This window comes from Lithobates pipiens, unplaced genomic scaffold (genome assembly GCF_037356315.1).
Source record: "Lithobates pipiens isolate NorthernLeopardFrog02 unplaced genomic scaffold, aLitPip1_a1.2 Scaffold_3, whole genome shotgun sequence".
Classification (NCBI taxonomy): domain Eukaryota; kingdom Metazoa; phylum Chordata; class Amphibia; order Anura; family Ranidae; genus Lithobates; species Lithobates pipiens.
The window spans coordinates 102,487,607-102,559,695 of NW_027507790.1; the positions used below are offsets into that span (position 1 = coordinate 102,487,607).

At 42.9% G+C, this 72,089-nt stretch overlaps 1 long non-coding RNA gene across 1 annotated transcript; it reads right to left on the reverse strand.

The window, feature by feature from the left end:
* Positions 1–15,601: 15,601 nt before the first annotated feature.
* Positions 15,602–52,986, reverse strand: LOC143939986 (uncharacterized). The gene is made up of 2 exons (XR_013263780.1): positions 52,924–52,986; positions 15,602–15,882 (listed from the first exon to the last, which is right to left on the reverse strand). It is a non-coding gene; the product is annotated as an uncharacterized LOC143939986 (long non-coding RNA).
* Positions 52,987–72,089: the final 19,103 nt, after the last annotated feature.

Consider the following 72,089-nt stretch of genomic DNA (forward strand, 5'->3'; position numbering starts at 1 on the left):
TGAGCGGACTTACATTCTCCCGCCCTGCCGGACCTCTCGGCGCTGTTGACCTTCCGCCCGGACACTAGAGGGGTGGCCCTGTTAAACGGGCTTTCCGCAGAGGCAGCGCTCAGGCGAGCTCCTGGCTTCGACCTGGCCGCGGCCATCTTGGAACACCCGTCCTCGGAACCAGCACTGGGCCCTGCGCGGACCGGAGTCCCTGTCTCCTGCCTGGACACCCTGCATTACTGGCCATCCACCCACAGAGTGAAGGGGCGACCCTGTGGACCTGATTCTGCTCTCGGGCAGGGCCACGGCCTGTACACAGTGACCCGCCGCCATCTTGGTGCACCTGACCCTCAGGTAGGCTCTGGGTTCTGTCTCTGCTGCCCTCTGTCCATTCTCCCTGGCCTGTCTTGACGTGCCCACACCATCACCGAACCTGAAATCATGTCCCCCCCGAAGAGCCTAAAATCATCCGCAGCAAAGCTTGCGCAGTACCGCCGGACCGAAGGAGAGGTGCCGGAGGAGGATGGCGGTGCTGGGCGGACGGGAGGGGGGCGAGAGCAGGGAGACACGGATAAACTTCTGGAAGCGATCACACTCTGCAGGACGCCCCTCACCGCCCAGATTGAGGGAGTTAAGATGGACGTGTCCTTGATTAGACAAGATTTTCAGAAAATCCGCGAACAGGTTACAGAGGCGGAAACCCGCAACAGCACAGTTGAAGATGCCCTCCCACCACTGCAGGCCGGATCTGAACACATGCAAAGACAGATTAACCAGTTGCTCGCCAAACAAGACGACATGGAAAATCGCCTGAGGAGGTGTAATCTCCGCTTCATCGGTCTCCCGGAGGGAGCGGAGGGCAAAGACCCAACATTGTTCCTGGAACAGCTGCTGGTAACCACCTACGGTCGGGAGGCCTTCTCCCCTGTGCTGGTGGTGGAGAGGGCGCATAGAATGCCCGCTAAACCCCCTCCTCAGGGGGCTCCCCCCCGCACACTTATTGCAAAGCTTTTAAACTACAAGGATCGAGATGCCGCGTTGAGACTTGCGAGAGAGAGGGGTAATATCCCAGTGGGAAACGTGAACGTGGCAATATTTCCTGACTTCTCAGCCGAAATACAGAAGCGACGTCAGAGCTTCATGGAAGCCAAGCGTAGGCTACGCGACCGTCACCTGAAGTATTCCATGATCTTCCCAGCACGCCTGAGAGTGGAACATGATGGCCGAGTGTCGTTCTTTGAGGACCCTCGTGAAGTCATCTCGTGGCTGGAACGTGGGCCTGCGCACGACGGGAGAGACCGACGTCACATTCAGTGAATGGAATGGTGAGATCACCTTGTTTTATGTTTCCGCCGGCACTTGGCCCTCCTAATTACCCTGGCCACATTCCCAAATTGTTTCCCTTTTTTCTTTTGGATGGTTAGAGTGGACTTGCTGAATTTCATTGCTCCCCTCATGGGAGTCTTTTTTTTTTTTTTTCTATACCCCTGATCGTATCCGCCGCACGGAGCTTCGGAGATGTGTTGGTCTTACAATCCGCATGCATAGTGCAGCGAATTTATGCCCCACTAGCCACTGGGAACTATGATTTAGTGGATGAACGTTGGATCTGGGCTTTGCTGCCTGTTTTTTATACCAACCTGCGGGGGCACGCAACTTGGCCCCATTTTCATCCTCCTTTACGGTGGTGGGCCCGGGACCACTGTTTGATCCAGCAACTAAACCTGTTCCTCATCTTCGTTCTAGATGTGCAGTTACTATTTTTCCCAGCTGACAGTTTGGAGTTGTTAAGGGATAATGCCTACACAAGTTGGGGTGGGTGTAAGGCGGGGAGGGGGGTGAGGGATGTTCAACAGTTGATTTTACAATGTTTGAATGTACATATGGTGCCTCAGGAAATCCTTATGGGAAAATGTTCAGGGGCTGTGGGGGTGCTAGTTGTGGTGAAGCATGTGCTTCGGCCCTCCTTTATAATATATTTCCCATTAGCCCATAAGATGCAGCGAGGTTCAGCCTCACTGAACCCTGGAGTTCACCACCACCGAAGTTCTGGAAGGACAGTTAGTTTACAACTGTCGGGGGATGAGGCCCGCACATGTGGGGGTAGGTGTAGGGTGGGGAGGGGGGAGGGGAACGTTATATTGTTATATTCTCAATGTCTCAGTGCACAGGTATTATCACAGAAGGGGACCACGACAATAGGTATGTCTCCTCAATGGTTATCACATGTATGGTACGATCTATGCCACTGTCTGATGTTACTCAAGTTCTGGATACTCCATGCTGCTTTACTAGATGATCCGTGGTGTTATTTTTCACAAGACACGCTATGACAACTATAAAATTCCTGACATGGAATGTGAGGGGCCTGCGTGAGAAGATTAAATGCTCGGCAGCCCTCTCATTCCTAAAGCAGCAGAGGGCAGATGTGGTGGCATTGGTGGAGACCCATATAGAAGGGAGGCTGCAGATGGCCCTCCGACGCCCGTGGGTGGGGTGGGCATACCATTCCACGCACACTACCCACGCCAGAGGTGTCTCAATATTAATTGCTAAATCTGTGCACTTTGAGCTATGTGAAGTAATTACTGACCCTCAGGGCCGATATGTATTTCTTCATGCTAAATTATATGGCGAGCAATTTCTCCTCATGGCCTTTTACATACCTCCACCATTCAGTATGACTGTGATTATCGAGGGACTCGCCCTTATGACCCGACATCCCACAATACCAGTGATCTGGATGGGAGACTTCAATACCACTCTGCGGCCGGCATTAGATAGACTCCAGACTACACAGGGGATGGACGCAGCTAACAGGGAGACAAAATTTTCAAAACTGATCTCCACTGTCCACTTAATAGACACTTGGCGCTACAAATTTCCCCTCACAAAAGCCTATTCCTGCTTCTCACCTTCCCACAACTCCATGTCCCGCATTGACTTTATTCTTGTATCGAGCACCCTAACGCCACGACTATTAGAAACAGCCTTTTGCCCAAGACTACTATCTGACCACAGCCCTTACTGGACCTCGCTGAGCATCCCCGTGGGTAAACCCCATAAGCCCTGGCGCCTAAACCCATTTTGGTTGTCCCTGTTACCGGATGATGACGAGCTCCCGAACCTATGGCAACAATACTTTGCGGACAATGACCAAACTGCCTCTATTGCGGCGATTTGGGACTCATTCAAACTATACGCGCGCGGGACCCTTGCCTCCCACATAAATGTAATTAAGACAAAATCCGCAGATGTCTTTGACAGGGCGCTAGCAGAATTAAGTTCCACGGAACAGGAGTATGCCATTAATCCTACCCCAGAGATAGCTGCTCGACTCAAGCTGCAATCCAGAGTGGCAACTCAACTCCAGTTTACAAAGGCCAGACAAAAACTGTTTTTCACGAAGCAGAAATTCTTTGAGCATGGAGAAAAGGCAGGCAAGCTGCTGGCTTACCTGGTACATAGTGAGGATAGACCCCCAGTGGTCATCACGCTACATGGGCCGGAGGGCCATCAGATAACAGATCCCCAAAGAGTAACTGCTAGATTTAGAGACTTCTTTGCAGATTTATACAAGACAATGACTACAGACCCAACGGACCAGAGAACGGCCTTCTTACGTAGCATTACCCTCCCTCAACTGACAACAGACCAGCTTGACCTTCTTGAGGCGCCCCTCACTACAGACGAAATAGCCACGGCCATAGCCAGCTTTGCCAGATCCAAATCCCCTGGTTCAGACGGTCTCCCAATCGAGTTCTATTCTCAGTACAGTGAACTACTTACCCCGAAACTGCTCACGCTATACAACCACCTGTTTGAAACCTTTTCCTTACCACCATCCATGAGAGAGGCAGTAATAGTGCTCATTCCCAAACCAGGGAAAGACCCGGGATATCCGGAATCATATCGTCCAATCTCCCTACTCCAGGTAGACATAAAAGTTCTCGCCAAGGTACTATCCTTGAGATTGAACAAAGTTATCCTGTCCTTAATACATGTCGACCAGGCGGGATTCATGCCGGGTCGCAACACATCCTTTAACCTACGCAAATTGTTCATCAACCTACAGGCTACACAAATGGAGGCAGGATCTAGGGTGGTGGTGACTTTAGACACGGCGAAAGCCTTTGACTCGGTGGAATGGGAGTACTTATGGAAATGTCTGGAGGGGTATGGCTTCGGCCCTAAATTCATCAAATGGGTACAATTGATGTATCAGTCGCCCACAGCCAGGGTAATGGCGAACGGATGGCCCTCCGAGCAGTTTGACCTCACCAGGGGCACAAGGCAGGGCTGCCCTCTCTCGCCGTTGTTATACGCCCTGGCTGCTGAGCCGCTAGCCATATCCATCCGGAATAATCCAGAAATCAAGGGACTATGCTCAGGTAATCTGATTGAAAAGATTAGTATGTACGCGGATGACACTCTTTTATACCTAGCAGATCCGGGTTCCTCCTTGCGGGTGGCACTGCATACAATCGAACAATTTGGGACCTTCTCTGGTTTAAAAATTAACTGGGAGAAATCGCAAATATTACCAATAGACAGTTTCCCACCAACCGAGTCACAGGCCAGTCTGCCACTTCAGAGAGTTAGTACCATCAAATATCTTGGGATCCATGTATCCAGAATGTCGACAGACTTTGTACGTCTCAATATTGAACCCCTCACGTCCTATGTAAAAACTAAGCTGAGGACCTGGGCTCGTTTGCCACTGGGGGTATGGGGCAGAATAAACTTAATTAAAATGGTTCTACTTCCCAAAGTATTATATGTGATGTGGCACTCCCCGACATACTTACCTTTGAAATACTTCAAGACTCTAGAAGCTCTCCTCAAATCTTTCGTATGGGGTCCTAACAGACACAAACTGGCATGGCAGACGCTAAAAAACCCACCTGACCTGGGAGGTATGGCACTACCAGATTTCAACCTATACTATATTTCGTCCCAATTATCACAACTATACCACATTGACAAGACAGACAGGGAGCGGTTCCTCCAGCTGATGTGCCCCAAGTGGGCCAGATGCACTAAAGACCCTATTTATGCGATAACAATAAACACCGGAAATACTGATTTGAGGACTGGTGAACTGGCCCTGCTGCGTCAATACAGACGCATATGGGACATTGCCTCCGCTAAACTAGAGATTCCCCAATATAACGACTTCACCCCGTTATGGCACAACAAGGTCCTACCTGAATTCTTGCAAATTCCTGATGTAGATTGCTGGTCCACCTATGGAATCTTCTATCTCCATCATTTACTTACCGATGGGACTCTAAAAACCTTCCACACACTCCAAGTGGAGTACAATCTTCCCAATCATATGTTTTTTAGATATCTGCAAGTCAAACATGCAATCCGCACTCAATTCCCATTGTCCCCCCCTAAGCCCACTTCAAATGTCGCTATGGCAATCATCAAAAACACTGATCCTCAAAAACTAATTTCAGCCTTCTACAATCTGCTTTCCACCCCAGTAGCAACTAAAATAGCTTATGGACTTAAACCTCGCTGGGAAAGGGCGGTGGGACCTATCGAGGACGGGGAATGGGAGGAAGCTCTGGAATTCTGTAAGACAGTTTCCCCAAAACTGTCGGACAGGCTGACTCAAATTTACATACTCCATCAAGCGTACCTTACCCCCCTCAGGGTTGCCAGGTACAGAGGCTCCCAGTCCTCCTTGTGCCAAATGTGCGGAAGGGAGACAGGAACATTCATTCACTTACTGTGGTCATGCCCCAAAGTACAGGGACTATGGACACAGATTGTAAGATTCCTCCATGACGAAATGGGCTCTCCAGCCACGCTGGACCCAAAAATGTGCCTTTTAGGACTCTTGCCAGACTCGACCGACAGGTACATGAAGACATTTCTACACGAGACGTTATTCACAGCACGAAAGACAATAGCTCGGAAATGGATGAGGACTTGTCCCCTGAGCATTGCAGAATGGAAAGCAGAAATAAACAACACCCTCCCCTACAAAAAATGTATATACACCAATAGGGGTTGTCCTGAGAAATACTACAAAATTTGGGACAGGTGGCTGCAGGAGTCTAGCACTTGTTCATAGCCAGTCTATGCACAATACATAGTAATGTAAATGACAAGTAGATCCTCCGGCCTCTGGGTAGTGAAGTAGCCCAAACCACTGACACAAGGTACCTTTTGGCTTTAGTTATTTCATGCATACAACGTGATGTGACATTGACGATTTGAGATGGTTATACAATTGTTATCTGAGGAGCTGTACAATCTGTAGCATTTTTGTAACTGTAATCTGTAACATGTATGCACTGTGAATCGAAATAAACCTGGTTGATTTAAAAAAAAAAAGTACAGCCAATTAAACATTTGTGACAAATGCAAATTTCAATACCCTCTTATATTAAACATATTCAATCGTGGGTTGAAATTATGAATAAAATAAAAAAATGTGAGGAAAACCTGTGGAAAAAAACACATAGAACAAATATTCAAATAATTTCGTATATAACAGTCCTCAAAAAAAGTCCATCTGTGAAGAAAAGTTCAAAGATGCGATGCACCACGTGTCAATTAAAGTGTTCAAAGGAAATGGTTCTTTACTTCGTATTCCAAGTCATGAAGCGTGCCAAAAATCACCACCACCACCACAAGTCACTATGGCTCCTTACGTTATTGCCAGTTCTCAAGGCAATAACAGCATGTCACACCACCCTACGCGTTTCGTGATATTTCACGTCGTCTCGGGCACCCGAATAGAGGTGAAATATCACGAAACGCATAGGGCGGTGTGACACGCTGTTATTGCCTTGAGAACTGTCATCTGTACCATTTGGAGAAGGATAGGCATGTGGAGATGTGCGTACGGCCGGCGCTTCCCACTTGAAAAGCCATACCTTGCTGCTTGTTTGTAAGTGTGATTTTAAGAGATATATTTTTTATTAAATAAGTGATTTTACACTATTGGAGCATTTTTCCTCTTTTATGGTGGATCATTGACTATATATGAATTGGAGTCTATGATATTGAACCATGATTCGGAAGAGTTGTGGCGATTGGAGGATTGAGGAGTGTATACAGCCTTTCTTCACTTTTGATATGCGAATTAATTCATAATATCTGGTAAGGAGCCATTGTGGCTTGTGGTGGTGGTGATTTTTGGCACGCCTCACGAATTGGAATACAAAGTAAAGAACCATTTCCTTTGAACACTTTAATTGACACATGGTGCATCGCATCTTTGAACTTTTCTTCACAGATGGACTTTTTTGAGGACTGTTATATACGAATTATTTGAATATTTGTTCTATGTGTTTTTTTCCACAGGTTTTCCTCACATTTTTTATTTTATTCAGAATTTCAACTCACGATTGAATATGTTTAATATAGGAGGGTATTGAAATTTGCATTTGTCACAAATGTTTAATTGGCTGTACTTTGCACTTTTTTATATAGCTTCTTGGTTGAGACCGTAGTCTCAGAGGGAAGGTGTGTGACCATTCATTGGGTCTTTTGAGAAGAGGTTGTTTTGTTTTAATTTATCCAGTGTAAGTTCACCTTACAGATTTTCTGTAGCATTTGTAAGCATTTCCAAAATGTGTATTTTTGTTGAAAGCTGACAATAGCACACAGGTTTGCACCAAAGCTAAAAAGCTTGTTTGGACAGGTGACAATTTCAGCATACTTATTTAGCATCCATAAAAATAAACCATTAGTGCTTTTTTTTAACCCTGTTATAGGAAAAAAGCATACAGGCTTGCATCTGCTAAAAAGCTTGTTTACAAAAGCTGCACTTTTTGAACAGGTGCTTAGCATCCCTAAATAAAAAAATATTGAAGCTGTATTAAACCCAATATAAAAAATATAAGGTGGTGGCTGCATTTGTTTTAGTTTTTTTGTTTTTTAGGATTTTTTCCCTCTGCTTTTTTACCTGGTGATCTGGCCAGTAACATGCCTCCTGTATTAAAAATGCCCCCACTCTGGAAAAGGAGCACATGGGCAAAGTAAAACCAGACCAATGTAGGGCATCTAAATGATTTGAAATACAACCATTTGTTGCTAGGCAATTCTTAGTGAATATATAAAAATGTAGCTGCCCCTTTAAGTGAAAACAAATACACCTTGCAATAATAAAAAATGTGAAAGTGTGGCGTTTACATAAATAAATGATATTGCTAAATGACATAAAAATGCAAAAAAGAAAAGTCCAATGTGGTAGTAATATCAACACCAAAATTATGATAGAGTATTATTCAAAGTAACTCTATTCTATTAAAATAATTTCACATCTTCACCACTTGTATTCAAAAGTGTAGATGCACACTCACCAGTAGGGATGAGCCAGATGTTCGCCGAATTTAGAACATTATGGGGCATTTGTAGGAAATTTGAGAGCCTGTGGAACCCCCCATAATGAACAGCGAGACCATCAATACACTGCAAGATCGCAGTGCATTGACGGCTGATGATTGGCCAAAGCATGCACCAGTTTTATGAATGAGGGCAGCAAAATCACTTGTGTAAAGGAAAACATGCAATTTATCCCGGCAATAAAGATAAAAATCATTGAAAAAAACAGCCTGAAGGGCCTGGTATGAATTTGGGGGTGGGGGGCTCCACACCATTTCTTTTTAAAATTTGGCTCAGGGTTCCCCTTAATATCCCTACCAGACCCGAAGTGCCGTTTTTTTCAATGATTTTTATCTATATTGCCGGGATCTGACAATACATTACAGCTGCGAGCAGTTTTAAATTACATTTTTTCCTTTACAAATGTCATTTTGCTGTTGTACTGTTATAAACACAGGAAAGATGCGCTACTTTACAGGAAGACTAAGGACACCCCCCAGGCACGATATTTAAAGGAATATTTAATTTTTATTTTTTTACTTCAAGCATTATTAACCACTTAAGGACTGCCGATCCGGGATGAGGGGATGGCCGTTGGTTTCTGGCCATCCCCTCTCCATCGCTCCTGGCGAATGAGAAGCTTCCCCTGCCTGTGTATAGTAAACACAGGCAGGGAGGAAGTGATGTCATTCTCCTCAGTGCGGTCTTTTTGACCGGACTGCGAGGAGAAGAGAGAAAGTAAGTGTGCATCAACACTACACTGACATGTGAATTGTGTATTTAGGTTCCCTGTCAGGTTTTTATATAGCGCCAGGGACCCCCATATACTACCTAATAAAGATTTTAACCCCCTGATTGCCCCTAGTTAACCCTTTCACCAGTGATCACCGTATAAGTGTTAAGCCGCGTACACACGGGCGGACTGTCTGGCCAACTTAGTCCGCCGAAACACATTTCAGCGGACAGTCCGCTCGTGTGTGGGCTTCAGCTGACTTTTTCAGCGTGCAGTCTGGCGGACTAAGTATTTCGGAATTTCCGTAATACTGTCCGTCGGACTCGCATTTCGGCGGACAATCCACCCGTGTGTATGCCAGTCCGCCGTACTTTTGAAATGAGCGGACTTTTCCCACCCGGAGAAAAGTCCGCTCATTTCGAGCGGGTATCCAGGTAGGCGGGGCCCGCGAAGGAGACGTCGCTGGCCCCGCCGCCTGGTATGGACTTAAAGGGGAACCCCAACGCCGAAAAAAATTGGCGTGGGGGTCCCCCCAAGTCCATAACAGACCCTTGTCCGAGCACGCTACCCGGCCGGCCACTTATATAGGGACAAGGGGCGGTGTCACATGGCTTTATGTCACATGGGTTGGTCACATGGGTTGATGTCACATGGGGACTATGACATAGTAAGGGGGCGGGGTCACCATGTGACACCAACCCATGTGACATAAAGCCATGTGACACCGCCCCTTGTCCCTATATAAGTGGCCGCGCAGTGCGTCCCTGGCATTCCGGCCAGAGAGATCGTCGAGGCAACATCTCCTGGAGAAGAAGAAGAAGAAGCAGAAGAACGGAAGGCGGCGGCGGCGGTGACAGAAGACCGGGCCACCGCATGTAAAAGAGCTATAAGAAGGCGCGGTGGCCCGGCAGAAGAACCGAAGAGGGGGACAAGACCCCCAAAGTCGGGAGAGGAGGCCGGCGGCGAGGAAGAAAGCCGGACTCCTCCGCTAGCAAAAGAGCTACAAGAAGATAGCGGAGGAGTCCGGCGAGAAGACCCCCGAAGACGGAAGACCCCGGAGCTGTGCAATAAAGTATTTTATCTCGTGTGTTGTGTTTTTTTTGGTACTTTTATTTTACAGGTGAATGGGTAGGGGTACATTGTACCCCATACTCATTCACATAGGGTGGGGGGCCGGTATCCGGGGGCCCCCTTATTAAAGGGGGCTCCCGGATTCCGATAAGCCCCCCGCCCGCAGACCCCGACAACCAATGGCCAGGGTTGTCGGGAAGAGGCCCTTGTCCTCATCAACATGGGGACAAGGTGCTTTGGGGTGGGGGGGCAGCGCGGCCCCTCCTTCCCCAAGGCACCCCCCCATGTTGAGGGCACGCGGTCTGGTACGGCTCAGGAGGGGGGGCGCTCGCTCGCCCCCCTTTCCTGGCCGGCCGGTAGCGTGCTCGGACAAGGGTCTGTTGTGGACTTGGGGGGGACCCCCACGCCGATTTTTTTCGGCGTTGGGGTTCCCCTTTAAGTCCATACCAGGCGGCGGGGTCAGCGACGTCTCCTTCGCGGGCCCCCCCTACCTGGAGACGCACTCGAAATGAGCGGACTTTCCTCCGCGTGTGTTGGCGAGTCCGTTCATTTCAAAAGTAGAGCGGATAGTATGGCGGACTTAGTACGCCGTATTAGTCCGCTCAAAAAGTGGTGTGTGTGGTCAAGTCCGTTCATTCGAAAGTATGACGGACTGTCCGTCGGATTGTCTGACGGACTAAGTTGGCCAGACAGTCCGCCCGTGTGTACGCGGCTTTACGGGTGACTCTGGTTAGTTAGTTTGCTTTTTATAGCATCAGGGCACCCACAATTTATTAAAAGTGAAAAAATTTGTTGCGCTAAAAAGCAAAATCAATCTATATAAAACAAAAATAGCTGCTAACACAAATATTGCTGGAAACAATATATAAAGATATATGGACAATGATATAGCGCCGTTTTTTGGGGCCTGGTGACATCAGAAGGAGCACAGGAGTGGTCTTCATTCGTTCTTTCCATCTGTAGCCGATTGTCATTTGATGCCTGTATATCTCATCTTAAATGTGAGTTCAACTACGGTTTTAGAGAATAAAAAGTTTATTGGTTTATCAGTATACCTGCGCAATGAGGCCACTTTGTTTTATGTTTTCTATGGTTTTTGGGAGGATTGTTGGTCTGGAGATTTAAGCAGTTCCTGGGAAGTGAAGTGCCTACTAAACAGAAATAGGAATCCTCTTTTCCCATTGGACGACTCCCATTGAGATGATTGCGCTTCTGTAGACGAAGGGAAATCAGCATAGAAAACTGCCTCCCCCTTGGTGATTTACTACATGCGTTTTTATCTGTACATCTATGGTAAGAGTCAGTGTTTTTGGGTGTTGGTGACGGTTCCCCTCCTCCTCTGCGTATGAAATGGATTATGACTATTCCTTCTTCTGCCTTTGGATGTGATCACCATATCTGAGGATATCGTATTTTGAAGCCATTCACTATATTTTTGTTTATTAACTTTTTTATATATTTTGTTTGTTTTGAATAGAGCGCTATATCATTGTCCATATACCCACAATTTATTACCCAATAAAGGTTTAACCGCCTGATCACCCGGCGGGTGATATTAATTAGGTTTTAGGGTCAGGGTCTGCGTCGCCCCAGGCAGCGCTAGGTTAGTGCCAGTACCGCTAACACCCGCGCGCAAAGCATACACCTCCCGTAGTGGTATAGAATCTGAACAGATCAATATCTGATCTGATCAGATCTATACTAGCGTCCCCAGCAGTTTAGGGTTCCAAAAAAATGCATTGTTAGCGGGATCAGCCCAGATACCTGCTGGCATCTGCATTTTGCCCCTCTGCCCAGCCCACCCAAGTGCAGTATCGATCGATGACTGTCACTTACAAAACACTAAACACATAACTGCAGCGTTCGCAGAGTCAGGCCTGATCCTTGCGATCGCTAACAGTTTTTTTTGGTAGCGTTTTATATTTAAATCCGGAAGGCAGCAATTGGTTTTCGGGGTGCCGTACGCGGCTAGACTCCCAAAAAGTCCCACATATGTGGTATCCTCGTACTCGGGAGAAGCAGCAGAATATATTTTGGGGTGCAATTCCACATATAACTATGGCATGTGTGAGCAATATATCATTTAGTGACAACTTTTTGTAAACTTTTTTTTTTTTGTGTCATAATTCAATCACTTGGGACAAAAAAAAAAAATATTCAATGGGCTCAACATGCCCCTCAGCAATTTCCTTGGGGTGTCTACTTTCCAAAATGGGGTCATTTGGGGGGGGGGGGGGGGGGGTTTGTGTTATTTTGGCATTTTATGGCCTTCGAAACTGTGATAGGTAGTGAGGAGTGAAATCAAAAATTTGCACCTTTAGAAATCCTGAAGGCAGTGATTGGTTTTCGGGGTGCCGTACGCGGCTAGACTCCCAAAAAGTCCCACATATGTGGTATCCCCGTACTTAGGAGAAGCAGCAAAATATATTTTGGGGTGCAATTCCACATATAACTATGGCATGTGTGAGCAATATATCATTTAGTGACAACTTTTTGTAAACTTCTTTTTTTTTTTGTGTCATTATCCAATCACTTGGGACAACAAAAAAAAATATTCAATGGGCTCAACATGCCCCACAGCAATTTCCTTGGGGTGTCTACTTTCCAAAATGGGGTCATTTGGGGGGGGGGGGTTGTAGTGCCCTGCCATTTTAACACCTCAAGAAATGAGATAGGCAGTCATAAATTAAAAGCTGTGTAAATTCCAGAAAATGTACTCTAGTTTGTAGACACTATAACTTTTGCGTAAACCAATAAATATACGCTTATTGAATTTTTTTTTACTAAAGACATGTGGCTGAATAAATTTTGCCCTAAATGTATGGCTAAAATTGAGCTTATTCGATTTTTCTTATAACAAAAAGTAGAAAATATCTTTTTTTTCCTCAAAATTTTCGGTCATTTTCCATTTATATTGCAAAAAAGTAAAAATCGCAGAGGCAATCAAATACCATCAAAAGAAAGCTCTATTTGTGGGAAGAAAAGGATGCAAATTTCGTTTGGATACAACATTGCATGACCGCGCAATTACCAGTTAAAGCAGTGCAGTGCGAAATTGTAAAAAGACCTCTGGTCCTTAGGCTGACAAATGGTACGGGGCTGAAGTGGTTAAAATCACTGCTCCTGAAAAACTGCCATTTTTAAAACTTTTTTTTGCATTGATATGTCCCTTGGGGCAGTACTTGAATCCCCAAGCACTTTATGATAATAACATGCATATAAGGCTTTAAAATTAGCACTTTAGATTTTTCATGTTCATTTCCCATAGACTTTAATGGTGTTTGCGTGTTCGCACACATTTTTTGCATGTTCGCAAGTTCTGGTGCGAACCGAACCGGTTCAGCTAATCCCTACTCACCAGAAGTGTTTGACCCCTTTTTACAAGTAGGTCAAGCAGCACATTTTGGCCCACAAAGGCTCTTAGCACTTTGGGATGATCTCTGATGTCTTCCACCAGTTTGATGGCACTTCACTCATACAACAACCAAACAGAAGACACCATTTAAAAATATCATTGTGTAGTATATATTAGGATACACAAAGCATCTTTCCTCCAATGATCAGATTTGTCCTGACCCCCCCCCCCCCCACCCCCTGCACAGCCATTCACTGGAAAATTCAGTGTGCTGTTGCTTCTCTTCCCTGCAGCTCTTATGCAGCTGAGAACAGAGGGAATGTGATCACTTATAAAAAAGGGAAAATATTTATTTATAATGTACTTTTATATCTATATATACAAATGTTTTTCCTTTCATTTCAATTTATACTATATTGGTTGTTTTACAAATGATCCTTTACAATCACTTTAACCACTTCCAGACCGCCCACCGTTGTTATACGTCAGTACTTTGAAGAGGAATATTGTTGTTATGGCAGCAGCTAGCTGCCATAACCCAGGTATCCTCTTATTAAGCGGGCAGTCTGCTTCAGGATAAAAGTGGTCTTTTTTTTATTGCATTTTAGTGTAAATATAAGATCTGAGGTCTTTTTGACCCCAGATCTCATATGTAAGATGTCCTGACATGCTTTTTTCTATTACAAGGGATGTTTACATTCCTTCTAATAGAAATAAAAGTGACACATTTTTTTTTAAAGTACAGTGTAAAATTAAAAAAATTCAAGGTAAATACCATTTTTTTTTTTAAACGTGCCCCATCTCGACGAGCTCACGTGCAGAAGTGAACGCATACATGAGTAGCGCCCGCATATAAAAACTGTGTTCAAATTACACATGTGAGGTATCGCCGTGATCGGTAGAGTGAGAGCAATAATTCTAGCCCTAGACCTCCTCTGTAATATGCAACCTGCAGAATATTTTTGAATACGTCAACTATGGAGATTTTTGAGGGTGAAAGGTTAAATGGGAGATCCCCTCTATTACAGCACAATCTGTAGAATTTTTTAAATGTCGACTATGGAGATGTTTAAGGGTAAAGGTTTGTCACCATTCCATGAGCGGGCGCAATTTTGAAGCCTGACATGTTGGGTATCAATATGCTCGGCATAACAATATCCTTCACAATATAGAAAACAACTGGACTAACTTTACTTTAGTCTTATTTTTTAATTCAATAAAAGCGTATTTTTTCCCAAAAAAGTGCGCTTGTAAGACCACTGCGCCAATACAGAGTGACAGAATGTATTGCAACGACCACCATTTTATTATGTATATATATCTAGGGTGTTAGAAAAAAAAGGTATACTGTTTGGGGGTTATAAGTAATTTTCTAGCAAAAAAAAAATGTTTTTAACTTGTAAATAACGGATCTCAGAAAGAGGCTCAGTCCTGTGTTTGTCTTTAAACAAGTGGTTAATGTCAGGAAGAAAGTGCATACACGGGCAATCCAAATGAATCAGCATAGTTACTAGGTATTGGCATCGCTTATACAGGAATCAGACATGGGTTGCTCTCTGTCTGCCTTATTTGGGCACAGCTTTAGGAGTTCAGTTTCTTTTACAGTTGCTGTTAAGTTGTCTGCACAAATCAACAAGCGCAACATTAAGAACTACTATGTAATGCAGTGGCAATGATGAGAAGCTGTGAAAATGTCAGAACTGATAATGTTGGAATTATCTTTACTATTTTATATTAAAACAAACTATCTAGCAAACATTTTAAAACAATGTGCTTTTTTTTTAAGTGAAATGTTACCCAATGAAGGGTTATTGCTTCTCAACCTACTGTGCTGGCTGTTATAACATAAAATTAATAGAACGATTCTGTGATCACTCCTGTTTTTGTGTCTTTCGAAGCTTCTCTGGAATCTCAAGTGCTAACATAAATAACTCCTTAGAACCTAATACTTAAGTGCAAGCATAATCAGGAGCATATTTTCCTTACTGTGTTCATGTACTAATTTTACTATTTTATAGTGAAATTTTAGAAATATTTTTTTTTCACCTTTGTGTGTTAATTATGGTTAAAATATATACTGTTAATTTAGAGCAATGTGACACCGATTAGTAAACCAGCAAGTAAGCCTCTTTTTATTTCTATCTCTGTTGACATTTCATCCCAATGGATATTTGTTTCATGAAATCACATATGGGCCAAAAAAGTTCTTTATACAAACAGAAGGCAAGGCAAATTTCACTTCTCCTAGAGCCAAGGTGTCACAGTCATTAATCAGCCGTGGACACGATCACCATAGAAGGCCTCACTGTTTCGCTGTTGCTCATTTCTTGGCATCAGATCTATTTTCACACAGAGGCAGGACCCGTTCTGCATTTCCATTTTATTCCTAGGAGAAATGAAGGACTTCTTATTACTTATTAACTGAACTTAATTTGTACAGTTGCATTATGGAAGCTACTATACAATTCTCATTTGTGTAACAGTGTAACTGTATCTGATGCTGCTTTTTGTGATTCTGCACCTGAAAAAAATACATCCTAGAGAAACATAAAATAAATCTCAAAAGATGACCTTTCCAACAATAGCAAAAAGTCTCTATATTGCCAGCCAGTGAATATTTATAAACCTTTCCTTAACCACTTAAGGACCAAGCCTCTTTCTGAGATTTGTTGTTTATAAGTTAAAAACATTTTTTTTTTGCTAGAAAATTACTTAGAATCCCCAAACATTATACATTTTTTTCGAACACCCTAGAGAATAAAATGGCGGTCATTGCAATACTTTCTGTCACACCGTATTTGCGCAGTGATGAAACAAGGTTCCGATATGGATTGTTGAGAAAATGACAAAAAGAACCCCCCTACAAGTGGGACTTTAATGGCACTACCAATACACATATAAGCAAAAGAAAATATACTATATATAATTAAATTTTATTATACACAATAGAAAAATACATAGAAAGATGATTATATACAAAAACACGGATGCATCATAATACAAACAAGAGAAGTGAACCGGACAAAATACAGTTGCCTGAACCCAACGACGCTTCGGAGATACAACATATTCTCCTTCATCAGGAGTTATTTGCAGGGAAGAACTGTCTATAAGTTTCAAATGTACAGTAATTAGCCAAAAAATTCTTTATACACATATACCATTGTTTCATGATCATTTGAATGACAAACATGGCTATACTTAAATCACAGTCACTTAGCAGAATGTATCTAAGCATCCGATAAATATTAAAAACATAAAAATTTGGGATTCATGCAGCAGTATTTGCACAATGGTCTTCCAAGCGCAGTTTTTTGGGGAAAAAATACACTTTAATTGAATTAAAAAATAAGACAACAGTAAAGTTAGCCCAATTTTTTTTATATTGTGAAAGATAATGTTATGCCGAGTAAATTGATACCCAACATGTCACGCTTCAAAATTGCGCCCGCTCGTGGAATGGCGACAAACCTTTACCCTTAAACATCTCCATAGTCGACATTTAAAAAATTCTACAGATTGCGTTGTAATAGAGGGGATCTCCCATTTAACCCCTGGAGAGAGGGTAAAAGTGTTTTTAGCTAAACACGCAAGTGTGGGGCTTTTCAGCTGGTGAGTTTAATCACATAGGGGGAGTCACACACACTGAGGTGTGGTGGAGGAATAGGTCTGCAAGATTTGTGTAATTAAGAGGCACTGGTCAACACGTTTTATTTATTCTTTGTGGGTTTTTTTCTTTTTTTTCTTTTTGAACATCACATATGGACTTCATTGGAAGAGATTCACTTTGATGGACTTTGGTTGATGGTGGATGGACACTACATTATTTATTTAATTTATTTAATTAATTTGTATTACTTTTTTGTGATTATTTATGGAAGGTTGCTACTTTATATATTGGTTTTCACAATTCACTACACTGAATGTTTAACACTTTGATATAATTTAGCTATCTGTTTTCTTAATGCACTAGGTAACAGGCAATGGTTATTTATATTTTTTTTTAGTATATAATAGTGTGTGGCACGTATAGAGTTACAAATATTTTTATAGTTACTTTTACTTTATTTGTTCTACACATTTATTTCCAAAATAATAAACTTCTCACTATTTCAGTAAGAGGAAATGATGAATGGAATAAGTAATTTTACCACATAACTCCGCCCAACACTGACTTCTCAGAGGTGCAGGTTTGATTACACATTTGGTCTCTACTGCTGTCTAGGACTCTCATCAGGAGACCTACTTATATCCCAACCATGACTGTGACATGACAAAGTCTGAGTTTTTAGAGAAATTAGGGATGAGCCAAACACCCCCGGTTCGCAGCAGCACATGCAAACAGGCAAACAATTAGTGCAAACACCGTTATAGTCTATGGGACAGGAACATGAAAAATCAAAAGTGCTAATTTTAAAGGCTTACATGCAAGTTATTGCCATAAAAAGTGTATGGGAACTCGGGTACTGCCCCAGGGGACATGTATCAATGCAAAAAAAAGTTTTAAAAACAGCCATTTTTTCAGGAGCAGTGATTTTAATAATGCTTAAAGTGGAACAATAAAAATGAAATATTCCTTTAAATATCATGCCTGGGGGTCCCCTTAGTCTGCCTGTAAAGTAGCACATCTTTCCCATGTTCATAACAGTTCCGCAGCAAAATTAAATTTCTAAAGGGAAAAATGTAATTTAAAATTGCTTGCGGCTGTAATGTATTGCCGAATTCTGGCAATATACATAAAAATCATTTTAAAAAATGGCGTGGGTCCCCCTCCCCCCAATCCATTACCAGGTCCTTCGGGTCTGGTATGGATATTAAGGGGAACCCCGCACCAAAATGTAAAAATAATGGAGTCGCTGTCCCCCCAAAATCCATACCAGGCCCTTCAAGTCTGGTATGGATATTAACCACTTCCCGACCGCCGCACGACGATGTACGTCGACAGAATGGCACGGGCAGGCATATGGGCGTACCTGTACGTCCCTGCCTTCCCGCGGGTCGGGGGCCCGATCGGGCCCCTGCCCGGTGCCTGCGGCGGTCGGTATTCGTTCGCGAGCGATCCGGGATGAGGGGGCGGCCATTCATTCATGGCCACCCCCTCGCGATCGCTCCCGAATAGAAATCCTTCGTGACATCACTTCCTCTCCTGTAATGTAAACACAGGAGAGGAAGGGATGTAATCTCTCCTCCGTGTCGGTATTTTTCGTTCCGACACCGAGGAGAGAGGATCGGTGAGTTGCACCAACACGACACTTCACAGTAGAACATGCCAGGCACACTCACACCCCCCCCCCCCCCCAATTACCCCTGCCCCCCAGTCACAGTGACACCAATGTCATTTATTTATTTATTTTTTATTTATTTTTTTGCATTGGTGTCATTTGTGACTGTAATAACTGTTAGGGCAGTTAGGGGTAGCCCCTTTAGTTCTAATGTACCCCCCTAACCCCCCCAATAAAGGTTTAACCCCGTGATCACCCCCCGTCGCCAGTGTCACTAAGGCTGGGTTCACATTGCAGAGGTTTATGAGAACGAATGTGATTCGCACCGCACTGCAGTGCAAATCACATCCGATCTCTGTGCGATTTGAGTTCAGCCATACAGATAGTATGGCTGAATTCGCATCGCACCCGCCGCACCCACCGCAAATTCGCACGGGACCCTTTTTTTGGCCCGCAGCAGAATCGGATCGCATGGGTGTTCACACCATGCGATCCGAGTTTGCAGATCGCACTGCGATATGCGAACTGATCTGGGGGTGTCATTAACATTTCACTGACACTCCCAGCAGTTCGCATAGGGCAGTGTGAACTGCCGCCGGGAGGCATGCGATGCGGGAACCCGCCGCGGATTCGTGGCGTTCCCGCATCGCTCCAGTGTGAACCCAGCCTAATAAGCGATCGTTTTTCTGATCGCTGTATTAGTGTCACAGGTGACGCTAGTTAGGCAGGTAGGTATTTAGGTTCGCCGCAGCTTTTTATAGCGCCAGGGACCCCCATATACTACCGCATAAAGCCCCCTGATTGCCCCCTAGTTAACCCTTTCACCAGTGATCACCATATAACTGTTACAGGTGACGCTGGTTGGTTAGTTATTTTTTTATAGTTTCAGGGCACCCGCCATTTATTACCTAGTCTCACTAGTGTACCCCTAAATTTAGGGGTGTCTACTTTCCAAAATGGGGTCATTTGGGGGGGGTTTGTGCCTGAAGGCGGTGCTTGGTTTTCGGGGCCCCGTACGCGGCTAGGCTCCCAAAAAGTCCCACATATGTGGTATCCCCGTACTCAGGAGAAGCAGCAGAATTTATTTTGGGGTGTCATTTCACATATGCCCATAGCATGTGTGAGCAATATATCATTTAGTGACAACTTTGTGTAAAAAAAAAAAAAAAAAAAAAAAAAATTTTTGTCATTATTCAATCGCTTGAGGCAAAAAAATAAAATATTCAATGGGCTCAACATGCCACTTATCAATTTCCTTAGGGGGTCTACTTTCCAAAATGGGGTCATTTGGGGGGTTTTGTACTGCCCTGCCATTTTAGCACCTCAAGAAATGAGATAGGCAGTCGTAAACTAAAAGCTGCGTAAATTCCAGAAAACGTACCTTAGTTTGTAGATGTGACAACTTTTGCGCAAACCAATAAATATACAATTATTGACTTTTTTTTTACCAAAGACATGTGGCTGAATACATTTTGGCCTAAATGTATGACTAAAATTGAGTTTATTGGATTTTTCTAATAACAAAAATAGAAAACATCATTTTTTTTCAAAATTTGCGGTCTTTTTACGTTTATATCGCAAAAAATAAAAATCGCAGAGGCAATCAAATACCATCAAAAGAAAGCTCTATTTGTGGGAAGAAAAGGACGCAAATTTTGTTTGGGTACAACATTGCATGACCGCGCAATTACCAGTTAAAGCAGCGCAGTGCGAAATTGTAAAAAGACCTCTGGTCATTTACCAGCAAAATGGTCCGGTCTGAAAGTGGTTAAGGGGAATACCACTCCAACATTTTTTTTAAATGGTGTGGGGGTCCCCCAGGCACTATATACTCTGAACTGCAGTATTGCATTATAAATACTATATGGACTGCACTATATACTCTGCAGAAAAATTGGGCCTTAGGTGTTGGTGATGCCACCACACTGTAACTCCTCACAGTTACTCTTGTTGGACGCAGGCTCTGCTGTTAAATATTATTTAAAAAAATTGTAATTACATGCCCCTGTTAAACAGGGGCAGAAAAATTGTGCCTTGGGTGGTGGTGGTGCCACAGCACTGTACCCCCTGACAGTTACTCTTGTCGGGCACAGGAACAGGCCCTGCTGTTAAATATTATGTCAACATTTTTAATTACATGCCCCTGTTATACAGGGGCAGAAAAATTGGGCCTTTGGTTTTGGTGGTGCCAGATAGGAATGAGACAAACACCCCCGGGTTCGGTTCGCACCAGAAACTGCAAATGGACCGAAAATTCGTACGAACTTTAGAACCCCATTAAAGTCTATGGGATTCGAATGTTTGAAATCAAAAGTGCTAATTTTAAAGACTAATATGCAAGTTATTGTCCTAGAAAGGGTTTTGAAGACCTGGCTCCTGCCCCAGGGGACATGTGTATCAATGCAAAAAAAAGTTTTAAAAACTGCCATTTTTTCGGGAGCACTGATTTTAATGACGCTTAAAAGTGAAAAAAAAGCCTGTGAAGTGGCACATGTTTCCCATGTTTAGAACAGTCCCTGCACAAAATTACATTTCTAACGGAAAAAAATTCACTTAAAACTGCTTGCGGTTTTAATGTAATGTCTGGTTCCGGCAATACGGATGAAAATCATTGAGAAAAATAGCATGGGTAGCCCCCCCCCCCCCACCCATTACCAGCCCCTTTGGGTCTTGTATGGATATTAAGGGAAACCCCGTACCCAAATTAAAAAAAGGAAAGGCGTGAGGCCCCAAGCCCTATATACTCAGAACAGCAGTATACAGGCAGTGCAAACAAGACAGGGATTGTGTAGGTTTGCTGTGTTAAGTAGAATCTGTTTGTAATTTTGAACTGGTACATTTTTAAAGTGTAGCTCCAGTCAAAAAAAATCAATTTTTAAGCTTTATAGAAAACATAGGGAAGGGTTATCACCCCTGTATATTTTTTTTTTTGGCCGTCTGTCTTTTTTCATCTCACTTTCTGTTGTCTCCATCCGTTTGCAAGTAGGAGACGTTTGTAAGTTGGATGTTTGAAAGTAGGGGCCTGACCTATATGCTCTGCAGAAATTTAGGCCTAAGGTGTTGGTGTTGCCACAACACTGTAAGCCCTCAATGTGACTCTTGGTGGAATGCCCTGCTGTGAACGATTATATCAAAAATTGTAATTACATGCCATTGTTGAACAGTGGTAGAAAAATTGGGCCTTTGGTGGTTGTGGTGCTGGTGCCACAACACTATATGTCCTCACAGTTACTCTCGGTGGGTGCTGGAATGGTCCCTGCTGTGAAATATTGTATCAAGAATTGTAATTACATGCACCTGTTAAACAGGGGCTGAAAAATTGGGCCTTAGGCGCTGGTGCCACAACACTACAACCCCTCACAGATACTCTAGTTGGAGTGCAGGAATGAGCCCTGCTGCAAAGTATTGCATCAAAAATTGTAATTGCACGCCCTTGTTAAACAGGGGCTGAAAATTGGGCCTTAGCCACTGGTGGCAGTGCCCAGAACCAAAAATGTTCTTCCAAGCTATCAACAGAATCATTGAGGAGGAAGAGGATAGTCACTCAGCATCAGCAAAGGCAGTCTTGAAGGGATGTGATATTTCAAAAAAAATTATACAGTTACATCAGCTTCGGGTGCTTGGTAGCTGGTGGTGATCCAAGACTGATTCATCTTTATGAAGTCAGTCGATCAACCGAGTGGGTGGACAGGCGCACCCTGTAATCGGTTACAAAGCCTCCAGCAGCACTGAATGTGCATTCCAAACGAACGCTGGATGCAGGACAAGCCAGTAGCTTAATTGCATACTGTGCAAGCTTTGGCCAGTGATCCATGCTCAAGACCCAGTAACCCAGAGGATTTTCGGTGGGAAAGGTGTCCAAGTCTAACCTTGCCCCTAGGTATTCCTGCACCATGTAAATCAGACGCTGGCGATCGTTGCTGGAACAGATAATACCTTGGGGCTGCAGACTAAAAAATTGTCTGAACGCATTGGTCAGACGGCCACCTTCTCCACCGCTCCTTCTGTGACTGACCGAAGCCTCATCAACACGTTGTCCAGGACCAGGAATTTGTAGCCTCTCAGTCTCTGGGAACGCATTGCACAGACCTTTCTGCAAGGCCTGTCTTATCAGATGATGTCTTATCCTCTGCTCTCTCTGCGATGGCAAGATAAGGTCCATAACCTTACCCTTGTACCGTGGATCAAGGAGAGTTGCCAGCCAGTAATGATCCCTCTCCTTAATCCGCTGAATACAAGGATCCTTCCACAGGCTTTTCAGGATCAGGGAGGCCATGCAGCGTAGGTTAGCTAAGGCATTTGGTCTGGAGTCCTCTGGGTCACTAAGGACAACATGATCCGCAGCCACCTCCTCCCAGCCACGTACAAGTCCACGGGTTTCTTGGGACTGTAAATCATCATTAAAAGACTGTTGCTGATGCTGAGTGCCAGGCTCCACCTCCATGCTGACACAATGCTCCTCCTCCTCGTCCTCTTCCTGTGTGATCGGCAGGACAGCAGGAACACTGTTGGGATAAAGGGGGCCTTGAGAGGCAAGGAAGTCCTCCTCTTCCTGCCTCTGTTCTGCCTCAAGTGCCCTGTCCATTATTCTACGCAGCGTGTGCTCCAACAGGTGGACAAGAGGTACAGTGTCACTGCCACCATCCTCTTGGCCTCCTCAAATGCAGACAGGACAGTGCATGCATCCCTGATCATGGCCCACTGGCGTGGGGAAAAAAAAACAGAGCTCCCCTGACCCTGTCCTGGTGCCGTGGTCGCACAGGTACTCATTGATGGCCCTCTGCTGTGTGTGCAGCCGCTGCAGCATGGCCAACGTTGAGTTTAACCTGGTGGGCATGTCACAGATAAGGCAGTTCTTGGGCAGGTTCAATTCCTTTTGGAGCTCAGCCAGCCAAGCACTGGCATTATTTGACCGGCAGACATGCACACAGACTTTCCTGGCCTGCCTCAGGACATCCTGTAAGCCTGGGTACCTGCCCAAGAACCGCTGCACCACCAAGTTAAGCACGTGAGCCACACAGGGCACATGGGTCAGTTGTCCCTGTTGGAGGGAGGAGAGGAGGTTGGTGCCATTGTCGCAAACCACCATTCCTGGCTTAAGCTGGCATGGCATTAACCACCTCTCAGCCTGCCCCTGCAGAGCTGATAGAATATCTGCCCCAGTGTGGCTCCTGTCCCCCAAGCATACCAGTGCAAGCATGGCATGGCATCTTTTTGCTTAAGTACTTGCATAGCCCCTTGAACTTGAGCACAGGAAGAGGCCATGGAGGAAGAAGAAGAGGAGGGGGTGGAGGAGAGAGGTGTGTCACAACCAATAGTAGCATTTTGGAGGCGTGGTGGCAGAACAACCTCCAACACTACTGCACCTTGTCCTGCATCCTTCCCAGCTGCCAGAAGAGTCACCCAATGCGCTGTGAAAGATAGGCAACGTCCCTGTCCATGCCTGCTGGACCATAAGTTAGATGTAATATGCACCTTACCGCTGACCGTGCGCCCCCCCACCCCAAAGCACCTTGTCCCCATGTTGATGAGGACAAGGGCCTCTTCCCGATAACCCTGGCCGTTGGTTGTCGGGGTCTGCGGGCGGGGGCTTACCATACTATGTGAATGAGTATGGGGTACAATGTACCCCTACCCATTCACCTGTGAAAAAAATTGTAAATAAAACACAACACAAGGTTTCAAAATCATTTATTGCACAGCTCCGGGGGTCTTCTTCCATCTTGGGGGGTCTCTGGCCGTAATGACAGGGACGTGTTGCGCGGCGACTTATATAGGAACAATGGGCAGGGTTACCGGGTGATGTCCCCGCCCATTATGATGTCACAGTCTCAGCATCCTCTGGGACTGTGACATCATAATGGGCGGAGACATCACCCGGTGACCCCGCCCATTGTTCCTATATAAGTCGCCGCGCAACACGTCCCTGTCATTACAGCCAGAGACAGCGTTGAGTCAACATCTTATGGAAGAAGAAGAGAAGGCGGCGACCGCGGCAACAGAAGACCGGGCCACCTCCAGTAAAAGAGCTGGAAGAAGGAGCGGAGGCCCGGCAAGAAGAACCGAAGAGGGGGACAAGACCCCCGAAGTCGGAAGAAGAGGCGGCGACAGAAGACCAGGCCACCGCTAGTAAGAAAGCTAAAGGAAGAAAGCGGAGGCCCGGCAAGAAGAACCAAAGAGGGGGACAAGACCCCCGAAGTTGGAACAAGACCCGTGGGCGGCAATGAAGAAGAAAGCCGGGCTCCTCCGCTAATAAAAGAGCTAGCAAAAGAGCAGAAGATAGCGGAGGAGTCCGGCGAGAAGACCCCCCCAATACGGAAGAAGACCCCCGGAGCTGTACAATAAATGATTTTGAAACCTTGTTTTATTTACATTTTTTTTCACAGGTGAATGGGTAGGGGTACATTGTACCCCATACTCATTCATATAGGGTGGGGGGCTCCCGGATTCCAATAAGCCCCCTGCCCGCAGACCCCGACAACCAACGGTCAGGGTTGTCGGAAAGAGGCCACCCTTGTCCTCATCAACATGGGGACAAGGTACTTCGGGGTGGGGGGGGGGCCGCAAGGCCCCCCTTCCCCAAAGCACTCCCCCATGTTGAGGGCACATGGCCTGGTACAGCTCAGGAGGGGGGGGGGGGCGCTCGCTCGTCCCCATTCCCTTTCCTGATCGGCCAGGCTGCGTGCTCGGATAAGGGTCTTATATGGACCTTGGGGGGGACCCCCACGCCGTTTTTTCAGCGTAGGGCTTCCCCTTTAAGTTCATACCAGGTGATGGGGCCAGCGACGTGTCAATCTCACCGCCGAAAGCGGCGGCATTGACTTCCTTCGCTAGTCCCGGCTACCTGGAGCCACGTTCAAAATGAACGGACTTTCCTCCGTGTGTGGGAAAGTCCGTTCATTTTCAAAAGTACGGCAGACTCCTGCCATAGTCCGGCGGACCTAGTCCGCCAGAAAAGTCCAGTTATGTGTGGGCAGGTCTGCTCGTTCGGAAAGTCCGGCGGACCTCCGACTTAAAAGTCCGGCGGTTTGTCCGCCGGGCTAAGTCCGCCAGACAGTCTGATCGTGTGTACGCGGCATTAGAAGTTACTGGAAAGGGAGGTAGCATAGGTTTACATTTAAGCTACTTTCACAATGAGCCGCCCATCCATTCGCTCTAAATCGCCTCTCGTTTAAGTAGCACTCAGCGGCTAGAGGGGCGCTTCTTACCCAAAATAAAGGGTAACAAGTCCAGTTTTGCAGCGCTTTCAAAATTATTTTAAGGTGCTTTGAAAGCACTGTCCATTTATTCCAATGGGCAGGGCATTTTGGCAGCGCTTAATACAGCTCTCCCAGCCTACCCCAAAGATGCTGCTTGCAAGACACAAATTCCCACAAATCGAGGTTTCTTTTGGTGGTATTTGATTACCTCTGCTGTTTTTATTTTCTGCGCTATAAACAAAAAAAAGACTGACAATTTTGAATATATATATATATATATATATATATATATATATATATATATATATATATATATATATATATATATATATACACACACATACATACATAGACATTGCGATGGACATATCTGATGCTAAGAGACTTTTTTTGGGAACCAGCGACATTATTTCAGTGATCAGCGCTAAAAATATGCACTGACATTGTAATAATGAAATCTCTGTGTCCTCCCCTGTCAGAATGGAGATCTGCTTTGTTTACATAGGCAGACCCCCATTCTGTCTCTGTGGGGAACTATTGTGGGTGGCCGGTGGACATCGCTGATTGGCTCCCCTGTGGCTATTCGTTATGCGAGTATGCTTCCAGTGGCTCACGCGAGCCCACACAGGCTAGTACACAAAACGACGTGCAGGTACTTTGTTTCGTGCAGACGAGCCACCTTGCCACAGTACAACTGTAGTTGACAATGACAAGTGGTTGTAAAGGCTGAAGGTTTTTTTTACTTACATGCATTCTAGGTAAGAAACCTTCTGTGTGTTGCTCCCCCACAACCCACTGATACTCACCTGAGCTCCCGCTTGATCCAGTGATGTGCATGAGAGCCTCGGCTGTCCTGAGATTCCCTCTCCTCATTGGCTGAGACAGCAGTGGGAGCCATTGGCTGTCAATCAAAGCTAGTGAGCCAATGAGAACAGGGGTGGGGTGAGTCACAGCTCTGTGTCTCCTGGCTCCTCCCTGTTGACCAGTGCCCTATAGCAAGCGGCTTGCTATTGGCAGCACTGGTTAAGGGGGAGGAGCCAGGAGTGCTGAAATGAAGAGGCTCGGGGCTGCTCTGTGCAAAATCACTGCACAGAGCAGGTAAGTATGAAACCTTTAATGCCACTTTCTTTTTTTTTTTTACAACCTTTAATGTCACTTTCATGAACAAATCTCTATATTTATTACAATAACAAAATATGGAAATAAATCATTTATAATTTGAAAGCCACATTTCAATTACACTGCAAAATTGCCTCAAAATATTTAATCTCATCTCAAATGCTGATAAATGATGACAGTTTGGAAATGCTTGCATGTAAAACTATGAATATCACATCAAAAATAACTTTAAGGTAAATACTGGACTAATCATATAACATATTGTACGTGCTCTCTAAAAATACACTATACTTCAACTTTTAAGCATTTTACTTATCCACTTTAATTACACTTATCAAGCATGTTTAACAATATGCATCTACTTGTTTTTACAAAACAAAGTAATTTACGGTATTTTCCAATTAACAATGTTTGCAGCCCAGGGAAACAGCAGAAAAAAAACCTTTGTAACTATTTGCATGGTAATTCCATTTACTGTGAAGCCCGGGTGCACCTGCGGTATTTTTCTAATTGGTTAATTAATACAGCTGTAGAGCATAATGTGCTTGATGATGCCTAACAAATGCATTCTCCAAATAATTTACAGTATGAATAGGATATTTATGCTTTAAGTGCCACAGTACTTTTTTACTTGCAAAACGAGCATATGTTCTAACCTTAGCTGTGACCTTGCCAATCTTCAAAAAAAAAAAAAAAAAAAACACACATAACTGATCAGTCAAGCTCAACGGTAGATTGCCACAGGGATAAGCATTAACATCATATGGGACCTTGCTAAACCCACCTGCCAATATCCCAGATGTTGAAAATCTAACCCAGGCATAATTAAAAGGGCATACAGGTAGATTAGATGATCTTGGATGAACATGTAAGTGCAGCTGGGAATGTAAAAAATTAGCTTAATGGATAGCACAGGTTTTGGGTGTTTGACTTACACATCAACATAAAATGTATATTTTCTCTTATTCCTTTCAGGACTGACCTGTCATACCCCCTTCCTGTCCAGGCCATTTTTCAATTTCTAGTTCTGTGATAATTTGACTGGTAATCACTTGATCATGCAAAACTGCACTCAAATACATTTTATATAATTTCTTTAGACAGATAGCGCTTACTTTTGGTAGTATTCAGTAACCATTGGGTTTTGTATATTTTTTTAATGATTTAAAGTGGGAGTAAACTAAGGCTTACTGCGTGAGTCCTGTGCTGTAAGTAGTGGCTCCCTCGTGCATGCGTGGGAGTGATGTTATCATGGCTCCGGCCACTCACACAGCCGGAGTCCACGAAACCAGGAGGAAGACAGGATGAAGATGGAAGCCCTCTCAGCGGTGACAACGTGGTGCTGGCTTCGTTTTAAGATACGTTTCACAAAATGTGCTAGCATGCGATACTAGCACATTATGATATTGCCTTGCAGTTTGCAAAATAAGAAAAAAAAAAAAAAAAAAAAAAAAAAAAACAGAACACACACATCGATTTGCTACCGCTTTAAAGAAACAAAAGATGAAACTTATCACGTAAAAACCCCAAGACAGTATGAACCAAAATGACCCCTTTTTGTAAAGTGGCAGGCAAGGTAAACTTTTTTTTGCCACAATTTTTTTTTTTGTAAATTAAAAAACATGCCAGTAGTAACCCACTAAAGCTGAAGGAAAACAGTGAATAAGGTGATAAACAAGTGCTGCACTCTATAGCAATGGTCTCCAAACTTTGGCCTGGGGATCGGATGCGGCCCTTTGCTTGCCTATATCTGACCCTTGGGGCGTATTCCTCCTAGTGATATGAGACACTATTCTGCCAACTGATATCTAGAATGGGGCACCATTTCTCCCACTAACACCAACAATGGGACACTATTCCTGCCAATGATACCAACAACAGGGCGCTACCCCCAGATGGCAACAAATAAATTCATAAATGTAAGAGAAATGTACTATACAGCCAAAATGTTTAAAAAAAAAAAATCAGCCCAATTGCTGTCAATGAAATGTATCTATTGTGCTCCTGGCTGAGGCCTCAGTTACATAGTTACATAGTAAGTAAGGTTGAATAAAGACACCAGTCTAACCTCAGTGAGTGTCTACAATTGTCCCTATCCCTGTACATTGCACACTCACATTGGTCCCTACCCTCAAGGTGCCCACAATCCAAGGTCCCCATTCATATGCTAGGGCCAATTTTGGACAGAAGCCAATTAACCTACCAGCATTTCTTTGGAGTGTGGGAGGAAACCGGAGTACCCAGAGGAAACTCACGCAGACACAGGGAGAACATGCAAACTCCAGGCAGGTAGTGTTGTGGGATTCAAACCAGTGACCCTTTTTACTGCTAGGTGAGAGTGCTAACCACTGTGCCGCCCAGTTGAACTTTTCAGTTCTCTGATCCCCTATGCCCACAGGGGTAATCTTTCACTGCTCCTAGGGTTAATACAAACCACGGGACCTGTCCTATGCACTTATCAAGAGTGCTGTCTATGTCCACCCTTACCACCCCCCTCATCAGTTCATAGAAGCTGTACTATAGGTTTCATGAATAAACACAATCTATGAATGGAAAAGGCAGACCTTCAATTTATCCACCTGCCCTTCATTCATAGATCATGTTTCATTCATGGGAGCTATAGTACAGCTTCTGATAATGCAGTAGGTGGGAGGAAAGGGTGGGCAATTGGCACTCTTGGCGAGTCAATATAGCAGGTCCTTTGGCTCATATTAACCCCCTCGGCACAGGAAGATTACAGCTTCAGGGCTACGGGGAATCAGAGGACTGCAGATTTTAAATAAAACCCTTAGCCAGCAACACAGGGATTGTAAGACTAGACTTTACTAAGCTTTTGTTTCTATAAAGCTGGTTGCATCAATACAACATATTGACAATGACTATGCAGGAGCAATAAGCAATTGTCCAGAGAGACCCTTTTGTATGCCAGTTTGTACAGTCTCTAGGCACAGGCAATCTAATGTAAGCCAATATCAGATTAATTGTAATAAATGATTGGCACACTGACATTCTTTGAATTATGGTAATAAATAAGCTTGTGTTTTACAGAAGTGTCTTGAGTGCTTACAATTCCTCTTTGTGCTTATTAAAAGTAACACCAAATCTAATACTTTAAAACTTTATTTAATCTTGCATACAGGAGGTATTGGAAATAGGGAAAGTGCCTGGAGCTGCTCCAAACATACTCTATAGCACTAGAGTGTTGTGAACTATCTCGGTACCCAAGAATTGAAGCAATTAAAAGAAAATGTTTACAATTTATTGGAAAATAGACATTATTAAAAACAGTTGGTACAAAAGTACATAAATTGTGCACAACATACCGTGCACATGTCAGAAACCATGAACCATACCGAGACAGAGGTTTTGTGGAGGGGGGGGGGGCAGGATTATGACGTGGGGTTGTTTTTCAGGGGTTGGACTTGGCCTCTTAGTCCCAGTGAAGGGAACTCTTAAGGCGTCAGCTTACCAAGACATTTTTGGACATTTTCATGCTCCAAAATTTGTGGGAACAGTTTGGGGATGGCCCCTTTCTGTTCCAACATGACTGCACACCAGTGCACAAAGCAAGGTCCATAAAGACATAGATGAGCGAGTTTAGAGTGGAGGAACTTGACTGGCCTGTACAGAGTCCTGACCTTAACACGATAGAATACCTTTTGGCTGAATTAGAGCAGCGACTGCGAGCCAGGCCTTCTCATCCAACATCAGTGCCTGGCCTCACGAATGCACTTCTGGAAGAATGGTCAAACATTCCCATAGAAACACTAAATTGTGTGGACAGCCTCCCTAGCCTTTCCAGAAGCTGTTCTAGCTGCAAAGGGTAGGCCAAATCACTTTTTAACCCTACAGACTAAGACTGGGCTGACATTAAAGTTCAGTCTGTGTAAAGGCAGGTGTCACAATACTTTTGGCTAGATAGTGTATGGCAAGATTTAAAATGGAGGTGGAACCCTCCTACACAGTTAGACATAGTTTTAGGACCTGAGAGATGAAACAACTTCTCCACATGAAGCAGCATGTTTGGGATTTGAATCCAGAAACTCTGGGATACTAAGCAGAAGTTCCAACCTCTAAGCCACAGAGCTGCCACATGTGAAAGCCTCCTACACATAAATATACATAAATACTGCACTTCTTTGGACATACAGGTGATGGAATTACATTACTTAGATTACTAAGAGTTATTCTTGATTTATTCTGTGATATTTGTTTGTTCTTTGTGGATGAGTGTAGAATAGTGATATTACCCTCAATTTTTTGGGAATTACATTTTGATTTCTGATGTTGATACACATCACATTTTTTTGGCTCAAATTATTATTTGGGGGGAGGGGGGGGGGGGAAAGCACAATAAATTGTGACTCGTTTTAAATTTGCATGAGCAATGGTATCATTTGTGGATTGTAAAGACACCTATGTCAGTTTGGGTAAAGATTGTTGTGAGATGTAGAGTAACAAGTGAAAGAGACAGAGAAACAAATATTTTATCACAACATCAAAACATTCTACATTCTAGCATTCTTAAAAACAAAATAGATTAAGTAGAAGCAACAATGTTGCAAAGTAAAATTTATTTCAGAGAAAAATACATTTCATCTCAACATTAAAATGATTTATTTGGGGAAGTTACAATTGTACCATTAGAATCAATGGCTAAAACTTGCATTGGACCATTGCACCAATTTTCACTCCCAAGAAATGCTCTCATTTTGGTATGTACTCTAGCACCCTGTAAAAAAGACACTGGAGCTAAAATAAGAGCTATTTGCAGGTCCGAGCATGCTCAGTTATGTTGGCACCTAGTTGTACAGAGACGGGGAATTTATCTCTTCTCTTTTAAAGACATTTCAGTGTAGAAATCACTTTTTCACACAGTTTAAAAGCAGATTATCTTTAACCACTTGACCACTGGGCACTTAAACACCCTTAATAACCAGACCAATTTTCAGCTTTCGGTGCTCTCGCATTTTGAATGACAATTACTCAGTCATGCAACACTGGACCTATATGAAATTTTTGTCCTTTTTTTCACACAAATAGAGCTTTCTTTTGGTGGTATTTAATCACCGCTGGTTTTTTTTTTTTTGTGCTATAAAAGAAAAAATACCGAAAATTCTGTAAAAAAACGAATTTTTCTTTGTTTCTGTTAGAAAATTTAGCAGATTAGTAATTTTTTCTTCATAAATTTTGGCCAAAATTTATACTACTACATATCTTTGGTAAAAATAAGTACAAATTGGTGGATATTATTTGGTCTTTGTGAAAGTTATAGAGTCCACAAGCTATGGTGCCAATACTGAAAATTGATCACACCTGAAGGACTGACGGCCTATTTCAATTCTTGAGACCCTAACATGCCAGAAAAGTACAAATACCCCCCAAATGACCCCTTTTTGGAAAGAAGACATTCCAAGGTATTTAGTAAGAGGCATGATGAGTTTTTTGAAGTTGTCATTTTTTCCCACAATTCTTTGCAAAATCAAGATTCTTTTTACTTTTTTTTTTCACAAAAAATTGTCATATTATCAGGTTATTTCTCACACACAGCATATGCATACCACAAATTACACCCCAAAACACATTCTTCTATTACTCCCGAGTATGGTGATACCACGTGTGAGACTTTTACACAGCGTGGCCACATACAGAGGCCCAACATGCATGGAGCGCCATCAGGTGTTCTGGAGCACCCAGGACAATTCTGACATTTCTCTCCTACATGTAAAAATCATAATTTATTTGCTAGAAAATTACATAGAACTCCAAAACATTATATATGTTTTTTTAGCAAACACCCTGGAGAATACAATGGTGGTCTTTGCAACTTTTTATCTCGCACGTTATTTGCGCAGTAATTTTTCGAATGCTTTTTTTTGGAAAAAAAACTGTTTTGTGCTTAAAAAAAAAAAAAAAAACACAGTAAAGTTAGCCCAATTTTTGCATAATGTGAAAGATGAAGTTACGCTGAGTAAATAGATACCTAATATGTCACTCTTCAAAATTGCACACGCTCGTGGAATGGCGGCAAACGTCGCTACTTAAAAATCCCCATAGGCGACGATTTACATTTTTTTTACTGGTTATATGTTTTGAGTTACAGAGGAGGTCTAGGGCTAGAATTATTTCTCTCGCTCTAACGTTCGCAGCGATACCTCACATGTGTGGTTTGAACACCGTTTTCATATGTGGGCGGGACTTACGCATGCGTTCGCTTCTGCATGCGAGCACATGGGGACAGGGGCGCTTTAAAAAAAACATTTTTTTTTATTGTTCATTTTACTTTTTTAGTTTGACATTTTTTTCCCCAAAAATAATTTTTTTGATCACTTTTATTCCTATTACAAGGAATGTAAACATCCCTTGTAATAGGAATATGGCATGACAGGTCCTCTTTACAGTGAGATGTGGGGTCAATAAGACCCACATCTCACCTCTAAGCTGGGAAGCCTGAAAAAAAAAAAAAAGATTCTGGCTTTGATCGTATTAGCGATTCGGTAGAAGCACCGGAGGGCGGAGGGCGGCGGGAGATGTCTATGGCTGGGTATTGCAGGGTATCACCGACTATGGCTGGGTATCTCAGAGCATGGTGTTGCAGAGTACTGCGTTGCAGAGCATTGCAGGGTATCGGCGGGTGTTGCAGAGCATTGCAGAGTGTTGCAGGGTATCGGCGGGGGTTGCAGAGCATTGCAGAGTGTTGCAGGGTATCGGCGGGGGTTGCAGAGCATTGCAGAGTGTTGCAGGGTATCGGCGGGGGTTGCAGAGCATTGCAGAGTGTTGCAGGGTATCGGCGGGGGTTGCAGAGCATTGCAGAGTGTTGCAGGGTATCGGCGGGTGTTGCAGGGTATTGCAGAGCGTTGCAGGGTATTGCAGAGCGTTGCAGGGCAATGCAGAGCGTTGCAGGGCAATGCAGAGCGTTGCAGGGCAATGCAGAGTGTTGCAGGGCATTGCAGAGTGTTGCAGGGCATTGCAGAGTATTTGCAGGGAATTGCAGAGTATTTGCAGGGAATTGCAGAGTATTTGCAGGGAATTGCAGAGTAATGCAGAGTATTTGCAGGGAATTGCAGAGTAATGCAGAGTATTTGCAGGGAATTGCAGAGTAATGCAGAGTATTTGCAGGGAATTGCAGAGTAATGCAGAGTATTTGCAGGGATTTGAGGGGTTAATTTTCGGTGAGCAGCGATGTGGGCACTGCAGATGCAGCCCACATCGCTGCTGACACCGATCTCTTCCCCCTCCGCTGTACCGATCGGTACAGAGAGGGGGAGGGAGGAACCGGCGTCATAACATGACGCCGGCTTGTTTACAAGTGATCACTCCGTCATTTGACGGAGCGATCACGTGGTAAACGGCCGCGATGAGCGGCCGTTTACCGTGATTCGTGATGCGCCGGGTCCACTGGACCCAGCGGTCACGGATGCTCTCGTGTGCGCGCCCCAGGGGGCGCGCGAGAGCAGAATTCTGGGAGGCCATTAATTAACGGCCTCTTAGAGTTAAACAACCGCCCTGATGCCGTTAATCGGCAATGGGCGGTTGTTAAGTGGTTAAACAATATACCACATATTTCAGTACCATATAGGCATTTATATTGTGCTCTAAACATTATTTTCATGTGCACTACTCCAGGTTTTAGCAGAGTAAGGGTTTGGGCCCTTTTTGTTTTCAGGGAACAATAGTAAATTCGAATTTTGGGAGTATTTTTTTCACCAGTGCCCCGCAGCGCTATAGTAAATGACCCCTAATGGGTCCGTGTTAATAACTATGGACATACCAACAAATAGAGAAGGGGGGAGGGGGGAAAAAAAAGGGGGGGAAGGGGAAAGAACGAGAAGGTGAGCTGGAGCAAAATAACAAGGAACAAAAGAAGAGAAGAGAGGAATAACATACAGAGGTATTTAAAATGTATGTAAATTAATCATTTTTTTCCTCCTTACTGCTGTGCAGTTTATACACAAGTCTTCTGAGAGATGTTAATTATTATTTCCATCTGTTTTGCTGAATAAACCAAGAACTATACAAATGTGGATACAATCAGCATATGTGCTTGACTGCAAAGAATAAATACAAGGGTGATAGACTGTAGGTATTATTATTTCTAGCAGATTAAACAATAACATAAATCCACAGCTGAGAGTCCTCTTTAATTATATTGCAAATTGTTCTTTTAAAATCATTGGCTAAGCTTTAGTCTATATTTTATCTACCTGATGAAATATAATTTTGATTACTTTTCAGTTGGCTCCAAATTAGGATTCTTGTACACAAGGAACAATATAATGTATGTAACATTTTACTGAAAATGTATTAAAAATGCATACACATACTGTATGTTTCACAAAATAGTAATATACTGTCACATAGGTTGCTGTAGAGAAAGAACATATAGACGTGACAACTGTGAAAGTGGTGGAAAGGGGTGGGGCTTCACATTATTATAAGTGAAATATTGCTCAGATTTTAATTGCAAAGGGTCATTTTTTTATTTATCAGTTAACAACCTAAATAGTGCATAAGCAGAAAAAAAATCAAACATGAAATCAATGGTTGGTATGTCTGCTCTCTGCTTTTAGAATAGCATTTTCCTAGAGGTTTTTAGTTATTAGCCACCAATTATTCTTATCTGTATAAAACAATTTTTTTCTATTTTGACATATTCAGTAAGTAAATAATCTTCATACAACTCTTTCAGTGTCTTCTTGGTCAAGCAAACTAGAATCAGCTCTGCCATTGCAGGAGCCTGCCACACACTTCAAGAGCTGGCTATACACAACATAGATTTCCAGCAGCAATCATCCACAATGTGTTCCTTGGGTGGCCTGGCACTACTCAGCTCAAAGGAACACAGCATAACATTATTGGCCAAACAATGCTGCATCCAATCAAATGAAGGTGCTATCCTAGTATTCTGACAGCCGCAGTTACATAGTTACATAGTTAGTCAGGTTGAAAAAAAAGACAGAAGTACATCCAGTTCAACCTTAAAAACAAATAAATAAAAAATAATCGTACAATCCAATTACCCAATTTTATGCCCACAATTGATCCAGAGGAAGGCGAAAAAAAACCCCAGCAGAGCATGCTCCAATTTGCTACAGCAGGGGAAAAAAAATTCCTTCCTGATCCCCCAAGAGGCAATCGGATTTTCCCTGGATCAACTTTACCTATGTTAGTACCCAGTTATATTATGAACATTCAGGAAAGTATCCAGGGCAGGCCTTTCTTAAAGCAATCTACTGAGTTACAAACTGTCAGGATACAATAGCCGTGGGACTGAAAGAGAAATCCCAACATGTATGGCTAGCTTAACAGTTGAAGGTCATTAGATGTGTGATCATTCAGTTATCTAATTTTCCTAAATGAAACCTGAAAAAACAGGACACAAATACAAGCACTTCAGTTTTAAAATACCTAATTAATAGCACTCGTATCAATGGGGTTTATTTACTAAAGGTAACTCCACTTTGCACTACAAGTGCACTTGAAAGTGCACTGAAAGTGCTCTTGAAAGTAAAGTCACTGTAGAGCCGAGTTGGACATGCAAGGAAAATAAAAAAACTGCATTTTAGCTTTCACATGATTGGATGATAAAATCAGCAGAACTTCCCCTCATTTCAGATCTACCCCTACCCCTTAGATTTAGAGCGACTGCACTTTTAAGTGCACTTGCAGCACACTTGTAGTGCAAAATGGATTTGCCTTTTGTAAATAACCCATTGGGGGTTATTTACGAAAGGCAAATCCACTTTTCACTACAAGTGCACTTGAAAGTGCACTGAAAGTGCAGTCGCTCTAAATCTAAGGGGTAGATCTGAAAATGAGTGGAAGCTCTGCTGATTTTATCATCAAACCATGTGAAAGTTAAAATGCCGTTTTCTCTTTTCCTTGCATGTCCCCCTTGGATCTACAGCAACTGCACTTCCAAGTGCACAGTGGATTTTCCTTTAGTAAATAACCCCCATTCTAGATTCTTTTTAGGGGGACATGCAACGGAAAAAAAAAAAAAAAAAAACACAGCATTTTTGCTTGCACATTGGATTGGATGATAGAAGTCAGCAGAGCTTTCCCTCATTTCAGATTTACAGCAACTGCACTTCCAAGTGCACTTGAAGTGCAATTGTAATGCACAGTGAATAGGCCTTTAGTAAATCAACCCCATAGTGTCCTTTTTTTTCTAACACTGACAATAAGTTATTTCCTTTTGTCAAATGCATTGTTTTGAGATTTCCACAATTTTTTGTATTAATTGTTGTTATTAGAAGCTCTCGCAAAGGTGACTAAAACATTATCAATATATGGAATTCATTTTGCCAAGTAAATGGTCAGTTGCTTCCTGTACAATAGTCAGACATTGGGGATTATTTCCGAAAAGGCAAATCCCCTTTGCACCACAAGTGCATTTGGAAGTGCAGTCACTTTAAATCTGAGGGGTAGATCTGAAATGAGGGGAAGCTCTGCTGATTTTATCATCCAATCATGTGCAAGCTAAAGTGCTGTTTTTTTATTTTTCTGTTTTTTTATTTTCCTTGCATGTCCCCCTCAGATCTACAGCAACTGTACTTCCAAGTGAATGAATGTTAGGTAGCCAACACTGTCGTGAGCTAGGCGAGTGCGCTTATCGGTCAAGTTCCCCCCTGCTGTGCTGAACGTCCTTTCGGACAGGACACTGGATGAGGGGCAAGCCAACAGTTCCATTGCAAATTGGGCAAGCTCTGGCCAGAGGTCAAGCCTGCCCACCCAGTAGTCCAGGGGTTCATCACTCCTCAGAGCGTCCACATCGTCACCTTCCCCACCACTATAATTAGAGATCTCGGAGTAGGCAGCAACAGCGGGGACCAACCTCCTCCTTGGGCTGATCTGGGTACTGTCGTCAGACTGCTGAGTGGCGGTTGTTGCTACCTCCTCTTCCTGATCCAATGCCAAGAGTGGCTGCGCATCCGAAATGTCTTGATATGGATCGGAAAAGAATTCCTGTGATTTAAGCGGAAGGTATATGGTGGTGGTGGTGTTGGTGGTAGTGTCTTTGGGGGTGCACATAGCAGAGAGTGAAGAAGAGGGTGCAGAAGAGTAAAGCTGAGTGAGCCACCCAACCAAGTCTGGTGCGTCCTTTGACGTAATCGCACACACCTTCTGCAATTTGCCACTTTGGCTCAAGTCTGTTGCTCCTGCCCTACCCCTACCACCCCTGCGGAAGGGCCTGCCTCTTCCTGTCATTTTTTAAATGACCCTGTGACAAAAGTCTCTAGAGAAGTGCAGTATGTATGTGGAAGAAGGTATATAACACCCCGCTTCAATCTGTCATTTTTGGGGGCCACTGGTCTATCACACCAGTTATAATCCTTTTTTTTTTTGAGTTTGTCACTCTTTGTAGGATCGCTGCAGAACCACTCAGCAGTCACAATGCTGCACAGTGGAAATGCACTATACTATGCTTTCTATATGTGCAAGTATTTTATACGTGTATTACACACCTACAGTGGTGTGAAAAAGTGTTTGCCCCCTTCCTCATTTCCTGTTCCTTTGCATGTTTGTCACACTTAAGTGTTTCCGAACATCAAACCAATTTAAACAATAGTCAAGGACAACACAAGTAAACACAAAATGCAATTTGTAAATGAAGGTGTTTATTATTAAAGGTGAAAAAAAATCCAAACCATCATGGCCCTGTGTGAAAAAGTGATTGCCCCCTAAACCTAATAACTGGTTGGGCCACCCTTAGCAGCAACAACTGCAACCAAGCGTTTGCGATAACGTGCAATGAGGCTTTTACAGCGTCCTGGAGGAATTTTGGCCCACTCATCTTTGCAGAATTGTCCTAATTCAGTTACATTAGAGGGTTTTCGGTGGTGGACTTGCTGGTGTGTTTAGGATCATTGTCCTGCTGCAGAACCCAAGTTCGTTTCAGCTTGAGTACACGAACAGATGGTCGGACATTCTCCTTCAGGATCTCTTGGTAGACAGCAGAATTCATAGTTCCTTTTATCACGGCAAGTCTTCCAGGTCCTGAAGCAGCAAAACAGCCCCAGACCATCACACTACCGCCACCATATTTTACTGTTGGTATAATGTTCTTTTTATGAAATGCAGTGTTCCTTCTACGCCAGATATACTTGGACACACACCTTCCAAAGAGTTCCACTTTTGTCTCATCGGTCCACAGAATGTTGTCCCAAAAGTCTTGGGGATCATCAAGATGTGTTGTGGAGAAATTGAGACGAGCTTTGATGTTCTTTTTGCTCAGCAGTGGTTTTCTCCTTGGAACTCTGCCATGCAGGCCATTTTTGCCCAGTCTTTTCCTGATGGTGGAGGCATGAACGCTGACCTTAACTGAGGCAAGTGAGGCCTGCAGTTCCTTGGACGTTGTTGTGGGGTCTTTTGTGACCTCTTGGATGAGTCGTCGCTGCGCTCTTGGGGTAATTTTGGGCGGCCGGCCACTCCTGGGAAGGTTCACCACTGTTCCATGTCTTCGCCATTTGTGGATAATGGCTCTCACTGTGGTTCGCTGGATTCCCAAAGCTTTGGAAATGGCTTTATAACCCTTTCCAGACTGATAGATCTCAATTACTTTCTTTCTCAATTGTTCCTGAATTTCTTTGGGTCTCGGCATGATGTGTAGCTTTTAAGGATCTTCTGGTGGACCTTACTGTGTCAAGCAGCTCCTATTTAAGTGATGCCTTGATTGTGAACAGGTGTGGCAATAATCAGGCCTGGGTGTGGCTAGAGAAATTGAACTCAGGTGTGGACAACCACAGTTATAGTATGTTTTAACAAGGGGGGCAATCACTTTTTCACACATGGCCATGATGGTTTGGATTTTTTTTCACCTTTAATAATAAACACCTTCATTTACAAATTGCATTTTGTGTTTACTTGTGTTGTCCTTGACTATTGTTTAAATTGGTTTGATGTTCTGAAACACTTAAGTGTGACAAACATGCAAAGGAACAGGAAATGAGGAAGGGGGCAAACACTTTTTCACACCACTGTATATACTTCACACCAAATAGTACACCTATACCAGTCCTTAAAAGGACCATTGTGGACCTAGTAGCTAGTGATTTGCAGACAGTCCCTCAGTCCCTACACTGATAAAAAGACAGCTGCAGAAACGAGCAGTAATCTGCAGCACAGCAGTGCACCAGCACCCTATATATTGTACACCTATACCAGTCCTTAAAAGGACCTTTGTGGACCTAGTAGCTAGTGATTTGCAGACTGTTCCTTAGTCCCTACATTGATAAAAGACTGCTGCAGAATAGGGCAGCAGTCAGCAGCAGTGCACCAGCACTGTATATATTGTACTCCTATACCAGTAAAAGGACCTTTGTGGACCTAGTAGTAATAGCTAGTGATTAAACTGACTGTCTCTGCTCCACACAGCATCCTGTCCCTACACTGACAAAAGACAGCTGCAATCACCAGCACAGCAGTGCACTGAACCCTATATACTGTACTACACCTATACCAGTCCTTAAAGGAATTTTGTGGACCCGAATAGCTAGTAATTTGTGTCACTACAGTCTCTCCCTGCTGCACGCAGCGTCCTGTCCCTACACTGACATAAGACAGAATGTAAAATTGCCGCCAGATCAGGTCTATTTATAAGGTAGGGGGAATGTCCAATTGTCCATGTGCTGAAATGTCTCAATTGGCTGTCCTGTACCCCATGATGGATGTGTCATCATGGGTCAAAGTTCTTTCACACTGTAAACACATATGTCCACCGGACGAACAGCGGCAATAGTCCGCCGATTTGTGAACATGCAAAATTTGCCGTGAACCAACCGCTGGGCGAACAGTTCGGCCATCCCTATTTAATAGATGGAAAGATTAAAAAATTACTGAAGGTCCACTTTAAGCACTAAGCAGACATCCTTGACACTATCCTTATCTCAGGAAAGCAATAGTGGTCAGTTAGTAAAAATACATTCCCAATAATTGATTTTTCTGATCCCAAGGATGGTCTGGCAGGCATGACCGCAGAGGTGTCCGTATATCAATAGACATAAAATGTTTTCCCATCTAATCAGCCAAGTCAGATGTCAACATACTCAGATACTTATGTATATTATAGTCTAATAATCTCTATGAGAGGGGGGTGGTATTCATTTTTCCCCTGACGGTAAGCGGGGCTGAAATTATACTTCCCGACGTTAATTATTTGAGAATTTCTTTAATTAGCAATTACTGTCAAAACTTAAAATAAAGGCAATCTGGTAATTCTCGTCATTGCCAGAACTATGGTGAATGGCGTTTACTGTTAGTTCTAACAGTGAATTTTTTTTAGGCTTTTTCAGACAAGATGGTGTTTAAGTCCAAACAATATCACTATACATCAGCACCACAGCATGTCTCCATATCTCTGTCCAAGTCCTTCTTATATCAACCATACATACATGACCATAGTAAACATCAGTGACTTTCAAATTTTTACTGATGAGGCCTGCTTTGCTGTACAACATTATTAGCATTATGACATACTAATTGTTTTACCAAACTACAAGCCATTAGTTAAAGCTGAAGTTTTGTTATGGCACTTTTTACATTGTTAGATTGGTCTGGCTTAAATCAATGTATGTTTGTATGTTTCAAAGACATGCTGGTCGGTTAATTGGATCCTGTCTAAATTGTCCCTAGTATGTATGAATGTGAGTTAGGGACCTTAGATTGTAAGCTGCTTGAGGGTAGGGACTGATGTGAATGTACAATGTATATGTAAAGCGCTGCAAAAAAATTGACAGCGCTATATAAGTACCCACAATAAATACATGTATGTTCCATACCTTGAGGATCCCCATGGAAGCTGGAAAAAAAAAAAAAAAAAAAAAAAAAAAAAAAAAATCGCTGTACTAAGCCCCACTACTACAATGGTTGCTGCTATGTTGAGTGGCTGCCCTCAGGCTAAGCGAACACAGGAGGCTGCCATTCAGGCCTCATTGAATATAAAGCTTTCTTTAATTGGTTGGAGAGACTGTACAGTGAAGTCATGATCTCCACCTTTTAGTCAATGCTTTGTATTTATTAGTAACATACAAAGTGTTCTATAAATGACACTCATGACAAGCAAGTGACCTGCTGTGTTCACAATGCAGCAGAGCAGCCATTTGGCATGGGACCCGGAAGCTAGGGTAGATGTGCCTACCACACTGATTTCCAGCAGGATCCCACAGGTATGGTACATATGTATTCATTCAATGTACAGCAACTATGTAAAAATAGCCATACCTGGATATAATAATTTCCCCAAAGTGCTGTTGCCAGCTAGAAAAATAATTAACTTGTAACTTGTCATTTTTGTGTAGTTATGCAACACTGTAGTATTGGCTTAATCTTTCACACCATGTATTGTCTGCCATGACTTCTAATAAAATACAGAAATAATATTATTCAGACTGATATGTGCCAAAATCCACAGGCAGTGTGTACTAGCTACATGCAGTATGATCATCAATTATGTAGTCATATTGCACTAAAAATCAAAACCAAACTGTATCTTAGCACAACAGACAAAAAAATAAAATTAAAGAGGAGTTCCCCTTAAAAAAAATAAAAGGCAGCAGCTACAAATACTGCAGCTGCTGACTTTTAATAATTGGACACTTGCCTGTCCCAGGGTCCAGCGATGGGGGGGGGACCCCATGAAGCCCCGCTCCTTCCCCCCTCCTCTCGGCGGTGCTGGCATTCTAACTGTGGGCACCCGGCTGTGGCTTCACAGCCGGGCACCCACTGCAAATGCGTGAGTGGTGCTGCGCGCTGTGATTGGCCGTGCAGTCATCTAGGATCTGTCATGTGTCCCAGATGACTGACAAGAGGGAGGGGGCAGAGCTGAGCCCTTCCTGCGCTGAGGGGAAGTGATGTCACCAGCCCAGGCACTGAAGGAGGCAGACTACGAGGGACCCCCTAGCAACAGGCATTTGGAGGTGAGTTATGTGCAACACCACACCAGTTCATTTTTAATATTCAAAGCAAAAATCCATGTCTCCATGCTTTATTTTGTTAGAAAATCACCCCCTACCATTTCTAGCCACAGCTGTCATGAGTACCGGGAGATATTTCAGGTAACATTTACTTTCTAGAATCCATCTGCCCTGCATGCAGGCAGGAAGGTGGGCCTAGCTGAGAAATCCTCTATTGCCCTCCTCCAGATGAAAGGAAAAAAAAATGCTCATGAAGACTCCTAGGATATATGACATAATTTTAGCCTAGGCCAGAAACCAGGAAGCAACTGAAGAAATGTAAAAGAAAATACAATCTACCTTTTTAATTTATTTACTAATGTTAGCAGAATACAGATTAAAAATAGTTAATGTTGATTGAGAGAGTTTAATTCTGCTATATGTCTAAAATATTCGCTGGAGAAATTGCGAGAAACATAAGTTCCCCCCACTCTCCAAAAGACATGCAGGTAGGTAAATTGGCTTCTGTCCAAAATTGGCCCTAGTGTATGAATGGGGACCTTGAATTGTGGGCTCCTTGAGGGTAGGGACCAATGCGAGTGTGCAATGTACAGGGATAGGGACAATTGTAGACACTCACTCAGGTTGAACTAGATGGACTGGTGTCTTTATTCAACCTTACTATGTAACTATTTTTCACATTTTGGGCGAGTCAATTGCTATCTGTGGTGCTGACAGTGTGTATCAACGAGTTTCAGGATCATGCGCAACAAATGCTGGCTGCATGTCAGGTATATTTATTTTTTTATTTAATTTTACTCTGACCTATCTAGCCCAATAAATGGAGTATATGGGGAACATTTAAATGTTGGTTGAAAAATGGGATGTATGTTATGTGAAAAATGTCGTAGTCAGTTATAAAACAAATGTATTTAGTGAAAAAAAAAAAAAAATATCTGTTGATCCTGCCATAATTCAGTGGGTTTGTAACTTACAATGGTTTTTATAGTGTTATCTCAGCTGTAATGAGATCTCAACTACAGACCCCTCCCTTGTGTTATGGAAAGGAGAGCTGTAGTCCTAATATGTTTCCTGCCTTAAGGTGACAATGCTGCTCTTCCATAGGTACAGTACAGTAAGCGAGAGGCAAAAAAAATATGCTAAAAGAAAAACTACATCCAAGGACTGGTAAGATTCAATATATTACATTTTGTCCTTGGGTTTAGATATACTTTAGGGCAGAGGCTGGCAACCCACCGATCGCCATCTACCTGTCAACCACGGGCAGGTGACCAGGGCCAGTGCTAGACTATTTTGCGCCCTAGGCAAGACCAGCTACTTGCACCCCCTCCCCCGGAAAAAAAAAAAGCTCCTAACAGTGGGACTATTGTGGAGGACTGGAAAGTGGATGTTTGCCAATGATTGCCCACAATCCAGTACAATATTTGGAGAGAGAGGGAGAGAGAGGGAGAGAGAGGGAGAGAGAGGGAGAGAGGGAGAGAATATGCTGGGGGTGTGTGAGAGGGGGGATTGGGGATAATAGGGGGGGAGAATGAGAAAGAGAAGGGGGGTTATGACAGAGGGGAGAGGAGGATGATAAAGAGTGTGAAGTGCACTACTGACACCATTCATCGCCCTACTGATACAATCCACTGCCCTACTGACAACGTCCACTGCCCTGCTTGATACAATCCACTGCTTTTTTGACATTTTGACACCCCGGTGATCTTTGATCTCTTTCATGCTGTTCAAGGAAGATCTTTGCCTCTTAAAGGTTGCCTACATTTGCTTTAACCTCCCTATCGTTGATCCCGAGTCTGGCTCGGGCTAGGATTTCAGTACCACGAGCGGTAACCCCGAGCCAGACTTGGGATCACATCGCTGGATACAGGGAGGATACAGGGTGAAGTTACTTACCTTGTCCCTTGGATCCAGCGATGTCCTCCGCGCTGTATGATCGAGCTGTCATCCGCTCGATTCACATAGTGCCCGAGTGCCGCCGAGCTTCGTTCCCTGCGATGTTATGGCACACAGGAGCGGAGATCGGTGCCAAATTCAAAAAAGTAAAAACACATACAGTACTGTAATCTTACAGATCTGTATAAAAAAAAAAAAAAAGACACACCCCCTTTGTCCCTAGTGGTCTGTCCAGTGCCCTGCATGCAGTTTTATATTATAAATACAGTTTTTTATGCCTGGAATTTGGAGATTGCCCATAGCAACCAAAAACAGTCCCTTTATGTCAAAAGTGATTTTAGACCAACTAGAAAACAGCGATAATAAATTATAATCACTTGCAGAATTGAGCGATAGCGATTTGTGGGGAAATTCATCATCAAACACTAAATCTAATGACAGTAACAATTCTAAAAATGAGCAAATTTCAGTGTTTTTGGATTTGATTACATTATATTATTTATTATATTATAAACTTTATAATACCTGGGATGTCTGCTAAACTCTGGTTTGAACAGATTTAAGAGAGTTATTCCTAAGAATTGCAGGCCTACAATATAAAACGCCAAATTTCCATGCAAAATAATTGTACCGCTTTCAGCACTTAAAATCAGAACTAATCATACCACCAGGGGGGTTAAGGGGTTTATTTAAAAAAAAATGCTGTATGAATGAGGCAAACATTTACACAGCCACAATGAAGAAACATTTTTTATAATATGATAATTTCCCAGGATCATAAGTGTCAATTAATGGCCATAATGCAATGTTTTTCCTGAAATACCCCAATCAGGAAAATTAGGACCACTAGATGGAGCTTATAATGCTAGGAAATAACCATATTAAACATTTGATGTGGATTTTTGGTTGCAGCTGTGAGTTCATGCATTTTTGACATCCTTACTGCTTATTGTGCTGCCAATCAAATAACCCTGTAACTGTTTTTTAAAGTAACCTAGATAGCAATTTGATACAAATGTGTTAATAAGAACAAGTACTTTTGTTTCTGTTGCAGGATAAAAAGCCATAACTAAATGACTTAATACCAAAACATATTTTGTTGAAAGAGTGAAATTATATTTAAAATAAATTAACATACTATCAAAATTAATTGTCTGTGAAACCAGTTATCCAGCAATGTGTGCCATTTCAAGATAATGTAGCAATTAATTACTCTAAGTAACCTGCAGTTCATCTCATTGCCATTATACTTCAGAGACCTCTACAGACATTTATTGGAATAAAAAGGTCAAAAAGGTATAATTTCTGTATAAAAATGCTAACACCAATTTAATCATGTAAATGCAAAATCTTTAGTGAAATTTGCCATAACTAGTACACCTTCTAATAATTGCTCCACACCCCAAACACAAATCTGGTCATAGACATTAGACTACTTGCATGCCAAAGATGTTTTTATTAAAGATCATTCAAAACGGAACTCCAGATAAATAGCTAAATGCACATGTAGCCCTCTTTTGTGAGGGGGGGGGGGGGGGTAGGTGGGTTATAAAATGGCCAGGGGGTCCTCCTAAATTATTATAGGATAAAACAGGTGGAGGATGTCAAACTCTCTGGCCTCTCCTCACTTTTGTCTGAGGTAATATTGTGTTTTTAGGGACTAAACTAGAACTATGAGTAGGAAAGGGTGGCACTGGCTGTGATAAGGACTGGGATCCTGATTAGGTTTGCTCATTAACTGAGGCACAAACTCAAGAGATTTAGGGTATAATGGTTTTCTAGGAGGAGAGAGTTTTGAGCTAGAGACATCAGGATCTGCAGGCCAACCATTCTCATGGGTATCAGGAAGATCAGATGAGAGGTCTGCCTGAAACTGGGGTGAGTCACACTTAGTGTTTGAGCCATCTTTGGCACTGACTTAAGAAATAGGCAACAAATGATTTATATGCCAGGCTTGGAACCCATCTTCTGGTCCCTTTATCTTGTATACTGGGATCCCGGGAAGTTTGTTATTCACTGTAAAAATCTTATTCCACCATCTATCAGCCAGCTTATGATTTGCAGATGTAAGATGCAAGACTCGGTCACCTGGTTTCAGATCTCTGTATCTCAAATGGAGATCAAATCTTCTTTTGTTCTTTTTTTTTGAGCGACACCTTCAGGGTCCTATGAGGTTGTTTTGTTAACTTTTGTTAATGTTCAGCAGCTGAAGTAACTCTTTAATTAGCTTGCTGCCAAGCTCTTCCCATCCACTGTCTTCAGTAACAGAAGACAATCCTGAACGTCTATATAGAGCAGTTCAAATGATGTTTGGGCCCAGTTTGTACTTCAGAGTGAATTGATAATTGGATAAGGCTGCCAGCCAGCGATATCCTGTGGCATCCATTTTGGCAGTGGTTAGGATATACATCAAAGGATTATTATCTGTTCTTACTTCAAACATACCGCTATACGGACAATCATGGAACTTATCATTGATGGCCCTTTTAAGTGCTAGGAACTCCAACTTGTGGACTGGGTAGTTGCACTCACTAGGAATGAGGCTTCGGCTTATTAAGGCTATTGGTCGTAAACCCAGCTGGATACTGTTAGTATGACACTCTACCAAATTCTTTAAACCTAGCATCCATGTGGAGCACATACGGTTTCTGGGCATATTCTAAAACTGGTGCTCCTGTCAGCTTCTTTTTCAATTGAGTGAAAGCCTCTTCACATGAAGAAGTCCAGTGGTCCCCAAAGGAAGTTTTGAAAAGAAGACCGGTTTTAATTCCCTTGATTGCACATATCAGTCTTCAACAGGTCATGAAAAGCTTTGGCCACTTTTGAATACTCTGAGATCTGTGGTAGTATCCAAAAAAAACAAGGAAAGAACGTAACCCTGTAATATTCTGAGGCTGAGGCCAGTTCACCTTCCCCCCCCCCCCCCCCAACTTTGGCTGGATCAGTAGCCACTCCTTCAGCAACCAGAGACCACGTGACCCACATAGGTGACCAATGACCTACAGAACTTGCACTTTTCTGCTGACAATTTCATATCTTCTTTCAGGCAATGTAATGCTCTCACGAGTTATTCTTCATGCTCTTCTAGCATAGCCCCAAAGATAATAATGTCATCAAGGTACACAAGGTATTCTGTGGATACTAGATCATGCAAAACTTCTTTCATTAACCTTGAAATGTTGCAGGTACACCTCCTATGCTTTCTGACATGCGAGTAAACTGATAGAAGCCCAAAATTACATATAAGGCTGTCTTCTCTTGATCTGTGCCATTGGAACTTGGTAGTAGTCAGACCAAAGGTCTAGCACAGTGAACCAACAATTTCCATACATTTTTTTTATTTTTTTTTAACTTTGGAATTTTTTTATAAAATTTTCATAGTATACAAGATATACAGAGTAGTTGTACAGAAAGGAAAATACAGATTCCATGGAGCAAAAAAGTAAAAGTAAAAGTAGAACTGAGTATCCTTGGTTTTTTTACATCAACAGTTGAGACCATATGTTATGTCAGGGTTCCCAATAAAACAGATAGAGTCTTCGGAATTTGAGGGAGAAGCCTGTCACCCTGTTTGGGATCATACTGTGAGCACTCTTGCCAGTTACACTCTTAGAAACTGTGTTTCCAGAAGGCAGTCATTCTAAGTAGATCATGCAGTATAACCAATACCATAGTTCCGAAACCAAGTAACACTAACATTTCTTAGTTCTTATGTTCTAGCTGAAATTCAAATTGCTTATATTAAGTCTTAATAACAAATATAGTAAGTCTTCATGTTTATAGTCATATCCGTTAATCCCTTAGCACTGTCACTGCTATAGCACCATAGATGCACTGTATTTTACAATAATTGAGTGTTGTAAGTATCATAAAACGCAACACTAGAGGTTATCTTGGATAGTTAACCAATGCTTATGATAGATACGTATCCTGCCTTCCTTATGTGCTAGCATTTTTTCCATAATGCTTTGTGATTTCACTCTAGCAATAACTTCTCTAATGTTGGCTTCCAGTTTTTTGCTATTAAGATGCATGCTGCAAACAGAATGTGTATTATCACTTTCCTGTATGGGGAGGGAAACAATTCTATCCCCAGGCTTAGTAAAGCTAGTGCTGGAGAGGGTGTACATATAATATCTGTAGTTTGATAGTAGGGTGCAGGGGTGTAACTAGAAATCACAGGGCCCCATAGCAAAATGTTGTATGCCCCCCCCCCCCCCCCCCACAAAAAAAAAAAAAAAAATGAACTAATGCCATTGAACAACAGATTACCATAGAAGGGGTTTTTGGGACTTTGAATGAGATGCATGATAACATGCATCTCCATCCCTAATCAGGTACAAAAAAAAAGAGGGTCGGGACTTTAACCACTTCAGCCCTGGACCAATAAACACCTTAAGGACCAGAGGTCTTTTTCCAATTTCGCACTGCGCTGCTTTAACTGGTAATTGCGCGGTCATGCAATATTGCACCCAAACGAAATTTGCGTCCTTTTCTTCCCACAAATAGAGCTTTCTTTTGATGGTATTTGATTGCCTCTGCGATTTTTTTTTTTTGCGATATAAATGGAAAAAGAGCGAAAATTTTGAAAAAAAAAAAGATATTTTCTTCTTTTTGTTATAAGAAAAATCGAATAAACTAAATTTTAGTCATACATTGAGGGCAAAATTTATTCAGCCACATGTCTTTAGTAAAAAAAATGTCAATAAGCGTAAATTTTTAGGTTTTGCGCAAAAGTTATAGCGTCTACAAACTAGAGTACATTTTCTGGAATTTACACAGCTTTTAATTTATGACTGCCGATCTCATTTCTTGAGGTGCTAAAATGGCAGGGCAGTACAAATCCCCCCCAAATGACCCCATTTTGGAAAGTAGACACCCCAAGGAAATTGCTGATGGGTATGTTGAGCCCATTGAATATTTATTTTTTTTGTCCTAAGGGATTGAATAATGACAAAAAAAAAATAAAATTTTTTACAAAAAGTTGTCACTAAATGATATATTGCTCACACATGCCATAGTTATATGTGGAATTGCACCCCAAAATATATTCCGCTACTTCTCCCGAGTATGGGGATACCACATGTGTGGGACTTTTTGGGAGTCTAGTCGCGCACGGCACCCCGAAAACCAATCACCACCTTCAGGATTTCTAAGGGTGCAAATTTTTGATTTAACTCCTCACTACCTATCACAGTTTCGAAGGCCATAAAATGCCAAAATAGCACAAAACCCCCCAAAATGACCCCATTTTGGAAAGTAGACACCCCAAGCTATTTACTGAGAGGCATGTTGAGTCCATGGAATATTTTATATTTTGCCACAAGTTGCGGGAATATTACAAACTTTTTTTTTTTTGCACAAAGTTGTCACTAAATGATATATTGCTCACACATGCTATGGGCATATGTGAAATGACACCCCAAAATACATTCTGCTGCTTCTCCTGAGTACGGGGATACCACATGTGTGGGACTTTTTGGGAGTCTAGTCGCGCACGGCACCCCGAAAACCAATCACCACCTTCAGGATTTGTAAGGGTGCAAATTTTTGATTTAACTCCTCACTACCTATCACAGTTTCGAAGGCCATACAATGCCAAAATAGCACAAAACCCCCCCAAATGACCCCATTTTGGAAAGTAGACACCCCAAGCTATTTACTGAGAGGCATGTTGAGTCCATGGAATATTTTATATTTTGCCAAAAGTTGCGGGAAGATTACAAACTTTTTTTTTTTTTGCACAAAGTTGTCACTAAATGATATATTGCTCACACATGCTATGGGCAGAAGTCAAATTACACCCCAAAATAAATTCTGCTGCTTCTCCCGAGTACGGGGATACCACATGTGGGGGACTTTTTGGGAGCCTAGCCACGTACGGGACCCTGAAAACCAAGCACTGCCTTCCGGATTTAAATATAAAATGCTACCAAAAAACCTGTTAGCGATGGCAGGGATCAGGCCTGACTCTGCGATCGCTGCAGTTATGTGTTTAGTGTTTTGTAAGTGACAGTGATCGATCGATACTGCACTTGGGTGGGCTGGGCAGAGGGACAAAACGCAGGTGCTAGCAGGTATCTGGGCTGATCCCGCTAACAATGCGTTTTTTTGGAACCCTAAACTGCTGGGGACGCTAGTATAGATCTGATCAGATCAGATATTGATCTGTTCAGATTCTATAGCACTACGGGAGGTGTATGCTTTGCGTGTGGGTGTTAGCGGTACTGGCACTAACCTAGCGCTGCCTGGGGCGACGCAGACCCTGACCCTAAAACCTAATTGATATCACCCGCCGGGTGATCAGGGGGTTAAACCTTTATTGGGTAATAAATGGTGGGTGCCCTGATGCTATAAAAAACAAACTAACCAGAGTCACCCGTAACACTTATACGGTGATCAGTGGTGAAAGGGTTAACTAGGGGCAATCAGGGGGTTCAAATTTTTATTAGGTAGTATATGGGGGTCCCTGGCGCTATATAAAAACCTGACGGGGAACCTAAATAACTAACTGGCTAACCAGCGTCACCAGTGACACTTATACTGTGATCGCTGGTGAAAGGGGGTGAAAGGGTTAACTAGCAGCAATCAGGGGGTTAAAACCATTATTGGGTAGTATATCGGGGTACCTAGCGCTATAAAAACCTGGCGGTGAACCTAAAAAAATAACTAGCTACCTAGCGACACATGCAGCGATCAGAAAAATGATCGCTTAGTGACACTGGCAAAAGGGGGTGAAAGGGTTAACTCTAGGGGCAATCAGGGGGTTAAATCTTTATTGGGGGGTGATAGGGGGCTACCCTGGACCTAACACTAACTGTCCTGACAGTTTTTACTGTCACAACTGACACTGAATGCATTGATCAGTAAAGAAATGATCAATGCAATCAGTGACACTGTGACTGGGGGGGGGTTTGTGTGCACCTACATGTCAGTGTAGTGTTGGTGCACACTTACTATTAGTCTTCTCCTCGTAGTCCGGTCAAAAAGACCGCCCCGAGGAGAATGACATCACTTCCTCCTTCCTGTGTAAACAATACACAGTGGGAGGAAGCTTCTCATTGGCCAGGAGCGATCCAGAGGGGGTGGCCGAAAACCAACGGCCATCCCCTCATCACGGAGCGCTCCTGGAGCGAACCGGACCGTCGTATCCAACGGGAGGGGGTCCGATCGGACCCCCCACCCGCTGGAAGGCAATCACGTACATCTACGTGATTGTGCCTGCCTGTGCCATTGTGCTGACGTACATTGGCAATACGGCGGTCCTGAAGTGGTTAAATGAGGTGTGTATATTGTAGCGAATCAAAGGAGTTAAAGTGAAAACATGAACAAGTATTTGTGTGCAATGATTGGGTAGGTACATAGCAGACAATACATGCAAAATTGGCACATAATATAACAAATCATGTATCCAAATCATTTACATGTTAAAAGCATGAATAGAATATACAATAATATTGTCCTCAATAATAACAAAATCACCGTAATACAACAGTTATAATCCACAGTGTTGCCTGGATCCAAAGAACATGAAAGTATGTGTGCGTTGCATCTAGGTTAATCTCAACGCGTTTCATGGGATCTATCCAATCATCAGGGGCACAGGATGCATGATACATCTATGAGGAGAGGTAAGTGTATCAAAATCAACCTTTCAAAGACAAAAATTGGAAAAGAAAGAATATATATACACAGGGATGATACAATGGTCATCCCTGTAAGAATCACATATCTGCTTAGTGTGAAACAAACACACCACCTGGGTGCTAGGGCCGAAATGATTGCCTGGTCCGGAAGCTGTAGTAATAGGGTCCAACAGGAACACAGGGAGCATGAATGTAGGTGTAACCCAGAGTATCTGGAACAGTGGGACAGATGGGCTCCATTCTGTGGATCAATAAAAATATGAAATACCAAATGGTACTGAAAATATAAAAATGTAAGCTAATCAAAGAGAGAAGCCCAAATAAAATAAGTATAAACTGATATCAAAACAACGTAAGTCCCCAGAAATTGGTAAAATCCTAAGATTAAAACCCATATATGAAATGAATGCCATAATAGTAGTGGTAGTTACCTGCTGTTGCTGATATAAGAGTAAGGCCCAGCGCTGTCTGGTGCAGACTGCACAAGATGTGTATCAGTCAGAGGACTGACTGTGAATGAAACAGGTATGTTTAAATGCTCCCTATGTAATGAGCGGACCCCGCCCATTGGGAGTAAAAACCATTAGTAACAGGTGCAGACTACACAAATTATGTGTCAAATGTCAAATGTGTCAGATAACAACAGATTACCACACCCATGTGGCACAGTACCCAGGCAACAGCTTATATTAATTTCGAACAACAAAGTATGTAGTATACTGTATGCAGCCCCTGGAGGACACACATTGCTGACCTTCATGCCTTCTAACTAATTTCTGTTCTGTTATATAAAATATAATAGTTCAACTCACCATAATGCAGAATCAGTGGGAGCCCTGAGCATGTCACTCGCCACCATCGCCTGCCACCAGATGCAGATTGTCACTTGTCACACATTGCGGAATGTCACCTGCCACATGTTGCGGATTGTCCACTTGCCACATCCCGGATTGTCACTTGCCACACTTTATGGATTGTCGCTTGCCACGTCCTGGCTTGTCACTTGCCATGTCACTTGCCACACATTATGGATTGTCACTTGCCACGTCCTGGATTGTCACTTGTCACACGTTACGGATTGTAACTTGCCACATCACCTGCCACACACTGCAGATTGTCCACTTGCCATGTCACCTGCCACCAGATGCAGACTGTCACTTGTCACACGTTGCGGAATGTCACCTGCCACATCACCTGCCACATGTTGGGGATTGTCCACTTGTCACATCCTGGATTGTCACTTGTCACGTCACCTGCCACACATTATGGATTGTCACTTGCCACGTCTCAGATTGTCACTTGCCACACATTATGGATTGTCACTTGCCATGTCCCGCGTTGTCACTTGCCACGTCACCTGCCACACATTATGGATTGTCACTTGCCACGTCACGGATTTTCACTTGCCACGTCACCTGCCACACATTACGGATTGTCACTTGCCAAGTCATGGATTGTCACTTGCCATGTTCTGGATTGTCACTTGCCACACATTACGGATTGTCACTGCCACATCACCTGCCACACGCTGTGGATTGTCCACTTGCCACGTCACCTGCCACACGTTGCGGATTGTCCACTTGCCACGTCGCCTGCCACCAGATGCAGATTGTCACTTGTCACACGTTGAGGAATGCCTTTCCTGCTGTGTCACAGAGTCAGGCAGCAGAGAGATAATGTCATCTCTCTGCTTCGCGGCTGCCTGCACATTGAGGGGGAACTGCACTGCAAGGATGCAGGGTGGGCGCCGGGCGGTGAGAGATGATGTCATCTCTCTGCTTCCCTGCCCACCAGTTCCCTGATTGACCAGCCCACTCATGCCCACGATCTCACCCGCAGACCCGCGGAGCCACCCGCACTGTTATCCCACGGACCCGCAGAGCCGCCCGCTCTGTTTTTGCACTGGTACACTGCAAGTATGAGAAGTTGATGTGACAGATGCATATAAGTAAGTAATTAACCATCTTCCACAATTTCTAATTCAAATAGAAAAGATTAGAAAAAAATATAATTTAATAGAATAAAATAGAAAGAATATACAATCATCTTCTGAAATTCAAATTTCAAATAGAATAAATTAGAATTTCGAATAGTATGAATTCAAATTTTTTTATTAATTAATTTTAAATTTGGTAGAAAATATTATAATAAAATAGAAAATAGACTAGAAAAATTATAGAACAGAACAGAATAGAATATATTATATTTTATTCTGTTCTTTTCTATTGTTTTTCTAGTCTATTCTTTTATATTCTATTAAAATCTTTTCTATTAAAATTGAAATCATTATATACTAAATTCGAATTTCGGAAGATGGTGGTTTTATAATCTTTCCGACATTCAAATTTCGTATAGAATGAATTCGAATTTGAATAGAAAAGATTAGAATAGAAATAGAGAATAGACTAGAAAAACAATAGAACAGAATAGAATATATTATATTATATTTTATTCTATTCTGTTCTATTGTTTTTCTAGTCTATTCTTTATATTCTATTAAAATCTTTTCTATTAAAGTCGAAATTATTATATACTAAATGGGAATTTCGGAAGATGGATATATATATATATATATATATATATATATATATATATATATATATATATATATATATATATATATTTTTTTTTGACATTCGAATTTCGTATAGAATGAATTCGAATTTGAATAGAAAAGATTAGAATGGAAATAGAGAATAGGCTAGAAAAACAATAGACCAGAATAGAATATAGATACTATCTATTACTTTTTTAATTTAGTTTGTAGATTACTATTTGTTTCCATAAGATCTCCTGCAGACTATTAGCATCTATTTCAATTTTTTGCAGATCTCCTGCAGACTATTAGTATCTATTTAGTTTTCTCACCAGATATCCTGCAGACTATTAGCATATATTTCTTTGAAATTGATTCTAACAGTCTGCAGGAGATCTGCAAAAAAGAAGTGAAATGGCTGTTAATAGTCTACAGGAGATCTGCTAAAAAAGAAATAGATGCTAATAGTCTGCAGGAGATTTGGTGAGAAAACAAAATAGATACTAATAGTCTGCAGGAGATCTTATTAAAAAAAATGGTAATCTGCAAAAAAAAATTTAAATGAAATAGATAGTATCTATATTCTATTCTGTTCTATTGTTCTAGTCTATTCTCTATTTCTATTCTAATCTTTTCTATTCAAATTCAAATTCATCTATACAAAATTCAAATGTCGGAAATATATATATATATATATATATATATATATATATATATATATATATATATATATATATATATATAAATCATCTTCCGAAATTCGAATTTAGTATATAATGATTTTGATTTTAATAGAAAATATTTTAATAGAATATGAAAGAATAGTCTAGAAAAACAATAGAACAGAACAGAATAAAATATAATATATTCTATTCTGTTCTGTTCTATAGTTTTTCTAGTCTATTTTCTATTGTATTATAATCTTTTCTATCCAAATTAAAAAATTTATTAATTTTAAAATTTGAATTCATACTATTCGAAATTCAAATTTATTCTATTCAAATTTGAATTTCAGAAGATGGTTGCATATTCTTTTTATTTTATTCTATTAAATTATATATTTTTTATATTCTGTTCTAATCTTTTCTATTTGAATTAGAAATGTTGGAAGATGGTTAGTTACTTATACTTATATATATCTGTCACATCAACTTCTCATACTTGCAGTGTACCAGTGCAAAAAAAACCACACACATCTTATTTCATTTATATTTATGGTATCAATGAAGTTGTCAGCATGCCTGATTGAAGAAGTCACAGATGTCGATCGCAAGGCAAGTGCATATGCTGTATGTCATTGTCCACTTGCCAGAAGTTGTGTATTGTATTTGTCCACTTGCCACGTCACCTGCCACAAGTTGTGCATTGTCCACTTGCCACGTCACCTGCCACAAGTTGTGTATTGTCCACTTACCACGACACCTGCCACGAGTGCCATGTGACCTGACATGAGTGGCACGTGACCGGCCACGATTGCCACGTGACTGGCCACGAGTGCCACGTGACCTGACACGAGTGCCATGTGACTGGCCACGAGTGCCACGTGACCAAGTTGTGGATTGTTCACTTGCCACGTCACCTGCCACCAAGTGACCCCAGATATGGGCAATATGCCAAGTACTTTTCTGCAGCAGAGAATGACATTTTGTGACCCGAATTTGGATATCTCGGGGTCACTTATAGCTAGAAACACCAAATTTGGTATGCAAACACAATAGAACTATCACTACAACATCTTAAAATTCACGGTTTCTAGCACCAAGTGACCCCGAGATACGTGGCCCCAAAGTCGAGTCACAAAATGTCAAGCACATTTCTGCAGCGAATTAAATTTTGCGACCCAAATTTAGGGCCACATATCTTGGGGTCACTTATAGCTAGAAACACCAAATTTGGTATGCAAACACAATAGAACTAACACTACAATATCTCCGAATTTGGGGTTTCTAGCACAAAGTGACCCCTAGATACATGGCCCTAAAGTCGGGTCGCAAAATATTTTCGAATCCGGTTGAAATTGTTTTGAATGCGGTTGAAATTATTTCTAATCATGTTGAAATCATTTCGAATTCGGTAGAAATATTTTCGAATTTGGTTGAAATATTTTCGAATGCAACCGATTTTTCGAATTGGGTAGAAAACAAAACGAAATCCGAAAAGGATTTTAACGAATTTAACGAATATAACTAAACAAAATTAATCAATTAACGAATTAAAACGTAACGAAACCAAACAAATTTTTTCCTTTTGCACATGTCTACCACTGGCTGCAATACAACCCCAAAGCATGATTGATCCACCCCCATGCTTAACAGTTGGACAGAGGTTCTTTTCATTAAATTCTGTGCCCTTTCTTCTCCAAACGTATCTTTGCTCATTCCGGCCAAAAAGTTCTATTTTAACCTCATCGGTCCACAGAACTTGTTTCCAAAATGCCTCAGGCTTGTCTATATGTTCATTTGCAAAGTTATTTTTGTGGTGAGGACGTAGAAGAGGTTTTCCTCTGAAGACTCTTCCATGAAGACCATATTTGTACAAGTATCACTTTATAGTGGAATAGTGTACCACAACTTCAGTGTCTGCCAGATCTTTCTGGAGGGATCTTGCAGTCAAACATGGGTTTTGAATTGCTTTTCTCACAATCCTGTGAGCTGTTCTGTCTGATATTTTTCTTGGTCTTCCAGATTTTGCTTTAACTTCCACTGTTCCTGATGACTGCCATTTCTTAATTACATTCTGAACAGAGGATATTGACATCTGAAAACACCTTGCTTCTTATAGCCTTCTCCAGCTTTGTGAGCGTCAACTATTTTCAGTTTCAGTTTTCTAGACAACTGCTTAGAAGAACCCATGGTGCTGATTGTTGGGGCAAGGTCAGATGAGTTTGGCCATTTAAAACCTTTGAGATTGACATGACCTGGTCTTCCCGGATGATGATTGAGAACAATCCATGACTAGACATGTGCAAAAGGAAAAAAATTCGTTTAGTTTCGTTTCGTTTTAATTCGTTAATTCATTAATTTCGTTTAGTTATATTCGTTAACTTCCTTAAATTCGTTTTTGGATTTCATTTAGTTTTCTACCGAATTCGAAAAATCGGCCACATTCGAAAATATTTCAACCAAATTCGAAAATATTTCTACCGGATTCGAAATGATTTCAACATGATTCAACATTATTTCAACCACATTCGAAAATATTTTGTGACCCGACTTAGGGCCATGTATCTCAGGGTCCCTTGGTGCTAGACACTTCAAATTTGGATATGTTGTAGTGCTAGTATTATTGTGTTTGCATACCAAATTTGGGAATTCTAGCTATAAGTGACCCCGAGATATGTGGCCCCAAAATTGGGTCGCAAAATGTCATTCTCTGCTCTAATAACTAATAACATTTTGCGACCCGATTTTGAGGCCACATATCTCGGGGTCACTTATAGCTAGAAACCCCAAATTTGGTATGCAAACACAATAATACTAGCACTACAACATATCCAAATTTGAAGTGTCTAGCACCAAGGGACCCTGAGATACATGGCCCTAAGTCGGGTCACAAAATATTTTCGAATGTGGTTGAAATAATGTTGAATCATGTTGAAATCATTTCGAATGCATTCGAAATTATTTCAACATGATTCAACATTATTTCAACCACATTCGAAAATATTTTGTGACCCGACTTAGGGCCATGTATCTCAGGGTCCCTTGGTGCTAGACACTTCAAATTTGGATATGTTGTAGTGCTAGTATTATTGTGTTTGCATACCAAATTTGGGGTTTCTAGCTATAAGTGACCCCGAGATATGTGGCCTCAAAATCGGGTCGCAAAATGTTATTAGTTATTAGAGCAGAGAATGACATTTTGCGACCCAATTTTGGGGCCACATATCTCGGGGTCACTTATAGCTAGAATTCCCAAATTTGGTATGCAAACACAATAATACTAGCACTACAACATATCCAAATTTGAAGTGTCTAGCACCAAGAGACCCTGAGATACATGGCCCTAAGTCGGGTCACAAAATATTTTCGAATGTGGTTGAAATAATGTTGAATCATGTTGAAATCATTTCGAATGCATTCGAAATTATTTCAACATGATTCGACATTATTTCAACTGCATTCGAAATGATTTCAACATGATTCAACATTATTTCAACCGCATTCGAAAATATTTTGTGACCCGACTTTAGGGCCATGTATCTCGGGGTCACGTGGTGCTAGACACTTCAAATTTGGATATGTTGTAGTGCTAGTATAATTGTGTTTGCATACCAAATTTGGGAATTCTAGCTATAAGTGACCCCGAGATATGTGGCCCCAAAATCGGGTCGCAAAATGTCATTCTCTGCTCTAATAACTAATAACATTTTGCGACCCGATTTTGAGGCCACATATCTCGGGGTCACTTATAGCTAGAAACCCCAAATTTGGTATGCAAACACAATAATACTAGCACTACAACATATCCAAATTTGAAGTGTCTAGCACCAAGTGACCCCGAGATACATGGCCCTAAAGTCGGGTCACAAAATATTTTCGAATGTGGTTGAAATAATGTCGAATGCAGTTGAAATAATTTCAAATCATGTCGAATTAATTCGAATTCATTCGTTATATTTCTTTCGTATTCGTTGTAATTTGTTATTTTTTTATTGCAAAATTCGGCCGAATTTCGATTCGTTACGAAACGAATTGCACAAGCCTATCCATGACACTGGCAGGTCTCAGCTTTGCAAAGGGGGCAGTGCATGCTATAAATTCTACAGGGTGCCCAAACTTTTGCAGACGCCATTTTTTTGTTTTCTGTAATTTTGAAAGTGTAAATGATGGAAATAAAATCTAACTTTTTTTGACATATTATAAGAATGTCTAATCTGTAATTTGATGCCATTTGGAGATTTTTTCCATCTTTCCTTGGCTTCGTTATGCACATTAATACACATTTTTACCTGGGGTGCCCAAAGGTTCGATCCCCACTGTATACTTACTTGCAACTACACCCCAAAACACATGATGCTACTCCTCATGAGTATGGCGATACAGCATGTGTGAGACTTTTACACAGTCTGGCCACATACAGAGGCCCAATATGCAAGTAGCACCTCCAGGCGTTCTTGGAGTATAAATTACACATATAATTTTCTGACAACCTATAACACTTTTGAAGGCCCTGGAGCACCAGGACAATGAAAATGCACACAAAATGACCCAATTTTGGAAAGCAAACACCCCAGCATATATTCTATGAGACATTAAAAGTCTTTTAAACTTCATTTTTTTCTGTAAGTTTTTTGGAAAACGTAGAAAGAAAATGAAAACACATTTTTTTTTTACACAAAGTTGTCCATTTATAAGATATTTCTAACACATAACATGTACATACCACAAATTACACCCCAAAATACATTCTGCTACTTCTTCTGAGTATGATGATACCACATGTGTGAGACTTTTACACAGCCTGGCCACATACAGAGGCCCAACATTCAGGGGGCACCGTCAGGTGCTGTAGGGACATAAATTACACATCTAGATTTCCTGACTACATACTACCTATTTTTTGTGAGGCACTGTAGTACACTGATCAGCACTGTAGTGGTATTGATGTGGCATGGATGAGCACTGATGTGGCATTGATGAGCACAGATGAGGCATGAATGTGGCATGAATGATCACAGATGAGGCCAGGTGAGGCGCAGATGAGGCATGGATGTTGCATGGATGGGCATGGATGAGGCATGGATGAGCACTGATATGGCACGGATGAGCACTGATGGGGCATGGATGGGCACAGATGAGGTATGGATGTGGCATGAATGATCACAGATGAGGCCAGATGAGGCACAAATGAGGCATGGATGTGGCACAGATGGGCATGGATGAGGCACGCATGAGGCATTGATGAGGCATGTATGTGGCATGGATGAAGCATGGATGAGGCACAGATGGGCATGAATGAGGGACAGATGAGGCATGAATGAGGGACAGATGAGGCATGGATGAGGCACAGATGGGCATGAATAAGGCACAGCTAGGCATGGATAAGGCACAGATGGGCATGAATGAGGCACAGATGAGGCATGGATGAGGCACAGATGGATATGTATGAGGCCCAGATAGGTATGGATGAGGCACAGATGGGCATGAATGAGGCACAGATAAGGCATAGCTGGGCATGGATGAGGCACAGATGGGCATGAATGAGGCACAGGTGGGGATGAATGAGGCACAGATGGCATGAATGAGACACAGGTGAAGTACAAGTGAGTACAGAGTGCGAGGAGAGAGCTAAACCAGGCATTCGTTGGTTTGTTGACAAGTGATCGCTCTGTGATTAGACAGAGCAATCACGTTGGTAAAAGACTGCTGTCATTGGCCCTTAATTCTGATCAGTGATGCACTGGGTCCTGGGGACCAGACAGTCACGAGCATTCCCGAGGGTATGCAGGAAGCTCTAGGGACATGAATTACACATCTAAATTTCCTGACTACCTATCACACTTTTGTAAGGTACTGTAGGGCACTGATCAACACTGTAGTGGGACTGATGTGGAACGGATGAGGCATGAATGTGTCATGAATGGCCATGGATTAGGCCAGATGAGGCATGATTGTGGCATAGATGTGGCATGGATGAGGCACGGGTGAGCACAGATGTGACACGGATGAGCACAGATGAGGCATTGATGTGGCGCAGATGATGCATGGATGTGGCATGGATGAGGCATTAATGAGGCCAAGATGGGCATGGATGAGGCACAGATGGACATGGATGAGGCACAGATGGGCATGAATGAAGCACAGATGAGGCACAGGTGGGCATGAATTGTACACTATGGCCCGGTCGCCAAGTGATTAAGTGCAAAATCACGAACCTGTGTGGAGCCGGAGGCCCGCTCCTGCTGTGATTGGACACAGCAAGAGCCAATCAGAGGGTCACATGGACCCAATATCTTCCAGAAACCGATGTCTGGGGATCGTTCCGTGAGGCAGAACGGCGGTCTGCCTATGTAAACAAAGCATATTGCAGTTCTGCTTTTAAGGAAGACAGAGATCTTGTGTTTCTGCTAAGCAGGAACACGAATCTCTTTCATTCTACAGTTAAACCATCCCCCACACAGTAAGAAAGCACATTTAACCCTTTGATCGCCCCTGATGTTAACCCCTTCCCTGCCAGTGTCACTAGTACAGTGGCAGTACTTTTTTTTAGCATCGATCACATTAGTGTCACTGGTCCCCAAAAAGTGTCACTTAGTGTCAGATTTGTCTGCCACAATGTCTTAGTCCCACTAAAAATTGCTAATCACCGCCAATACTAGTGAAAAAAAAAGTCCATAAATCTATCTATAGTTTTTAGACGCTATAACTTTTGCGCAAACCAATCAATATACGCTTATTGGGATAGTTTTACCAAAAAAATGTAGCAGAATTCATATTGGCCTAAACTGATGAAGAAATTAGATTTTTTAAATTTTTTATTGTTTTATGGTTTTATAGCAGAAAGTAAAAAATATTGTTTTTTTTTTCAAAATTGTCGGTCTTTTTTTTGTTTAGAGTGCACAGCGTTGCACGACCGCACAATTGTTCGGCAACCCATGCCAGATTTTTTTGCGCATCTTGTGCATGTGCCGCATGGCTTTACATTCATCTGTTTAAAAAAAAAAAAAAAAAAAACTTGCAAGATCTCAGGGAAAGATATGATATGATATGATATGACATATGGCACATGTTCAAGATGACCTGCTTGCTGTCATGTGCACCATCTTGCGAATGCGCACTGGGACTACCCTGCGAGCTGACCCTAGAAAGGCTTTTCAAAATGATGGAGTGACACCATAAAAATGTTGATAGGAGAAGCAGAGGTAGTATGGAGGTAGGTAGGCTTTTTTTATGTTTTAAGTTGTCTTGTATTGTTCTATATAAATAGAAACAGGAAGATCCTCTTTAAGTCGCAAAGCTTTATACTTTTTGTATACAGAGTTCTCTTACTGTAGATATATACAATTACTCTGACATTTGGAAAAGGTGTTGTTATTGTATTATTTTGACAGTGAAATCTAACAAAAAGGAACTTCAAACAAATGCTGTTCGCATTTATAATTAAAGTTTCAAAATCTACTTAAACAAACATACTGCCCACAGAAATTAAAACTATGCATGATTTCAGTTTTTGCAGTATTGAAAAAATTCAGTCCACATCATTTAGATTCATGCTAATGATAAGAAACACAATGAAGTGGATCGAAGAGCAATGTTGACTTTGAGACTTGAGTTAATCCCACCGCAATATTATTTAATTAGTGAACATCCTTTGTAGGTGAAGTGAAGGAATTAGACTTTGATTACCTAGGGACTTTATGTTAATGATTCAAAGTTTTGCTATTTGTTTACAGAACACTTTTACCCTTTCTTTGTCAGGGGGACCAGGAAGACAAAATAAACACCTTTATAGCATCTTGGGAATAACACACTTACTATTTGAATAGTTATATAGATTGTGCCACCATCACCTCATTAGGAGTTTATGAGGCATGGAAATTAATTATGTTCAGGCTACGATAGTAAAACTGTGTAAAGTGCAGTAAAAGCAAACACAGCGTGTACCTACCTACTGTTCTAGTTTTATAAATGGCTGGCCTCATACATATCCATCAGTCTCAGTGAGACTCATAGCCTGACTCATAGCCACACGCACAGTATATCTCCCTATATTTATAGTATGGACAGATGCAAGGACTGTTGTCTTTCTATATCGTTCATTGATGGACACAGCAGCTCTTCTTGACCTTAGGGTTATATTGCCCCTTTAGCAGAGGAATAGGCAGAAAGTGTTAAAAACAGCAACACTTGCACAGTACTGCCCAGGGGGCGGTCCTACTGGCTACAACCCCTCACACTGCATCCAGATGCTCAGTTTTTTTCTGCCTAGTTTAAGAGAAGGAACTGGATCCTGATGGGACCATTGGTACTGGGAATTTTTTTTCTTTTTCTGCATTTTTGATTCCTGTGATATTCAATCAACAGCCGGGTTGGGTGACAGGCTGGATAATGTAGATCCTTGTAGTCTCCCCAGCCTGGCCATCGCATGTGAGCAGGCCTTAGCTACGCGCTAGGTCAGCCACAACATGCCCCATCTATTCCAGGGGCGGCCGGTGATCTATATGCTCCAAGGCACACATATACAGTGCTACTGCTGTCTGTGTTACAGTGTGCCATGGCCGGCAGCCACCCCGTACTGCTCGGGTGATGGGTCTGTCTGTGGAATGCGTCCAGCAGTTCCTGCAGGAGGGGTAAATATGGTTCCACCTGTCTCGGCTGGATGGAGCAGCTGGGCATTCCCTTTTCCTCCTCCCCATGCTATGGGCCGCTGTTTGACTGGATACATGGGGTGCGGTGCATGTACCTGGCCGGGGGTCCTCCGGGCGGCTCTGGGTCCTGGCAGGGGGCTGTGCTGGGTGTTGGGGGCCCGCTCATCCTCTTCCCTTTTCTCTGGGTGACGGTGGGTGTCTGTGCTGTGTGAGCCATGTGGGGAGGCCACCGCGCGATCCATGGCCACTGCCCTTTTGTGGTAGCCACAGCTAGTTTTTTGCCTTCAGCCATTTTCTAGTAGTTCGGTGGCCATTTTCTTGGTGCTCTCAGACATTTTTTGCTGAGGCGGCCGGTAGCCATTTTCTAGTAGCCCCGGGTGGTTTTGCCTCTAGCACTGGGCGCTTGTTTCCTTCTAGAATTCAGACTCGGGCCCCGCTGTGACTGCGGCCCCTTTTCTGATGTGTCAGAGGATGCGGACTAGGACTGTTTGGACAGTGAGGATGACTCTGTGTCTAGGTCAGTGCAGGAAAAGGAGCTTGTAGGAGCACTTATTACAGCAGTGCGGGATACCCTAAAAATGGAGGATACGGCAGGGGCATCTACAGAGGTGTCAGTCACTTTTGAGTCCCAACTTATTTTGATACATTTATTTACAAGGAATGGGGAAAACTGCAGCGGGCCTTTTCAGTCCCAAAACGCATGGCGGTGCATTACCCCTTTGAGGAGAGTTTGTTGACCCCCGGTATCCAGGTTAAATAAAGTAACCACGATTCCGGTGGAAGGGACTCCTGCTTTCAAGGACCCTGCTGACAGGATGGCCGATGCGGTTGCCTGGTTCATGTTTACCGTGGTGGGGTCAGCATTGCGGCCAGTGTTAGACACAGCCCTGGTATTGCAGATGCTGACTGAATGGGCTAAATTGTTGCACCATGAATTGGAGAAGAAACAGGCTTCCCCGGTCTGCTTGGAGCTGGCAGACCAGTTGGTACAGGGCCTTAAGTATGTCTGCGATGCGGCCTTAGCTATGGCCCCCTTGCTCTCTAGAGCCTCAGTATCAACAGTAGTGCTACGTCACCTGATTTGGCTGAAATGCTGGTCTGCGGACCAGGCATCTAAGAAAGCACTAGCGGACTTGTCCTTCCAGGGAGAGAGGCTATTTGCAGCCTCGCTGGATGACATTATTAAGAATGTTACTGGGGGTAAGAGTACGATACTCCCACAGTCCAGGAAAGGTAAGGAGCCACGCTGTAAACTAAGCGTAAGCGGCAGGTAAGCGTTCCCAGTCCGACAAGGTGCCTGCTGAGGGACAAAAGCGCCCCTGGTTTCGCAAGCCAAACAAGCCTGCGAACAAATCTGTTACCGCAACTGACTCACGGGTGGGGGGTCACCTTCAGGAGTTTGCAGCTCGGTGGACCTCCCTGCTTTCCGACCAGTGGGTCTGCGAACTGGTTTCCTCAGGGTACAAGATAGATTTTCGATCTTGTCCTTCAAACAGATTTTTTCCCTCCAACCTTCATCTTCTTCCGGCTCTTCAGGAGGCCCTGTTTGGGGCAGTACAGGACCTGCAGCTGCGCGGGGTGAAAGTACCTGTATCGACACCGGAAAGGTTTCAGGGATTCTACTCCAATCTGTTTGTAGTCCCAAAGAAGGAAGGGGTTCGTCCGGTCCTGGACCTCAAGGCCCTCAACAGCTTTGTGAAAGTACAAAGGTTCAGGATGGAATCAGTTCACTCAGTGGTCACTGCACTCCATCAGCGGGATTTTCTGGCATTCCTGGACATCAAGGACACATCTTGCATGTCCCCATATGCATCAAGCATCAGAGGTTTCTGCAATTTGCGGTCGGGGGCGAGCACTACCAATTGTAGCTCTCCCTTTTGCCCTGGCATCGGCACCGAGGGTCCTCACCAAGGTGCTAGCCCCAATTTTGGCTTTGCTGAGGCAGCGAGGGATCACAGTCGTGGGTTACCTGGATGACCTCCTTCTGAGGGCAACTTCCACCTCAGAATTAAGGGAGGATGTGCCAATCACCATGCAAACTCTTCGGGAGTTTGGTTGGGTACTGAACCTACAGAAGTCGGTGTTGGTGCCGACTCAACACCTGGAGTACCTGGGCTTGCTTCTGGACTCCTCAGAGGGGAGAGTCTTTATCCCTTCGGACAAGTTGCAGACTCTTCAAGCTGTGGTAAAACTGTTGGTGTCCCACATGTGGTCATTGCTGCATTTTTGCATGCAAGTCCTGGGTCTCATGGTAGCTACTTTCGAGGCGGTACCGTATGCTCAATTCCACACTCAAGTCTTGCAAAAGGAGATATTGTCAAAATGGGACAAATCTCCGTCATCCCTGGATTGTCAAATTCAGGTCTGCCAGCTAGTCAGGGATTCCCTGCTCTGGTGGCTGAGGTCACCGGCCCTTTGGTCCGGGAAGTTGTTCCTTCCTCTTCATCGGATGGTGATCATAACGGACACCAGCCTGACCGGTTGGGGAGGAGTCTGAGGCGTACAGTCAGCCCAGGGTCGGTGGACCCAGGAGGAATCCCACCTGCCGATCAATGTATTGGAGCTTCGGGCAATCAGGCGGTGCCTCTCCGCATGGTCACAGAGGCTGCAAGGGCGTCCGGTCAGGATTCAGTCGAGCAATGCCCCGGCAGTGGCGCATGTCAACCATCAAGGAGGAACAAGGAGCTCGGCTACAGCACTGGAGGTCGATCACATCCTGCGGTGGGCAGAGCGGCGTGCGCTAGTCCTGTCGGCCACGTACATACTGAGCATAGAAAAATGACAAGCGGACTACCTAAGTCGTCAAATGCTGGACCGAGGGGAATGGTCGCTACAATCAATGTGTTTTGGCTCCTTTGCCTAAGGTGGGGAATGCCAAATGTGGATCTCCTGGCTTCTCGACTCAATCATAAGCTACAGAGGTTTGTGGCCAGGTCAAAAGATCCCTTGGCGGACGCAGCCAACACATTGGTGGCTCCATGTGGGCATTATCAGCTGATTTATGCCTTCCCCCCACTCAAACTTCTATCATGTCTGCTTCGCAGAGTGGAGGCTGAGGGCATTCCGGTGATTCTGATTGCCCCAGATTGGCCTCGGTGTCCGTGGTGCACCAACATAGTACGAATGGTGGCGGATGCTCCTTGCCGATGTGAGAGGACCTTCTGTCGCAAGGTTCAATATTTCATCCTGCTTTACCGTCACTGGCTTTAACGGTGTGGCTGTTGAAAGCCAGGTGCTAAGGGACAAAGGTCTGTTGGATTCGGTAATATCCACTATGTTGAGGGCATGGAAGTCATCTTCTCTGAAGATTTATCATCGTACGTGGAAGGCCTACATCTCTATGTGTGAGGAGTTGGGGTGGTGTCTGCATACATATTCACTTTCCAGGATCCTGCTGTTTTTGCAGTGAGGAGTGAAACAGAAACTTGCATTAACCTCCCTGGCAGTACGATTATTTCGGATTTTAGGTGCTAAAAGCGGTACAATTATTTTGCATGAAAATTTGGCGTTTTATATTGTAGTCCTGTAATTCTTAGGAATAACTCACTTAAATCTGTCCAAACCAGAGTCAACCAGACATCCCGGGTATGATAAAGTTTGAAAAATATAATAAATAATTATAAATAATTGTACCAAATAATAATATAACAATAATAAAAATTATTCAATAATGTAATCAAATCAAAAACCCTGAAATTTGCTCAGTTGCAGAATTGTCACTGTCATTACTTTTCAATATTTGATGACGGATCTCCCCACAAAATGCTATCGCTCAATTCTGCGAGTGATTACAATTTATTATCGCTGTTTTCTAGCTGGTCTAAAATCATTTTTGATGTAAAGGGACAGTTTTGGGTGCTATGGACAATCTCCAGTTTCCAGGCATAAAGAACAGTTTTTATTATATAAAACTGCATGCAGGACACTGGGCAGACCACTAAGGACAAAGGGGATGTGAAATAATTACATACATTATACTGTATGTATACTGTGTGTTTAACTTTTTGAATTTGGCGCCGATCTCCGTCCCCGTGTGTCGCAACGCTCGCAGGGAACGGAGATCAGCTCCGTGATAGATCGAGCGAGACACGGCTCGCTCGTACAGCGGGGGGACATCACTGGATCCGAGGGAGAAGGTAAGTAAGCGTCCTCCTGGATCCAGCAATGCAGTCCCGAGTCTGGCTCGGGGGTTACCGCTTTTGGTATAAAAATTCCACCCCGAGCCAGACTCGGGAATACCGTCAGGGGGGTTAAGCACCATTAAGGGGCAGATATCAGCTTTGGATGTCTTTTTTTAGGCGACCCTTGGTGGCTCATTCATTGGTGATTATGTTTGTTCAGGGGGTTCGACATTTGGGATTTGAATCTGTTGCTCTTGTGCTTCAGAAACCGCCATTTGAAAACATTAGGGAGATTCCCTTATTGGCACTCTCTCAGAAGATGGTCTTTCTAGTGGCCATTACATCTGCCAGGAGGGTTTCTGAGTTGGCGGCCTTTTCTTGCAAGTCTCCCTACTTGATCCTCCACAAGGATAAGGCGGTGCTGCGTCCGCAGCCTTCGTTTCCTCCAAAGGTTGTTTCGGCCTTTCATCTAAATGAGGACATTTTGCTTCCATCCTTATGCCCTCGGCCCTCACACCTTAAAGAGGTGGCTTTGCATTCCATGGACGTGGTCCGGGCTCTGCGGATGTCTGCTACGGTTCCTTTTCAGAAGTCAGACCCACTGTTTGTATTGGTGGCTGGTCCAATGAAGGGACTGGCGGTCTCATCGGCCACCATCTCTCGGTGGATGCCATAAAGGAACGGGCGCCTCCCTTTCCTGTCACGGTGCATCCTACCAGGACAATTGGCACCTCTTGGGTTTTCCGACATCAAGCATCTGTTTCTCAGGTGTGTAAGGCGGCGACCTGGTCATCCGTTCACACTTTTACTAAATTTTACAAGGTTGATGTGAGTGCATCTTTGGATGCTTGCTTCGGCCACAAGGTTTTGCAATCGGCTGTTTAAAGTTGCAACTCCTCCGTTGAGGAGCTCTGGCTGTTTTTGGCGGAGTTATTGTTGTTTGCTGTTCCCACCCCTCGTTTCTTTGAAACTGCTTGGGGACGTCCCTAGGTCAAGAAGAGCTGCTGTTTCCGTCAATGAACGATAGAGAAAATAGGATTTTTGTACTCACCGTAAAATCCTTTCCTCTGAAGTTCATTGATGTACACAGCCCCCACCCCTCCTATTTCTGTTTGTACTGCTTTTGACGAACTGAGCTGTTGGATGCAGTGTGAGGGGTTATAGCCAGTAGAACTGCCCCCTGGGCGGTAGTGTGCAAGTGTTGCTGTTTTTAACACTTTCTGCCTAGTCCATCATCTGTGTCCATCAATGAACTTCAGAGAAAAGGATTTGACGGTGAGTACAAAAATTCTATTTTTCTGGTGGTAAAAAGAAAGGTATAAAATAAGCACAGAGATTTTAGATTATCATAAATAATGCTTGAATCAGTGGAGTCTATAGCCACGCCATGACTTTCCTTCCTGAAGCTAAAGCAGAACTAAATATTCTTACCCTTTACAGTCACGGAAGCTGCCATCTTAGCCTCTGCTTGATATGCAGTTGCCATGGTGCTGCACGTGATCAGCTTATACGGCATGCCCTAGATGGAACTGTTTTCAGACAGGTTCTGTTCTGCCTTAACTCTAATACCCCGTACACACCAAATTCCGTCCGTCAAGAACGTGGTGACCTACAACATGTACGACAGGACTAGAAAAAGGAAGTTTAATAGCCAGTAGCCAATAGCTTCCGTTTCGTAGTTGAATTTGAGCATGCGTGAGTTTTTGTGCATCGGAATTGCATACACATGATCAGAATTTCCAATAGAAACTTTTTCCGTCTGAAAATTGAGAACCTCAATCTTTTGCTGGCGGAAATTCGGCCAGCAAAATTCCAATGGAGCATACACACGGTCGCGGAAATTCTGACCATGTGTATGTGGCATAATACTGTGCAGTGTGCCAAAGGTTTTTAAATCACTGTACAGAATTACAAATTCTTTGGTAGGTAGTACAGTAAACATATTCATATGTCAACTGTGCATTTAGCCTTTTCTACTTACTTATATATATATATAATATAGATGTATTGCTCCTGACCCGGGCTGGCTAAATTCAGTATATAGCTCTGTTGTAGTCAGATGAGCTGCAATCATTTTTTTTTAGGTATGTTCAGGCTTTCCCTAAACCTGGTGGTTGCTTGAGAATGTTCCAGCAATAATGTGTGAGGGTCAGTCTCTGGAGCTATGAATAGTTATCTGAACCTAGGCAATCCCTGGGAGGCTGACCCAGAAGATGTGGCTAAGTAGAAGATAAATATCTGGGAGGATCTCATCATTCTCTGTCTCCCCTGGGGTAACGAGGCATGAGTGTGAGTTTCAGAGAAGCTACTGCAACTAGGCCTCAGCAAGTGCCATGTGCTGATGACCTGAAGGAAATTTGCTGGAGGAAACTTGTCTGTGGGAGCTCGGCTGCAGAGTTGAGGGCCTTTGGCCTGTAACTCAAGATTTGGAAGTACTTCTTGAGGGTGAGATGTCAGTGGTTGCTGCCTATGTACTGTGACTACTCACATATAGTTACAGATTTACTGGCTGTCCCCTCCTTTTTGAGCATTATATTTTAGGCCCAACACTGCTGGAACAGGATTTTCTAGGAAGCTGTCCTCCAAGCTTTGTAAGTGCCTAGAGTATTCTGCATCCGCCACCCTCTTCCCTGCATTTTGTTCCCTGCAAATAAACTTTTAAAAGACTCTGAGCCTGAGCCTGAATTTTTTGGTGTGGTTCTGGGACTGAATCCAGGGCTGACAACCTCTGAACAGGTAAGGGTGACCAAGCCAAGTTTTTTTTCCTGGACGCCTCCAGGGATCATCATTCAATATATATTTTAATAAATTGAACCAAAATCTTTTTAATCTTGAGAGATGTACTCCATAGGGTATGCTTGATAAGAAAAAAAATCACCTAAGAATCTCCTAAATGAGGAACTGTAAAGGAACTGTCGAGCAATTAAAGTGATAAAATACTGATAGTTTCTGCTACTCGATTAAATTACATCAGCTGAACTTCTGAAAGTCTCTTATGTGGTAGCTCACATTAAAAGCAATTTGATACAGACAGATTGATCTTAGAAGATTTTAGTAGCACAATTAAGCTACTAAAAATTGCCTGTGTAGCCCTAGTTTAAGTGAACTGTGTTTAATAGTCTAAAAAACCCAGCAGTTTGTAGAAACTTTCCCAGCATCTCTTAGCCCTTGTACACACGGTCGGAGAATCTGTCGGAATGAGTCTTATCGGACCGTGTCGTCAGATAATCCGACTGTGTGTGGTATGCATCGGACTGATTCCGTCCGAATCTCCGTCCGACCCAATTTTCCAACATGTTGGAAATATTTCCCGACCAACTGGGACGGACGGACCTAATCCGATCATGTGTAGAGCATTTTCATCGGACCAAGTGCCACGCATGCTCAGATCAAATTCCTACATCAAAGCTATTGGCTACTAGCCTGAAAGTAGTCCCATCGTAACGAAATTACATCATCACGTTCTGAAAGATCTGATTTTTCGCCAACTTGGCCCGACCATGTGTATGCAACAGTTTCGGACACAATCCGTCGGACTAAATCCGACGGGCAAAACATTTCTGATAGCTTTATCCTGTACTACAATCTCCCACTGTATTTGTTAAGGCTGATCACAAATGAATACATTTC